The 69,004-nt window shown below is 42.9% G+C and overlaps 6 protein-coding genes across 10 annotated transcripts; 4 read left to right on the top strand and 2 right to left on the bottom strand.

Annotated features, from left to right (window-relative positions):
• Positions 1–1,403: 1,403 nt before the first annotated feature.
• LOC133923979 (uncharacterized) lies at positions 1,404–12,493 on the top strand. Of its 2 annotated transcripts, XM_062369327.1 has the most exons (18): positions 1,405–1,635; positions 2,100–2,169; positions 2,260–2,742; positions 2,826–3,011; positions 3,128–3,241; positions 4,988–5,046; positions 5,169–5,235; positions 5,325–5,376; positions 5,479–5,571; positions 6,413–6,496; positions 6,616–7,028; positions 8,363–8,424; positions 9,605–9,674; positions 9,861–9,941; positions 10,025–10,126; positions 10,649–10,788; positions 11,068–11,185; positions 11,918–12,493. In XM_062369327.1, exons 1-18 carry the CDS (start codon positions 1,592–1,594, stop codon positions 12,176–12,178), a joined length of 2,499 nt encoding a protein of 832 aa, XP_062225311.1. In that variant the 5' UTR covers positions 1,405–1,591; the 3' UTR covers positions 12,179–12,493. The 2 variants fall into 2 exon arrangements, with proteins under 2 accessions (XP_062225303.1, XP_062225311.1); XM_062369319.1 differs by having other exon boundaries at positions 1,404–1,635; positions 5,325–5,571.
• Positions 12,494–26,796: 14,303 nt separating this feature from the next.
• On the bottom strand, positions 26,797–31,293 carry LOC133923966 (zinc finger CCCH domain-containing protein 11-like). 2 transcript variants are annotated; one of them, XM_062369306.1, is made up of 9 exons: positions 30,911–31,293; positions 30,716–30,800; positions 30,291–30,431; positions 30,115–30,203; positions 29,202–29,390; positions 28,946–29,076; positions 28,769–28,868; positions 27,529–27,682; positions 26,797–27,191 (listed from the first exon to the last, which is right to left on the bottom strand). In XM_062369306.1, the coding sequence occupies exons 1-9, from the start codon at positions 31,085–31,087 to the stop codon at positions 27,178–27,180; spliced, it is 1,080 nt and encodes a 359-aa protein (XP_062225290.1). In that variant the 5' UTR covers positions 31,088–31,293; the 3' UTR covers positions 26,797–27,177. The 2 variants fall into 2 exon arrangements, with proteins under 2 accessions (XP_062225290.1, XP_062225281.1); XM_062369297.1 differs by lacking the exon at positions 26,797–27,191 and having other exon boundaries at positions 27,201–27,682.
• A 584-nt stretch (positions 31,294–31,877) lies between these two features.
• Positions 31,878–33,981, top strand: LOC133923957 (small ribosomal subunit protein uS12). The gene is made up of 4 exons (XM_062369287.1): positions 31,878–32,026; positions 33,223–33,378; positions 33,463–33,589; positions 33,677–33,981. Exons 1-4 carry the CDS (start codon positions 32,022–32,024, stop codon positions 33,815–33,817), a joined length of 429 nt encoding a protein of 142 aa, XP_062225271.1. The 5' UTR covers positions 31,878–32,021; the 3' UTR covers positions 33,818–33,981.
• Positions 33,982–38,689: 4,708 nt separating this feature from the next.
• On the top strand, positions 38,690–41,486 carry LOC133923950 (nuclear transcription factor Y subunit B-3-like). The gene is made up of 8 exons (XM_062369274.1): positions 38,690–38,846; positions 38,958–39,178; positions 39,315–39,444; positions 39,577–39,582; positions 40,580–40,669; positions 40,749–40,799; positions 40,922–40,967; positions 41,194–41,486. Exons 2-7 carry the CDS (start codon positions 38,985–38,987, stop codon positions 40,940–40,942), a joined length of 492 nt encoding a protein of 163 aa, XP_062225258.1. The 5' UTR covers positions 38,690–38,846; positions 38,958–38,984; the 3' UTR covers positions 40,943–40,967; positions 41,194–41,486.
• A 3,577-nt stretch (positions 41,487–45,063) lies between these two features.
• Positions 45,064–57,057, bottom strand: LOC133923945 (V-type proton ATPase subunit a1-like). Its single transcript, XM_062369261.1, has 18 exons — positions 56,761–57,057; positions 55,734–55,778; positions 52,235–52,357; positions 51,995–52,102; positions 51,538–51,651; positions 51,285–51,458; positions 50,906–51,043; positions 50,373–50,480; positions 50,132–50,239; positions 49,886–50,034; positions 49,218–49,371; positions 48,470–48,630; positions 46,973–47,179; positions 46,694–46,877; positions 46,519–46,602; positions 46,042–46,235; positions 45,900–45,959; positions 45,064–45,737 (listed from the first exon to the last, which is right to left on the bottom strand). The coding sequence occupies exons 1-18, from the start codon at positions 56,899–56,901 to the stop codon at positions 45,533–45,535; spliced, it is 2,457 nt and encodes an 818-aa protein (XP_062225245.1). The 5' UTR covers positions 56,902–57,057; the 3' UTR covers positions 45,064–45,532.
• A 2,999-nt stretch (positions 57,058–60,056) lies between these two features.
• On the top strand, positions 60,057–66,749 carry LOC133923921 (interactor of constitutive active ROPs 2, chloroplastic-like). 3 transcript variants are annotated; one of them, XM_062369234.1, is made up of 7 exons: positions 60,057–60,201; positions 60,415–60,867; positions 61,174–61,261; positions 62,022–62,110; positions 62,523–63,117; positions 63,205–63,343; positions 65,184–66,749. In XM_062369234.1, the coding sequence occupies exons 5-7, from the start codon at positions 63,059–63,061 to the stop codon at positions 66,510–66,512; spliced, it is 1,527 nt and encodes a 508-aa protein (XP_062225218.1). In that variant the 5' UTR covers positions 60,057–60,201; positions 60,415–60,867; positions 61,174–61,261; positions 62,022–62,110; positions 62,523–63,058; the 3' UTR covers positions 66,513–66,749. The 3 variants fall into 3 exon arrangements, with proteins under 3 accessions (XP_062225218.1, XP_062225225.1, XP_062225232.1); XM_062369241.1 differs by lacking the exons at positions 60,057–60,201; positions 62,523–63,117 and having other exon boundaries at positions 60,367–60,867; XM_062369248.1 differs by lacking the exons at positions 60,057–60,201; positions 60,415–60,867; positions 62,523–63,117 and having other exon boundaries at positions 61,153–61,261.
• The last annotated feature ends 2,255 nt before the right edge of the window (positions 66,750–69,004 follow it).

Raw genomic sequence — 69,004 nt, 5'->3', positions numbered from 1 at the left:
GTATTTCGCACAGAGAGAGATAGACAACGAGGAGAAGAAATGATTCAGGAGGAAGAAGATAGGAGACAAAAGCATAACTGTCTTTTCGTGTCTTAGTGATGGTCATCAGGCAAAACTAACATAGAAGAGCAATAAAAATAAGGACATGGCTAAATTCCGGGCATGCATGCTACAGTAGTTTAGCATGCACGTCTGTATTTAGCAAAAGTTGATCTGAATACATATATCTATTTTCCGTTTTTGGATAATTAACATCCAGTGTTTAGAGTTTAATTTTTTTTTATCTCATGATCATTGTGTGACAAAAACCAAGCACAATCTTGATAAAAATCCATCTATTCTTTCATTTACACCCCTACTATATAAGCAAAATTATCAAAATATATAAGCAAAATCATATGATCTAGAGAGAAAAATAAAACCGTGTAAAGGTAAATCATACATATGTGTTTTATACAAATAAGAGGACAAGTGTGAACATACGAAATGTAGAATTTTATCAAATGCAAATGCTTATATTTTCCAAACCGTGTATCTAATCTCTGATCCATTTGCACGGTTGTAGTTCTTATATTTTTATCAACAAAATGAGATCCATCTTGGTTATGTTTGGTGTAATTTTTTTTTTATAGACACAAATTGCCTATATCAAAACTGAAAAACTACTAGACTAATCCAATTAAAATATTTAAGTGGTTTTCTACGATTGCCTATATTAGAACATTAAAAACATTCACTTGTGCAACCCAGTTTCAATATATATATGTTTATATTCTCTTCACAATATCTACATCGTATTTCACTTTATCAACTATCAGTCAGATAAGCAAGTTTTTATAAAGTAATATGCAGTTTTCAAAAAATCGTAAATAAATTATAATGCACTCAGAAGTACTTTTTTATATGAAGTTGATGTTTAAAAAAATCACTTTATCAACCATCAGTCACATAAGTAAGGTTTTGTAAAGTCATGAGCAAGTTTTTGAAAAATTGTAAGCAAATTATAATACACTCCCAAGCATTTTTTTTATATGAAGTTGATGTTGAAAAAAAATCATAGAAATATACTCAATTGAGATCTAGTTTTGAAACTTTTATCGCACGAAACATAATGGTGCAATCCGATTTTAATTTAGATACTCAGTTTAAAAACTATAGTTTTTTAAAATTTTAAAATAGAGTTACATGCGAAAAACATTAGCAATTTTATCATTTTCTTCTTCTTCCTGTATCAATAGGACACCAATTAATAACATCGGGTGCTTAAACGAATGGCCCGATCCGAGTGTAGATGCCGTATGAAGAGCATGTAGGCTCGAAATTTAGTCTTCAACATTAAGACAAAAGTGCTGGACTGGCATGCAGGAAATTTTCTATACAATAATAGCGTCGCCACGAGCTCCTGAGCTAAAATCACACTCCACTTCAGTCCTCGCTCCCACCACGTACCGTACGCTTCGCGGCGCGTCGCTTTTGCACGCCTACGCCTCGCCACCGACGTCGCCGCCGGAGACGCCGCCTCGGCCGCGGAGGCGCTAGAGGAGCAGGAGCGTGGGGTGGCGTTGGGTGGCCGGCGCAGACGCCGTGGGAGATGAAGGCCAAGGCCCTCCCCTTCATCGCCTTCGAGCACAAGCGGTTCGTTCCCGCCCCGCACCGCCCGCGCGCGCGCATCTCGGCGTCGTGCTGGTTTATGCTGTTTCGGGAAGTTTCCCCCAAAGTTTTCGGCGTTCCTGCTCGAGACTTCCGCTTGTGTGTTTTGAAGATGTTTTGGGATTAACTTTGGTGCGCGGGGATCTCGATCCGGGGCGAGATATTGGGGGCCAAATTTGGGCAATGCAGCGCCTAGATCTCCGCATTTCCGATGTGATAACTTAATTTTGTTTTTCTAAATGCTCGAATTGTATTTTTTATGATGCTTGCCTATGAAAGGATCCGAGTGATGTGAAACTGTCGATTTTTTTTATATCAGTATAGACGATTTTGTTAAACCAAATTTAGTGGGCGTTATGAATTTGATCATAATCGAATCACTGATTCGGTTATAGCGGCATTAGCTACTACTAGTACATTTCTGACTGAAGCATTGGGTGATGGTACAGGGACGCCTATGGCTTCGCCGTGCGGGCACAACACCTGCAGCGGTACAGAGAGTATGCAAACATCTACAAGGTGGAAGAGCCGCCCCCTGGTGATGCCTACATTTTGCACCATGTTGTTTGATCTTGCTGAGTTCCTTATGTCGTGTTGCTGGGTCTGCAGGAGGAGGAAGAGGAGAGGTCAGAGAGATGGAATAATTTTCTGGATAGGCAGGCCGAGGACGCCGAATCATCTGGAGAGGATGTTAAGGTTGTACCTTCCAATGAGAATGAAGGAGGTGCTAGCAAGAATGCCAAGGATAGCAGGTTGAAACTCTCAGATGAGAAGACGCCGAAGCAGCCAAGACCACATAAGATCCAAATATGGTCTGAAATCAGGCCCTCTTTGGGCCAAATTGAGGAGATGATGAGTTCGCGTGTCAAGAAGAAGCAATCTCCTGCTGAAGAGAGCAAGCCATCAGAGGATTCTGATGATGAGTTCTATGATGTAGAGAAGGTTGATCCTAGCCAAGAAGTGCCTGCAGCTGACAGTGCCAATGCTGATTCAGGTACAAATAGAGGTGCGGATCAAGAAGGATATTATCCTTGGAAGGAGGAATTGAAGTGCTTAGTCCGTGATGGGCTGCCAATGGCTCTGAGAGGAGAGGTACATCTCGATTTTTCATAATATATGCTTTATAGAGGTTTTGTTCTATTAAAACAATGACCCCTTCTGCTTTGCGGTGACAGCTATGGCAAGCTTTTATTGGTATTGGAGCTCGTCGAGTGAAAGGGTATTATGAGAATCTCCTTGCGGCAGATGGTGAAAGAGAAGATAGAAAATGTTCTGATTCTTCAACAACGGAATGTGGTGATGGAAAAACAAAAGCATCTCAAACATTTTCTTCTGAAAAGTGGAAAGGGCAAATAGAGAAGGTATATAGATTGTTACAGTTGTTTCTGCTGGATTATATCTCTTCATTTGTTGATAAATTTTGTATATTTGGAAATTCGGTGCTAAGAGGTCATCTGTTACTTTGGGGCCTTTTTAGGATTTACCTAGAACATTTCCAGGACATCCTGCTCTAGATGAGGATGGAAGAAATGCTTTAAGACGCTTGCTCACAGCTTATGCTAGACATAATCCAACAGTTGGTTACTGCCAGGTACATCTCTATCCTTACGGTGATTCATATTGCTTTCCATGTCAATGAATGTCATTATCATGTTGGTAAGCCCTTCTAGTTTTCAGATGCAATCTTGGTTGAATAATGTTATTTGTGGCAGTTGACTGTATGCCATTGAGATTGTCCCAGTTTTATCATTTGCCATCGACAAAGTTCGATTGCACTCCATACCACTGAAATGCCAGATTCTTCATTTGATACCATCGCCGTTGCATGACATCCATTTTTGCTCTGTTTGGTCATACGAAAAGTCCATTGTACCCCTGTTTTTTTAGTTACAAAGCCTGATTTTTTGGTACTGTAGCATGAAAAATAGCTTGCAGCTAAGCTACAGAAAATGATAACCAACTTGTACTGTAGCACGATTGGGTATTATTTTCGCGGCACCGAGTTGTATTTCCCCAACCTATTAATGTCAATGCCAGACCTATTTTATTTTCGAAGTCGAGCACAACAGAAAATGATAATCAGTGTGTAGGATAAGTCACAAAAAAAATTATTGCATACGTGGCACCGTGACATTATTTTCAGTTTGTATTCGCGCTACAGTACCATGACATTTTGTTTTCAGGCTACAGTCGCGACAGTACAATTTCAGCACCGTAGATGCTACAGCAACGTGACATTATAGTTTTCCGCTACAGTGACGCAAAAAAAATACATTTCCACGGTCCAATATTATTTTTGAAATTTTGTCAAACTGCATATTATTTTTTAAATATCCGTATAAAATAATATTATAAAAAAATTCCTTCTGGTTTGGTCCAAGGGTGATATGGTTATTTTTAGAATGTCTGACATAGTAAATCACCGTAACATCACGGCAATGGTATAGAGTAGAAGTTTCGAATTGCCAGTGGTACATAGTGAAAACGAACTTTGTCAATGGAAAATCGTGAATTGAGGTGTTTACCGATGGCATACAATCAATTTATTCATGTTATTTTGAATTATGGAAATGTGGCCTGACACCAAGACATATCCTTTGAAGTTTCCGATCAAAGTGAAGTTGACCATAGATCATAGTCCCAATCACATAATAGTCTTGTATGTGAATTTTCCCCATTAACTTATTTATTTGCTTTTGCTATTTTCTGGCTCTGACATAGTTACTTTTAAGTAGCCCACTTGACTGAATAGAGATGTTCGGTGATTGGATAGCACATGTTCCGTTCATTAGGTGCGGTCCAATGGTGTACAATTAAGGTACCCAAAGGAAGGTACTGAAGTTGTGGGTAGGTACTAGTTACCAACTTAAGAATATCTCTGAATGTTAGGCAAGTAATGTGCTCTGCCCATAAACATAAAATAAGAGGAAAGACATAAAACATAGCTATCTGTTTAGTTACAAATCCTATAGATGTGTGATTGGAAGGATTGATAGCAAAAGTCAGGTGGGGCGAAGGACAAATGGTGGCATCAACTACATAAACTTTTGGCAGGGTCTTGGTCATCAACCATGGCACAATGCGATCCATAGTCGTGACCCGCTTTTATGGCACAATCCATCACATGGAATCAAGCAAAATAATTGATTCATGGGAGAGCAGATCAATGCAATATCTAATTGTTCCTTGATTCCTTCTGCAATCTATTTAACAGCGGTATCTAGCAATGGAAATAGCCACGGGGTAGCTAAATGCTCAAATATATGGTTGCGGAACATTTGCACTTGCATGTTCACAGACTCTACTTGTCGCTAAGATTAATCATAAACCAATGCAGGCAATGAATTTCTTTGCTGGTTTGTTACTGCTGCTGATGCCAGAGGAGAATGCATTTTGGTAGGTTCTGCAGTACATCTTTATGGAATACCTGCATTTTTAAGTTATTCTGCTGTAGTGTTGATTGCATAATTGTACAGCTGAACGAAATCTTTTTTTTTAATGCTTCATGGGGTCCACAGGGCATTGACAGGCATTATGGATGACTATTTTGATGGTTACTTCTCTGAAGAAATGATTGAGTCTCAGGTATTCTGAAGTAGCATTTTTTGTTTTGTTTTAATGTTTGCATGCATGTTGTTTATCATTACATGTGCTGCATTTTGGATTCTCTGTAGGTGGATCAGCTTGTTTTAGAGGAGTTAGTCCGAGAGAGGTTCCCAAAATTAGGTGTGCAACTTATTTTTTCGACGTTTCATTATATGTACCACATCACTGTCAGATATATTAACCGCACAAATTTGACAAGAACATGCATGCTTTTTTTTACAGTAAATCACCTTGATTACCTTGGTGTACAAGTTGCATGGGTTACTGGGCCATGGTTCTTATCTATTTTCATGAACATGCTTCCCTGGGAAAGCGGTAAGCCTTGTTTTGTATTATTTGAAATGATACTTCCTCTGCTATGCTATATAAACCAGTTCTCTTGAGAACTGGTGTTTCAAAATAGAGGTCCGTTAAGAAACAATGAGTGTAGATATTGCAATATTTTCACTTTCTACCTTGAGTACTTGTAGTATTCCATTTGATATATGTCTGTAAGGTCTAATGTCATAAACTATTTCCTAAATTTGGCTTCTCCTTTGTCTGTGTGCCAGTAAGCTTAGACTAATACTGTGAAACAGAGTACTTCCTCAACTCATAGCTAGCTAATTTAATGTTTTAGGGTGCTGAAGACCATCTTTAGGCCGAAGTTGTTTCACCCATGCTTAACTTGTATTGTAAGCTCCTGGGGCTTTTAAGTTACATGGTACCATAATTACCATGGTTTGATTAAATGCCACCTAATGTGTCACTGACATGTAGATCCATGGCTCACTTGTTATGCAGTGGATTGCATTTCTTTTCTAAATCACACACTTTCAAGCAGCACCAACTTACATTTCATAATATCTTGGACCAGAAAATATCTATTTCAATTTACAACCTTGAAATGATAGATAGGAACTTAACAATACCACCCCACCCCCCCCCCCCCTTTTATTTCTTACTGTGGTGATTGTAGGTTACCTGAGAACAAATGAGCCAAGGATTCCTTATCATGATAAGTTATATTTGATTACCGACTAGTTTTGGTTCTATCAAAGTCAGAGGCATGGCACTGAAATACAATCAGCAGAGCTTTAAACTACTAATATTACGAGTTAACTATTATATTCTCTAAAAACATTCTTTTCGTTTTATTGCTATTTAAACATTTCAGTTCTTCGCGTGTGGGATGTGCTTCTTTTTGAGGGAAACCGTGTGATGCTCTTCCGGACAGCCCTTGCACTGATGGAGTTGTATGGTACTGGGGTCCCTCTTGCTTTATGTCCCAAAAAGAAAAGAAAAAAAGAAAGAGAGGCCCAACAAGTTTTTCTAAAATCAAGTGTCTGGATGGAGACTTACCACCACTGTTGATTGCAGGTCCTGCACTTGTGACCACAAAAGATGCCGGGGACGCAATAACTCTTTTGCAGTCTTTAGCTGCTTCCACTTTTGACAGCAGCCAGCTTGTTTTAACAGCATGCATGGGATATCAAGCTGTAGGCGAAGCAAGGCTGCAAGAGCTGAGAAATAAACACCGTCCATCTGTTATATCTTCAATGGAACAGAGAGCAAAAGGTCTTCGTGTCTGGAGGGATACCAATGGTCTTGCATCGAAGCTGTATAATTTCAAGCGTGGCCCTGAATCATTGGTGTCTTTATCAGAAGAGCAGTCAAATGACTTGACAAACGGCGCTACAAACCAAGAAACCAATTCTGGTAATATGGATGATATGTATCGTGGCCTGACTGTCAACACTGAGATTGACTCTTTGCCTGATCCTAAAGACCAGGTATCCTTCTGAATATACTAAGTTACTAGCGGCTTCTTTGACCTCCAAATTGTAAAATTATGGTTTCATTAAACTTAATGGACAAACTAAAGTACATAAAGAAATATACTAACCTGTGCATAAATATTTCCAGCAGCGAGGTTTTCTGGTGTTCAGTCTATTTATGCGAAGTTCATACAGTGTTGTGCACACTTAGCTTATTTATGAAATATACGACTTGATTATTCCTGAAATAAAATTGATATTTTACATATTCACCAAGTAAGGGCTACCGTAGGGACTCTTATAATCTATTACCCTCATATTTCTCACTATGAGGATTTATACAAATGGTACCGCAAGCATCTAGCATCACAGGTGTTGTGATCGTAATCGCAACACAGTGAACAATGCAATAACTGTTGATATAATAATTGTTCCTCCTTTTTTACATAGGGTAAGTGGGGGTATTTATAGGCATACCTTAACTACTTTCGCCCATTGTTACTACACATTTGTCCCTTACCCACAAGAATATTCCTACTAACAGTAGGGAATATTCTAGGTATCATCAAGGGCATTACGGTCTTTGTCTACATGCATTGCCCTAAGTAACAGACTCTTGACATGTGTCTTGGGGGGGGGAGGGGGGGTCCCTATGGGACCCTTAGCTTCGGGACTGCTTGCGATCTCGCCTTGAGCTAGCCTTCGCTCTGTTAGCGAAGGGCCTCGCGCTACCTCCCTTCGGTCTTAGGACCTGTGCTAGATCCTTCGTCCTTCGGGCTTCGTCACAACCCTTCGGCCCTGGGGCTTCGCTATATTCTTTACCCTTCGGGCTTTGTCGCACCCCTTCGGCCTCGAGGCTTCGCCACGCTCTTCACCCTTCGAAGTTCGTCACACACCTTTGGTTGCTTGGGCTTTGCCTTCGAGGTCCGTTTCTTGGGTTGCTACACCTTATTGGGCCTAACTCCTGCAAAACACTAAGGGAACTATCCCTACCTGGACGTCAGCCTCTTTGTTATGGTTTTTGGGATTTGACCATTGTGGCCGAAGTCAACGAATGGGGGCCCACGTAGTACCATTCCCCCAACAACAGGTAAGTGACAGAACTCCTGGCCTAGCATGGCTAGCACGTCCCTGGGAATTGGTGTTACATGCTTTGTATCTTGCTGGCCTGTTGTAGCAAACTATCAATTTTTGCAACCTGGATACTTTACACCATTGTACACAAATCTGTATCAGTCTTGGGTTCCTCTACGTGTTTTCTCCTTGGATTCTGTACTTTTGTTTTGATACTTAAAGTAGTAACTTTACCTGATTAATGAAAAGATTTATGTTGGGTTGTATTATCCCAGGTTGTCTGGCTGAAGGGTGAATTATGCCAACTGCTAGAGGAGAGAAGATCAGCTGTACTTAGGTCTGTTTCAAATATCCAAGATTATTTTTTTGAACTCAAATATTCAAGATTGTGACCCTTATGTCGCTTGAGTCATTTCCTATCCTCATACTATGCACTATGCTTGAGTCATTTCCTATCCACATACTATGCACAGATATACACATGTACCAATGTAGGTAACCGATTTTGGAACTTAGGTCGATTAGGTAATGGTCCCCGTCATGTTTACCACTGGCCGGTCGCACACATTGTTGTGTTGCTGGTCAACCTTGGTGTTTTTCATCCTCATGTCCAAGCCCTGTCAGAGCCTGTCTAGATCTAGTGAAAACAATCGTTTCAGCCTATATACGTGCCAAAAGTCAGTAAATTTCAATGCATTTTCAGTCAAAAAATTGTTAATCTTACATGTTAATCATGGATAGTGTTCTTGAAAAAAAACATTAGTCATGGATGTAATCAAAGTTACCAAAATTAGATTAGGATAACTGTAGTTGTACGGGTTCTGACTTTTGAAGTGGTAAGTAGTCATCTTCAACTTTCTTCCAGGGATGCCTTTCACCAAGGGATGGTGATAATAGAGTATACAAGCAACTTTTAGATGTAATTGATGGCAAATCCAGAAGGTTTCGTGACAGTCTACATGAGAAACTAGTCAATTACTCTTAGCATTGTGATAAAATATCTGCCCACAATCCCTGTTCTCCAGTTGCCAAACTGACTGGGCTACATCATCTGATTTACCAAATGATCATGGTCCATTTGATTGGTTTACAGGCCACAGATAGTCTTGTCCATGGTTTCAGGACCCAAAAATAGTAGGTGTTCTTGTGCATTCTCATTTTTTTAAAGATGCAGAGCAAATATCAATGCTGCACTAGCTGTATGAGTACATTATTATCTACTGGTGATTCATGAACAAGGTTGCTTGTATTTGCACGGAAAAGATGGATATATTTATCGTCAGGATGCATTTATGATTTTATTTGATTTTCAGTAGTGGAAAAGTTTTCCTTTCTATTTAATGGTACATACAGGGGCATAGTGACATCTTCCTATAGTGGCATTGTCCTATTTAGTGTGTGCTACATTTCTCAGGAGTCAATCTCCTTGTTGAGTAGTCATGAGGACTAAAAAAATGAGTAGTTTCTTCTCGACTTGTTGAATTACTCTTCTGATTGCTTTTTACATCCGTATCCAGGGCTGATGAACTAGAGACGGCACTGATGGAAATGGTTAAGCAAGATAACAGGCGTGAATTAAGTGCAAAGGTGAACATAAAAATATTATTGTTTACAGTGTTTATCTTTCTTATAATGTCACAGATCATCTGTTTGACTGGTTGTTGCTTTATTGTTGAAGTCTTATTGCTGTTGATCTTGCGTGTTGAACCCGCAGTTTGCAAAATTTCTTGTTTCCTTGTAATATGATTGTTCATATATTTGCTGTTTCATCAGGTCGAGCAGTTGGAACAAGAGTTATCCGAGCTAAGGCAAGCTCTATCAGACAAGCAGGAACAGGAGCAAGTAATGCTCCAGGTGCTGTTCTTGCCCATATGTTATTCTAACTTTGTTACTGCTATGGCATATCCACTTACCCACCAGCTAGGTCTGCATTGTAGGTCCTGATGCGGGTAGAGCATGAACAGAAAGTCACAGAGGATGCCCGCATCTTCGCTGAGCAAGATGCTGCTGCGCAGAAATATGCTGCACACGTGCTCCAGGTTTATTCGGTTTGATTTATCCATGCTGTTTTTTTTTTGTGCTATTGTACTTCTTGATCTGAATGTCATGTTCGCATGTGAAACAACTGTTCTTTGTTGATAGTATATGGAAGACAGCATTGAGTTTTTAAGTGCCTTTGCAATAAATGGTTCCTACTTCCTTGTGGATGAGGTGATAGTATGCAACTATGCGAGGCTGGTTTCAGTGATAGAATAAAGCTTCCTTCATCTAAGAAAATGTGCAACTATGCATTGCAATATACAATGACTTGTATCTGGGTTGCTTAAAAAAATATTATTTATGATCCTATATGGCTATATTGAGTGCTTGGAGCTGGAGAAGACGGTTCATTTATATTTATATTGTTTGAATTGTGTGAAGCTTACATTTTGAAATGCTGAGACTCTAGCTTTATTGTTATTATTTGGTCATGAATATTTGTCATCACATGCAATGAAGCAAGTACCTTTTGCTTGTTCAGTTTTATGATTCCCTGCTTGTACATTTAACTCTGTGTACAGGAAAAGTACAAGGAAGCTATGGCTTCACTGGCGCAAATGGAGAACAGAGCAGTTATGGCAGAAACAATGTTGGAGGCAACACTTCAGTATCAATCTAGCCAGCAGAAATCACAGCTGCCATCCCCTTCTCCATCTCCAAGGTGCCATGGCTGCAGTCTTGTTTAATGATATATGCACCAGATTGCTACTCACATTGGCAAGGCAACAACACGAAACTACCAATTAATTAAACACGATCATTTGCTTTGTTCCTTGGCACTAGTAATATGCTACTTGCTCCAGTCAAGAAAAAATGCTACTACATGTGACTTGACCGCTAAATCTTCCCCTGCAAAGAGTTCTGTGAAATATTCCACTTATTTGTTGTCATAGTTCTCCAGTACTAACTTGATACTATTTCTGAACTTTTTTTCTTCTAGGACACCAACACGAGATACATCACCTGGCCAAGCGAACCAAGATTCGTCACAGGAGTTCCAACCTAGAAGAATAAGTTTGCTTGCCCCATTTTCTCTCGGCTGGCGCGACAAGAACAAGGTACTTTCTTTTGGCAGGTGGATTGGGATTGACTGAACATTATATAAGTTCTTTTTTCTATGCAGTAATACACTTGAATTAACTTCTTTGTCCAAACTCCAAAGTGGGGATCATCGGATTCCCGTTCCTCCGATGGAGCATTTTCATTTTGGGAATTTTGTCTTGCGCGTGTTAGTAGTGAAAAGGGTTTAGTTTAAGAATGCTATAGGCAGCTCTTGTCTTAACCTTGCTGCGAGGAGCTAATAGTGTGATATAGTACTAATATTTTCTGCACACCTACTCTCAGACTTGCATCCAGCTGATCACAAAAGGAGCCAAACATTTCACTATCTTGTTCTCTAGAATTTCTGAGCAAAAAGTGTGGTCCCTCAAAGGTCCCATGAGTGATGAGTCCTTTTGCCGTTAACAATGGCCGTTCAAAAGATTGAGCTTGTCATATGTTGTCTTGCTGCTTACTGAAGTTCTTCCAAAATGATTTCACATGCTATTAGTTCCAGGTGAACATTTCGGGGTCTGGTTTCTGTCAAGTACTGGAAATGAGCTTTCTCTGTACTCTTACTTATCTTCTAGATAAATTTCACAATTTCTTGTAGTACTCTTATATGTTTTGATTTGTCATATATGAGCTATAGGTATTTTTGCCTCTTCTTGGACTCTTTGGTTTGTGTTGTATGATAATTGGTATGCTATGCCTTTTTTTTTTGCTATATGTCCTGACTGGGTTCTTTACAGGGCAAGCAGAACGGCATGGATGAGTCGACAAATGGCAAACTAAATAATAACACTGATCAAAGTGTTGAAACACCCAAGAAGGATGATGAAAAGCAGGGAGACCCTCCAAAGGAGGGTGAACAGAGAGGAGAAACACCCAAAAGAGATAGTGAGCCCAGATTAGAGACACCCAAGATGGATGGCGATCTGCCAAGTGTCCAGAGGACCACAAATAATATGAATGGGCAGGAAGATCAGTTGGAAGAAATAAAATTGGATTGATATAGACAAGCTCATTGTTCGGCCGGTCTTCACCAGTGTGGTTAAGTCACAACACATAGGCCATTTTTTAAATTATGTATTGTTTGTATTTATTTCCCCCCTTTGCCCTTCCCCGTTTTCCTTCTTAATTTTTGCTTTTGTTTTGTGATCACATCTTTCTTGAAGTATAGATTCAATATTTTGAACCATAACTTGAGGGGAGAGTGAATAAGTTTTGCCTTTTCAAGATGGGCTGTAAGTTACCGATAGAAACATGGAAATATGTACCAAGTGGAAGAACACAATGCAATTTATGGAAGAGACTGCTCTATACTGCTGGCCTAGTGACTTTCTGGTTGCTTTTTACCATCTTGTCGCCTACTGCATATTTGGATGCCAATTGCCAGGTGATCTTTATGGGTGGTGGTCTCTCGTCTCTCCATCTCGTTCCATACGGTGACAGGCAGTTGCGTGGTTCAGTGTATCTTGTTGGCATTCCCGCGCGATGATGTACCAATGTCTATGTAAAGCACAACATGATCATGACATGAAAGCTACGGCTGCTGTATGATCCAACCAGTTGTTTTACTCTACTGTGCTTCATTTGAAATCCAGAGGGACACTCAAAATATCTTTCCTTCAAAGATCCACACTTCTTTTGGGAGGAAAAAAGATCAACAACGACAGGACAACATCTTGAGCATGTGCCTTTCGTGCGTTCAGACGGATTGGTTCACGAGTGATAAATTAGGAGAGATGTCACATCAGGGCTTGACACCAGCAGCGCGCCAATTGAACGGGCCACCTGAAAGATCCTCACACAGGGTCGCTGCTCCCCAAGTGCTCAGTAGTTGGTCCACGCAAAGGTGCTTGATGTTGCTATCTGTTCCCATGAGTAAGTGCTCCAATTTTTAACCTATTCGAAGAGTTTTGCTCTTGCATTTCCAAGTTCAAATTCTAAGGTGTGCTAGGTTGATGTGCTTCTTTTCCCCCCTTCGAAACAGGTCCAATTACTAAATTTTCGATTACGGTGAAACCGGGTTCACCTAGAAACTATTACAGCGTTTTTTTTGGGTGCGTCTAACCAATAAGCAATCCTGTGTCTTCCATCGGACTATCAATCGATTGGCAGGCACTTCAAAAATCAACATGCAACCATCTCAATCTCCACTCTAGAGTAGCTTTTGTTTATGATGCTGGTGCGAGTAGCCGAGTACATATTGAACAGAAGAGGACAAGACGATCGGCCACAGCTCGATGAACGGTGCAGGAAAAGTCATGTCTCAGCGCCCACGGGACCACGCTGATCGCTACGCGCCTACGCCAACGCGGCTGCTGATGCTGGGGCTCACAGCTTCACTCCAAGGAGGAGTGCTGTAGCCGCGCAGCAGCGTGCACACTCACGGAAACCTTGAAGGGACCGAAACTGGGGCCACAACCACTACTAACCGTATGATACATGTGATGCATGCTCTCCCAACCAAACTGCAGGTAGTCTGACAAAAAAGGGTGTGCACTGAATCTGCATGCAACGCGGTCTGCGAACTGCAATAATTTTGAGTTGGTTCGACAGGCTCTGTCAGTGTCCGCATGCGTTGCTCCTCCTCCACCATTCTCCTTAGATTCTTCGGCTCTACCAAACAGCGGCGCAATTGCACTAGTTAACTCTCAACAGCACGGTCGCCACTTAGTAACAATACAAATCTAGTCCGAGAAAGAGGCGCCGGACATCTAGTAGCAGTAGCATCTCTGATGGGCATGAGATTAATTTGCCTAATCTCTAATTGGCATGAGGTTAATCTCTCCTAGTCCCTTCATGGATGCTTCGAAGAGACCGCTCCCTGTGGAAGTGAGGGGGAAAAGGAGGACAGGAGTGAGAGCTGAGAGTGCGAAGTGACGTGCTTCCAGCCTCCCACTCGCAACAGAGACAACCACATGGCTCAAAACAAGTCTGCAACTTTATTCCTGGACCCCCCCCCCCCCCCTGATGGATTAACGCGCGTTTCAACTCCAAACGCAACATGTCTAAAAACTCCGTCTATAAAATGCGCGCTGCCCTGCCCACTCCATCCCCAAGCCAGTCATCCATCTCTCGCCTCCTCTACCAGCAGCGCAGGCCACCAGGAGCACAAGCAAGCGACGAGGGAGAAAGGAAACAAGCAGAGGAGCAATGGAGTACGGGTACCCCTACAACGGCTGCAGCGGCAACAAGGAGAAGAGGCCGCCGCTCAAGAGGGGGCAGCTCAAGCTGCAGATAGCCAAGACCCTGCTGGGTAGCCTCATGGCGCCGGGCGCCAAGAACAGGGATCGCAGCTTCGGAAGATAAGCTAAGCAAGCAGCAGCTAGCTGAGCAACCAGCTTAGATGTATGGTGTGGTGCTTGACATAGGGATTGTGCATATGAGGAGTTCTTTTAGATTGGTAGTTGTTGGCCTCAAGTTTTCCCCTTTGATATTCTCCCCTTTTGCTCACCTTGAGGGCTCCCGGAATGCAGCTTAGAGCTCTCTGTTCTTGAGTGAAGCAATGTAGAGAGAGAGAGAGAGGTGCATTGTTCCTTGTTGTTTTATGTACGGACTGCGAAGTTATAATAGTATGTGGTAACATGATTTTGATGGTAATTGGGCGGTTAATTTCTGAACTGTTCTGTTCCTGGGATCGGTTTATCTTTCCCCTTTCTTTTCTCAATGGTTCGTCCAACTGCTGAACTGAAGTGATCAAGTGATGCAGTAGTACACTGCTAATACAAGAGGCCATACATTGATAGTACATGTCGCTGCCGAGTCCAACCTTCGCATCCGATTGGCCGTAACGCCCGCCACCGACCAACGGCTCCGGCGCGAGTGCAGACTGCAGAGCCTCTTGCCCGATCCTCCTGCCGCGCGCTTGTCGCCGCTCACCTAGGCTTCGCTCGCCGGGCCGTAGTCGGGAGCACGACATGTGCCGGCCGCGCGGTCACGAGTTTTTACGTGCAGGCGGGCGGGCGGAGTAACCGGCTGCCACCACCCGGTGATCGTGCGGCGGTCGAGTAGCACAACCCGGTGATCAGGTGCAGTCCCACCACGGCATCGGCATTGATCCATGGATCTCGATTCTCTACTAGTGCCACCAACTTTATTTATCTGGCGATAAACTAATGCTGCATATAACAAATGTATAATACTTTATGTATCTGATCACTTGATATTGAGTTGCGAATCTAATGGAGCATCAGTACTAGATACCATAGAAAATTCACTCAAAAACGCTCCATATTTGACCAGGGTCTTGAGCCTAAACAAAACATCAGTGTACAGTTAGGCCTCCTTTGGAACGCATGCTAGGAAAACCATACGATTTGAGGTGCTATGCTTTTTCAATCCTATGGAAATTAAAAACGCAGAAATGCAGAAGGAAAGTCATTTGGTAGCATCATAGAAAAAACACATGAATTAGAGACTTGCACACCATTCTAAAGGAATTTTTTCAAGAGAATTGGCATCTTGCTAAGTTTCCTGTGAAATAGAGCCGTAGGAAAGCATTCTTATGGAATTTTTACTTTCCTCTCCTTTCCTTTCCTATGAACCAAAGAGGTATATAGGAGAAATTACTTAGGAATCTCAATCCTCCAAAAATCCTATGTCAATCCTTCAACGCAAGAAAGGTAAAAGCAGAGCCGTGGCTTCTCGCTGGAAATTCGCAGCTTAAGAGGAAGCAAAGCTAGTCCGAGAAAGAGGCCCCGGAGCATCTAGTGGTACCATTAGCATTTATATTTGACATGAGTCTAATCTGCTTAATGATCATCTAATTGACATGAGGATAACCCCTCCTTAATCCTGTTGGTTGCTCATTGGCCAACCCCGTCCTTCATGGATGCTTCAGTGATACCGCTGCCTGAGGAAGTGAGGAAAAGGGCGGTGAGAAATGAGAGCTGACAGCCGAGAGTGATAGGTGACGTCGTGACGCTGCTCTCACTCGCAACAGTGAGAAATTAAGTTAAAATATATTTTAATTTATTTATAATGAGTGATTGATATTGTTATTTATTTGGTTTGATAATATTCGATTTTGCATGAGCTGTGATGTAATTTGAATTGATTTGAGCATATTGATTATAGATTAATTGGAATTGGAGTTGGAGATATGTGTTTGATTGTCTCATGGCGTGCAGGTGATGGATGTAGTTGGCGGTCGACGATGGGATGATCGGGGACAAACGGAGTGTTTGGTGCCAGACGATCAAGGAGGCCGGACGGAGTTAAGGATGTTAGCTAAACACGTGGAGGTCAATCAAATCATTGAAGGTGGATGAAAACAACGTGTTGACAAAGTTAAGCGAAAGAGATGTCGGTGCAAATGACAAGGCGGCCCAAAGGATCAAGAGCGGGAGAGACTTGCCGGCGGTCAAGAACATATGACGAAGTACATGCGTCGACATCGAAACGCTTGCTTAAGGTGTAAGCAAGGGGGTGAGTCACGCTTTGAGAAGTGTGCAGACGGTTTCGCGGTTTGGACTCAAAACCGTAGGAGGACTAGAGGAGTACGTGGCACCATTGCGAAGTTTGCGTCAAGGCGAAGCTAAGTCGTGGGGGCGTCGCAGCTGTCCGATGAATGGAGAAGGAAATAGACCAAAATACCCTCGGTGATAGGTAGGAGTGTACTACAAGAGAAATGTATTTTGAAAAAAAAGCTACGAAACTTAGGGATCAAGTTTTCTAGTCCTATAAATAAAGGGGTGGGGCTATGGAAAAGTTTAAACCAGCCACTTAAGCCTCCTTTGTGCCACCTATTTGAGAGTTTAGAGCTAGGATTTTAGATGAGAGAATGATAAGTGCTTAAACTATGTAATTGGTGAGAGTTTTGAGAGGTAAATCTTTGTAATCCGTCTAAAATAGGATTGATCTTTTTGAGTAACGAAATTTATGTTTTTGCATATGCTTGAATTCCTCTCTTTCTAGTTTCCCTCTATTGGTTCCCTGGTAAGTTTACAAGTTTTTCGGTTTTTGGTTTTAATTTTTGTTTTGATTTTTAGGCTAAAATTTTAGCACCTTGTGAGATCATCCTTCTTGTTGCTAGAGGCATAAAAACTCGCATATGAGTGTATACTCATGGGTCTTGAGACTCTTGCCTCTGGATCATCAACTTGGAGAGATTCTTTGCCCAGTGATTTTTTCTTTGAACTGCAGTTTTTCACCTTTACAATGTTGTTTTTCTTGATGCTAGTGACTTAAACGCTCACATACTCATGTATTTGAGCGGGTCTTGAGTCCCCTTGCCACTAGACTATCATCTTGGAGGATAATCTTATCCGGTGTCCATCTTCTCTAATTTCTTTAAAAGTTACGAGTTTTTGTGTACAAAAACATATAAAATGGTCTTGAATGGAAGCTATGGTTCATATTCTATCCGTAAAGTCGTGTTGCTATAGAACTAATCTTCTTGTTTTGTCTCTCTGATTCTTTTACTTTCACTTAAGCGTTTTGAGTGCATTGGGTGAGAAATAGGAAAAGATCATCTATTTAGAAAGAAAATTGTTCAGACGCCTATTCAACCCCCTTTAGTCGCTATTCTCGGTCCTACAATTGGTATCGGAGCCAGTTTGATCACTTGTTGACCTTAACTGGTTTTGTGATCCGTAGATGACATGGAAAGAAGTGGAAAGATTCCCCTGTTTGATGGTCGAGATTTTTCGTATTGGAATATACACATGGAGACTTATCTTCTAAGCCAAGAAAGTGCAATATGGAAAATAGTTGATTCCAACTATAAGATCCTTGCTGCTCACACGACTCAGGTTCAAATTGAACAGTATGAGGCCAATAATAAAGCCAGAAATATTTTGTTCACAAGTCTGAGTCGGAATGAGTTTGACAGGGTTTAGCACCTCTGTACAGCCTGAGAGATCTGATCTACTTTGAGTGTCTTTCATGAATGCACTAATCAGATTAAGGACAGACGCTAAATCACATACAACCAAGAATACCAAATGTTTGTGCAAGGCTCCGGAGAGTCTTTGGATGCGTTGTTTGCTCGCTTTGATGGGATTGTTAGCAATCTTTGATCAACTGGTGTTTTACCCTATTATGACCACGAGAAAGCGATCAAGCTTCTCTATGCTCTTGACCATAGCATATAGGAAGTGAAGATCTCGAGTATTGAAAAGTCTCCTATACAACACGTTGACTTATGATGAGCTCTTCAGCAAGCTCAAGTCCACCGAGATAGCCAAGGTGGCTCGAATCGGTCTCAGAAACCCCCTGTCTTAGAACATGGAGTTGGTTTCCGGATCTGTTGGTGGCAATCAGTCTACAACTGGTTTTTCTTGTGCTAACACTTCATCGAGTGGATTTACTTTATCTTCCTTAGTTTCTGTCGCAGAGGAGCAAGTGAACACGCTAGATGATGAGGACCTTGCGCTGATTGTGAAGAAGTTCACCGGCTTCTACAACAACCACTGGGACCAGAGGAGGGGTGATTCTTGTGCCTTCTTTGAGTGTGGTGACACTACCCACTTCAAGGCGGATTGCCCTAAGCTCAAGAAGAGAGAGGACGGCGACCGCAACTACAATGAGCAAAAGAAGAAGAACAAGAAGTCCTTCTTCAAGAAGAACTGCGACAAGATAGCCAAGAAGTTGGCCAAGACGGCTTCTAGGGCATTCGTGGTGGCTCTCAACGACATCGACAACTCTTTTAGTGAGGAGGAGAGCTCGAAGGAGGATGAACCATAAGCAAAGAACAAAAAGAAGGCCAAGAACTTCACTGGCCTCTACTTCATGGCGGACGATCATAATGATGACAGTGACCCTGAGCTGGATCCTTCTAAGGTATTGCCTTCCTACGAACAGCTTTCCATTCAAGTCGATACCTTGAATGATGCTCTCGTTAGCCGTAATAGGTTACTTAAGAAAGTTGTACGTGAGTTGAAGGATCTTATGCCTAAGTATGAGTCTGTCTCTACTGAACTTGCATTGCTTAAGTCTAGGCTCGATGTTGAGGAGTGTGAGAGTTGCCTAATTGTCATGATTGAACTTGCCGAGCTTCGTAATATGCATGCTCAAATCACCAGTCAACTTGAGAGTGCCGAGAAGAAGCTCTTTGAGGAGAAGTCTAGGTCTACTCTCTTAGGTGCTTGTAAAAATTGCCCATTGCTTATAAAGGATGTTAATCTGAAAGACAAGTGTCTAAAGGAGCTAGAGTCCAAATTAGAGTGTTGTGAGTTCTAAGGATATGCAACCGAATTTTTCCACCTGCAACATCTTTTAGGACAAACTCAGATGGGTTAGAGGGCAAGTTCAAAAGCTTCTAACTTAGAATGAGTATCTCCTTTCTCTGGTGCAGAAGTGCTCAGAGGGCTGTCGGTGATATGGGAACCAGGGGTCCCCGAGTCCCGAGGCCAGGACAGCAGAATGCCACATGGTGCCTTCCCTCGGGGACCATCTTCCTGAGGGCCGAGAAGAGCCAGTTCCGGGAGGAGTGCTTGGGGCCATGAACAGTGGTCCCCGAGTACCCGTAGTTCCCTGAGGACCCGAGAAGAACCAGTTCTGGGAGGGGTGCTCAGGGTCATGAGCAATGGTCCCTGAGTACCCGTAGTTCCCTAAGGACCCGAGAAGAGACTTATCCGGGAGAGGGCGCTCGGGGCCATAAACAGTGGTCCCGGAGTACCCAGAGTTTCCCGAGGACCTGAGAAGCCCCTTGCCGGTGGACCCCACAAGGGCTCAACAGTGAGGTGTCAATCGGTGAGAGGCCCGATGCTGCATTTAAGAGGGAGCGTGGCCTGTTGCTTCCAACCACTCCCCCCACGCCTGCCATACTGAGTACGTCAGTCCCTGCCACTGCCTAGAAGGCGTGGGGGCATTTAATGCGATGGGTCCAATCGCACATCACCCTGCAGGGCACATGAAGGAAACGGTTTGGAGATATCGTCGCTGGGCTCGAGGCGTATCATTGCCACCCTACCATGTCAGATCTGCTCTGACCGCACGGGCATGCAGGGCAGTTCGGCGGCTGCCCGGTGGGCCCCCCTGCACCTGCTAAAGTTGGGCGCATTTCAACCCCTGTAACATCAAACTGTAGCCCCATGACGGCTGCTTTCCATTTATGGCTCATGGGAACTCGTGCCCCCGTTCTGGGCATGCCGAGCCTCCCCTGTCAGGATAAAAGGGGGGGGGGGGTGCACTCCATAGAGGAAGACAAGTCTTAGAGGCCAAGACAAGCTGGAAGCGAGAAGCAAGACCGGAGCTCAAGACTTGATAGATAGAGCAAAAAACCTTGTAACACAGAGATCCAGAGAAAGGCATTCCAAGAGCATTAATAGCACACCAGACACACAGGAGTAGGGTATTACGCTCCGTGCGGTCCGAACCTGTCTAAAATCCCTTAAGCATTTACTCTCACTAGCCGACGATTATCTGTCCCGCCTAGATCTCATATATTCGCATTAAATCCACGTACGAGGTAGATCCAGAATCAGCCCCCCGGCCGAATCTCAAGAGGGTCCCTCAGGATCCCCGCTTGCGGTGTTCATCCACCGACAAGGGCAAAATAAAAATGAATTTGATCTTGACCAAGACCAAGATGTGTGCTAACAAGACAAGTTTGTCTCATGGGTTGAGTTTTGAGAGAGTGGCCTACAATGGGGAGAGTAAGACTGTGTTCACCACACCTACTACCTTAGAAGCTGAGAAGTCTAAAATCAATACCATTCCACAACCCATCAAGAAACAAATTCCACAACACACAAAGAAGAAGCTCGCACCACAACCCAAGAGAGCTCCACAACCTAAGATAAGAGAGCCTATAAGAGAGCCCCGAGTGACCCACAGTCGAGTTTTCGAGAGACGCTACCACTGCACCTACTGTCAGAGAGATGGTCACTTGGTTGGGTTTTGCTTTCACCGTAGGAGAGATGAGCGGCATGAGTGAGAGTGGAGCACCCGAGATATGTATCACCTCTCTGTTGGTGTACATGAGTCTTTTCCTCGCTTCCACTCACAAGTCCCTTGCGCTTTTCAGTCTCTTCCTAGAGATGGTGCCCGGCGTGAATTTTACCATGACTCATATGGTTCTAATCCACATGTCAGAGGCTTTGAGTCCCAGTGCTTTGGCGGACCACATTTTCCTCATCGTGGTACTCACTCACAGCGTGTTGGTGTTCAATTACCTACTGTTTCTGCTTCAGGGCGGATTACCCAATACTAGATTCCTAGGAGGTTTTTGACTAACCTCAGTACTGAGCCATCCACCTTCTATTCTTCTCATATATAGGTGGCAGGCGAAGGCTTGGAGAACAAGTGGCTCATCGACTCGGGTTGTTTGCGTCACATGACCGGAGATTCATCATGGTTCTCCAGCCTCATCTGCGTGAAGTGACACGAATACATCACATTCGGGGATGATCGAAAATGAAGGGTGAAAGCCAAATGTACGATAAGGGTAAATGAGAGTTTCACTCTCAAAGATGTGGTTTTGGTAGAACATCTAGGATATAATCTTCTCTCTATATCTCAGTTGCTAGATGAGGACTTGGAAGTGCATTTTAAACGCAATACTTCTCGAGTTCTTGATTATTCTGGTGCTTTGATTTGCAAGATTTCTCAAGTTGGGAGAGTTTTTGGAACTAATTTTTCTGAGTCTTCTGGTTCTTCTCGGTGTTTACTTTCTCAACCTTCTTCTGAGCTTTAGATGTGGCATAGGAGACTAGGGCATGCGAGTTTTGATTTGCTTACTTGTTTGAGTGCCCTATGCTTGATTCGAGAATTTCCTAAGCTCAAGTTTGAGAAGAACCTTGTGTGTGCTCCATGTCAGCATGGTAAGATGGTTGTCGCTCCTCACCTACTAGTCAATCTAGTGATAATTGAACGATCGGGAGAACTTCTCTATATGGACACTGTTGGTCCTTCTCAGGTTCGTTTGATGGGTGGGAAGTGGTATGTTCTTGTCATTATTGATGATTTCTCTCGCTACTCTTAGGTATTCTTTCTTGTGAGCAAGGACGATGTGTTCTCACACTTTCGGAGCTTAGCTTTGATATTGTTCAAAGAACTTCTTGGTGCATTGAAAGCAATTCACAGTGATAATGACACCGAGTTCAAGAACTATCTCTTTGATGCTTTCTGTCATGAGCATGACATTGTGTGATGGGGAGTTACCTTTGTACATACTCTATCTTACTTTTATTGCATTTGCATTGCATAACATTTTGTAATATAATCATGTTTGCAAGCTTCACTTATATGTTCTTTGCACTTTCTTGTACTAGTTGTGAATTTGTGCTAAGTGTAGTGGATGTATAACAATTTGTGCAAGCTTAGGCTCTTATTGAGACATGATATAAAATTTGTTGAGCAAACTTGTCTTTTTTAAGAATGAACTTGAAATATGAACATAATCTCTTGTCACCCTTGAGTATTTGTTTTAACTTGATCAATGCTTAAATTATGGCTAGTTCTGTGAAAAGTTTGTGTTAGGCCGCTCTGTTCAGTTCAGCGGATTGGGGGTCTTTGACCTTTGTCTATGTAAATATTTAGCCCATGATTAACCCTTGGGAGAGCATATGCTCTTTTGTGTCGCAAAGGCACAACTTGTTTTGGTTTTGTGAAATATTACATATCTTGAATTCTATATTGAATTAATAAAATAAATGATCAAGTTTTGAGCTAAATTGAATCCAATATGGTGGCTTAAGGCTTCATATGGTTTGCCAAAGAAGTGAACACATGGTTACTTAAAACTCACTTGAGGATAGTTAAGTGATCAAATGAGAAAATTAACTTGTGCTTTTTAATGTGCTAAGAATGTTATTTTTTATGTTGTCAAACTAAGGCTTGGATTGATATGTGGGTGTTTGTATATCCCGTCGAGTTGAACTTTGTTGCCTATTTAGAACTTGACATAACACTAGTTTCTCCAATCTTTACACTAATCATAAAATTATGGATGCTTTTGTGCTAACATCTTTTGGATAATTGAATAGCATGATCAAAACTTGTTTCACTCCCGGTGCCTGTAACATGAACTCACTTTGAGACTTTGTGCATCTTTGAGTTATATTGTTTACTTCTCATAGTGCTTTGACATCTCTAGTTCTTATAAGTGCTTTGTGATCTATATGTTAAACTTTGTAGATTTGTATTTCATTTGCACATCATTTGTATAGTCTGTTATCCTTGATGTTTGCATTGCCAAACAGAGAAAATATGCCTAAAGATGTTATGCATAAATATTCATCAAATGGGGAAAAATTGTATTTATCTAGAAATGAAAGGAAAAAATTAGAAAATGTACAATCATCGTGGAGGAGCATATGTTTTTGAGTTTTTTTTTTACTCTTTTGAAGTTTTTGACTCGTCTTTACTTCTCTTAGTGCTTTTTGCAACATTTTTTATGCCAAGTGACATATTTTGTTCTTTCTCGAGTTTTTAGTCATTCGGATAGAATTATCTTATTTTAATTTCTTCAAACCAAAATTTTTATACTTTGCAGGTTATCAATACACTTATCAAAAGAAAGATTGAGAAATCAAATTAAAATATATTTTAGTTTACTTATGATAAATGATTATACAGCTCTGCCAAACAGCAGCGCAATTGCACTACTTAACTCAACAGCATGGTCGCCGCTTAGTAACAATACAAATCTAGTCCGAGAAAGAGGCGCCGGAACATCTAATAGCAGTAGCATCTCTAATGGGCATGAGATTAATTTGCCTAATCTCTAATTGGCATGAGGTTAATCTCTCCTAGTCCCTTCATGGATGCTTCGAAGAGACCGCTCCCTGAGGAAGTGAGGGAAAAAAAGGATGTCAGGAGTGAGAGCTGAGAGTGAGAAGTGACGTGCTCCCATTCTCCCTCCCACTCGCAACAGAGACAAACCACATGGCTAAAAACAAGTCTGCAACTTTATTCCCGGACCCCGGCTGATGGATTAACGCGCGTTTCAACTCCCAACGCAACATGTCTAAAAACTCCGTCTATAAAATGCGCGCTGCCCTGCCCACTCCATCCCCAAGCCAGTCATCCATCTCTCGCCTCCTCTACCAGCAGCGCAGGCCACCAGGAGCACAAGCAAGCGACGAGGGAGAAAGGAAACAAGCAGAGGAGCAATGGAGTACGGGTACCCCTACAACGGCTGCAGCGGCAACAAGGAGAAGAGGCCGCCGCTCAAGAGGGGGCAGCTCAAGCTGCAGATAGCCAAGACCCTGCTGGGTAGCCTCATGGCGCCGAGCGCCAAGAACAGGGATCGCAGCTTCGGAAGATAAGCTAAACAAGCAGCAGCTAGCTGAGCAACCAGCTTAGATGTATGGTGTGGTGCTTGACATAGGGATTGTGCATATGAGGAGTTTTTTTAGATTAGTAGTTGTTGGCCTCAAGTTTTCCCCTTTGATATTTCTCCCCTTTTGCTCACCTTGAGGGCTCCCGGAATGCAGCTTAGAGCTCTCTGTTCTTGAGTGAAGCAATGTAGAGAGAGAGAGAGGTGCATTGTTCCTTGTTGTTTTATGTACGGACTGCGAAGTTATAATATTATGTGGTAACATGATTTTGATGGTAATTGGGCGGTTAATTTCTGAACTGTTCTGTTCCTGGGATCGGTTTATCTTTCCCCTTTCTTTTCTCAATGGTTCGTCCAACTGCTGAACTGAAGTGATCAAGTGATGCAGTAGTACACTGCTAATACAAGGGGCCATACATTGATAGTACATGTTGCTGCCGAGTCCAATCATCGCATCCGATTGGCCGCAACGCCCGCCACCGACCAACGGCTCCGTGCGCGAGTGCAGACTGCAGAGCCTCTTGCACGATCCTACTGCCGCGCGCTTGTCGCCGCTCACCTAGGGTTCGCTCGCCGGGCCGTAGTCGGGAGCACGGCATGTGCCTTGCCGGCCGCGCGGTCACGAGTTTTTACGTGCAGGCGGGCGGGCGGGCGGAGTAACCGGCTGCCACCCGATGCCCACTGGTTGTGATTTGTGGGTTGATCGTGCGGCGGTCGAATAGCACAACCCGGTGATCAGGTGCAGTCCCACCACGGCATCGGCATTGATCCATGGATCTCGAATCTCTACTAGTGCCACCAACTTTATTTATCTGGCGATAAACTAATGCTGCATATAACAAATTTATAATACTTTATGTATCTGATCACTTGATATTGAGTTGCGAATCTAATGGAGCATCAGTACTAGATATCATAGAAAATTCCCTCAAAAACGCTCCATATTTGGCCAGGGTCTAGAGCCTAAACAAAACATCAGTGTACAGTTAGGCCTCTTATTCCTTCGTCTATAAAAAAAAAAGGCCTCCTTTGGAACGCATGCTAGGAAAAAACATACGATTTGAGGTGCTATGCTTTTTCAATCCTATGGAAATTAAAAACGCAGAAATGCAGAAGGAAAGTCATTTGGTAGCATCATAGAAAAAACACATGAATTAGAGACTTGCACACCATTCTAAAGGAATTTTTTCAAGAGAATTAGCATCTTGCTAAGTTTCCTGTGAAATAGAGCCGTAGGAAAGCATTCTTATGGATTTTTACTTTCCTCTCCTTTCCTTTCCTATGAACCAAAGAGGTATATAGGAGAAATTACTTAGGAATCTCAATCCTCCAAAAATCCTATGTCAATCCTTCAACGCAAGAAAGCTAAAAGCAGAGCCGTGGCTTCTCGCTGGAAATTCGCAGCTTAAGAGGAAGCAAAGCTAGTCCGAGAAAGAGGCCCCGGATCATCTAGTGGTACCATTAGCATTTATATTTGACATGAGTCTAATCTGCTTAATGATCATCTAATTGACATGAGGATAACCCCTCCTTAATCCTGTTGGTTGCTCATTGGCCAACCCGTCCTTCATGGATGCTTCAGAGATACCGCTGCCTGAGGAAGTGAGGAAAAAAGCGGTGAGAAATGATAGCTGAAAGCCGAGAGTGATAGGTGACGTCGTGACGCTGCTCCCACTTGCAACAGAGACAACCACATGGCTCAAAACAAGTCTGCAACTTTATTCCCGGACACGGAACGCGCGTTCCCAATCCCAACGCAATATAAATAATGCTCGCCGCCTTGCGCGCTCCCTCCCCAAGCCAGCCATCCAGCTCTCGCCTCCTCCCCCAGCAACGCAGGCCACCGGGAGCGTAAGCTCACGCACAAAGTGAGGTGGCAGCTAGAGAGAAAGAAGTAGAGGAGCAATGTGTTAGAATTATTAGGATCGGCTGTATAATAAATTTTAAAAGTCCATATTAGGAAGTGATGACTTATATTGAGATTTATGCTTTATTAGCATCATACTGCTAATAAAGTTAAATGTGAGGAGTTTTTTTCTTATATATATGCAAGAATCTTTTCCTTATTGAATACACGTACAATAACTAATTAAGAGTAGCTTAAAATTGAAAATACTCTTATTACGTGAATCTATATAAGAGTTAGAGTTTTGTCTCTTTCTCTCTCAGCTGTGCTACCGCTGTAGTTTATTCTATCCCGCTGTCGGCATGTACCGACGAACAGAAGAGCATGTCTTCGAGACCCTCGCTCTTAAAATCTTGCATCGGAAGACGGTGAATAAGATTTTTGAGAAACGCTCTATGTGACTGCTCAAGTTTTTCACCACGACTCATCTTTATATATTTTAAAAAAATCAAACTTTATATATTTTAATTAATAATTAGTCAAATTATAAGTATATACAGAAAACCCGTACACTCACGCGCATATACAGGACACCTACAGTTTAGTTATACCAAAGCTCACACAAAGACCCTCCCATACACACACAGGACACCCACACTATAGTTATGCCAAAGCTCGGCTAAACCTTTTACATCTACAGTACACCATAGAGGGATTTACAACAACTTTACAGGAAACAGCTTCTTAGCTCGAGCAGAATCGAGATAAATTCCTTCAAAGCAGCTTCTACGCGCTACAACTTGACTCGAGTCCGGACAAATCGACAGGAATAAGGCAGGGGATGGCGAACCAAGAGAACATATGTGCCGATTCAACTTTTCCCTGGGTGCCATGCAAATCCACAATCTTTCTTGAAGTGGTAAAAGGCACAATCATGAATCACCACCTGTAACAATGTTCGCATAAAAAAAATTGCTCATAAGTTTGCCCGAGGCAACAAAAAATTAGTCCTGTTATTCACAAGTACCAACATATCTCCCACAAGGATTACATGATAAAAGGGCACACAGCAAACATCACGTGTGCTCATAACACTGGGCGTAATTCATAGATCATTACTAACTCAAGGTATCTAATGATCGATAGTCTCTCAGTCAATTCCACTCTATATATGCTCCACCCTTTTGTTTCCAAAGCAGCAAGATCAATTTTGAGAGCAAAAATGGAGTGATACTTCTCGATGATCTTCCAGAGTATTACTGCTCAAGATGAGGTTCCCTCACCAGGTTCTCGAATCTGAATGGAAGTTCTCGACAGGCTTGCTTCAAGTTCATTTAATTCATCAATGTCCAAATCATCATCAACATCGATATCTTCGTCAGCCTCCTTGCCATTAGAATTTGACGAGCTTGGACCCGCATCCTGACTTTTGTTGCGCTGCCACATGAAAAGGAAAATACATTTAGAATATAATGCACATCTATAGAGAATAGTTTTCTTTTGCAAATAAATTGCAAATCAGCCTGCATTTAGTTCTACTATCTGTCAAATTCCCTGCCAAAACACATACCAATTAGGCCCTTGGCTAGATACACAAAGCAATTCACTTTGAACTAGAAGTCAGAAAGAACATTATTAATGTTTTTCCCTAAAATACACAAGAAAGGTTTTTGCCAATTCATTACAAGATAAATGTGATATGGATCCACAACTTATCTTTTCATATTTAAGTTTAGTCCCAAACATGCATATTTCTTTTTTGCATAAAGGAGGTAAGGAGATATAGCTAGTTGAAATCACCGTATCAAATGTAATGCTCGATGAGTAAGCCAGAGCAACAAAACTATCTGCTTGAAAAGAATAATATCAGGTGTGACTCAAGTAGATCTATGTTCATTCCGAAAGATATAATAAGTTTGTAATAAGATGCTAGATTACTTCTTTGATCCATTCTTATCTATCCAAAGGTTTACCTATCTATCTAATTTCTTCACAAGTATAGATATACTATTAAGAATTAACAACTCCAGTTGAACTGCCTATTAAAGGCCTATTTGGAAAGGAAGGATTGCTCTATGAATTTTAAGGATTCAGTACAAAAAGGCCCTACAAAAGGTTACAGAGACTCTACGCAGGATTGCTCTAAAATTTCTGAGTTTAGACAACAGTTAAAAAGCTAAGTAGGTAGGGGGCTATACTATGATGTTTTCTTTTTTCATGTGCGCATATAAGGAGAGAAAAGAAGAAAGAACCTCCAAGATAAGACAAAGGCATCACAACCCAAATATCTAGATTTGCACACCATGGGTAGCTACACCCTCTTTATGTTTTGGGCATTTTGGATCTCCTGAAATATACATGGATGTATACCCGTTTTACAACTCAAATTATTACCTTTCTCAGCCACATGGTCTTGGAGCAAGGGCAGTAGCAGGGATAATGAGAGTAGCTCAGTGCAAGCGTATAGGAACATTTACCCACTACTCGACAGGGAGACTTATCAGCCAAGTAAGGGAAATTTACCGGTTCTTCCTTATCTTCTGATTCATGTCTTTCATAAACTTCATATGCTTCGGCATCATCAACGAACACACTTGCATCAGCCATGAACAACTCACGCCCACTGGATACAAGAGCAAGTAATTCACATTATGTACTTTCAGGACTGAAAATTATTAACTAATAGGGAAAAAAAATAACCTCATGCGGTCATTCTTAGCCCTCTCTGCCCTCAAGGCGGCCTGACCAGCTTCTCTTTCTTCTGCCTTCTTCCTCTTCCATTCCATGAACAATTCTGTAGTAATAGGAGTTGTAGTCTTAACCTTTTTGCGCTGTCAGACGAACAAGACGAGAGAGGGTATCATGAACAGTGCTAAAAGAATCAATTACACAACAAATGGGGGAAACTGAACTTCACAGTTCCAGACATAAAGGATGCCTATTGAACTTTTTCTACCTGATCTTCAATCTCATCTTCAATAGCCACTTTTTCACTCTCTTCCTCCAATAAGGCCTTCATTTGTGATTTCAGAACATATCCAGGCGGAAGGGCATGCCTGTAGTGGCAATCTTTGCCACCATTTGGGCAAACCCAAAACCATCCATACTGTTTCTTCTCCACAGCATCAAGAAAGTACTTACAGACCTTCGGAATGAAACAATTAACAAATTTATTGTCCTGTTTTAACAACACTTTCTAGATTGAATAACACAGGAAACATTTATTAACTATTATTCAACAGAAGATGACAAAGAAAGAGGTGTAAACTGTAAAGGCATAAAAGAAAACACCAACTTTCTTGAGGGAAAAAAAGGGGAACTACATAACACAAACAAAGAAGACTGGCAAGGTTAAAATGGTGACAAAAGGCACACTAGTGGAGATGCAATGGCATTAGAATATGACAGCATCATAAATCTTTTTAAGTTGTGTGTCACAAAAATAGTATCAGTGCTAATACATTGATATTCGATGTGTTGGTATATAACAAGGATAAAATTTTATGTCAAGTGTTGATCCACCAATGACCTCTGATTAAGTTTTACAGCTAGTGTGTAAGTTACTAATTAATACAATATGATGTTGCCCCCTGAACATTTTGACAGTATGTAGCCAAGAAGTCACACAAATCTAGTAATGCAGTCCAAATCTTTGATGACAACAGATATTCACATGCACTGAAACCTTGAAAGAGCCCCAACATAGCAATCGATTAGACAACATTTGAACCAGTATAGTATAGCTCAGAGCAAAAATATCACAAATCAGAATACCAGTAATATCATTTCATAATACATTGGAAATGAAAAAACATGTAACAAGAAAGAATTTATTGATTGATTGCATAATAGGCTGGAGCTGTGCATACAATATCAGTAGGTTTGTTCTGCTGGTACTCTGTCCTTTTCGATTCAACCACTTTCTCGAGAGTCTCCTGATCCCAATCCTCCATGGTTTCTACTCATGACCAATAACATGTGAATTTTTTGAACACCTTGAAGAACATGCACAGAAGGTGATAGTCCGATCATATTTGTCTCTTACCTGTATCACGCTTGTCTGTGTATATATCAATCTTTTCACCCTTCCTCTGGACATTAAGGTCATGTGAGAACTTGCACTTAAAACCCTTCTGGCACTGGCCAGCCTTGAAGAACTCGCACACTATTGACTTGGGATCAACACCTTCATAACATACCTCAAGGCGTAAGAGTGTGTCACCAGGATAGCAGTTGCAACACCATAAAGCTCACCTGTTGTACTCATCCTAATAACTTTGCAACATTCATGTGCAGACTACGGAGCATGAAAGAGCTTCAAGGTGTTCACATCTCACAATGTACAGCTTGAAGAAATGTTGTGCAAATCACTTCGATACTAAAAATGGTATCAGATGGAGCTTCGAAACACTTCATTCGCATATAAACCGACACGAACTACATACAACATAGCAGGAGAAGAGGCCGTACCCACGGGGACCTTGGGCTGGCTGACGGCGACCTTGAACAGATCACTGAGCTCCTTCTCGCGCGCCATCTCCTCCTCCTTCTTCTTCTGCGCACCCACATCCACAACCAAGAAAAAGAAATGTCAGAAGAGCAAAGCAATCGAGGAGTAAGGGTAGAAGCGCCCGCGCGGGCTTCGATCTGAGCATTCTCCGGGACCTTCGCGGCGGTCTTGGTCGGGTCGGGCTTCGGCTGGACCGCCTGGTGCAGGGACTGGACGTACTTCTGGACGTTCTTGCTCTTGTTCTTGTTCTTGAGCCCGAACGTTTTGTCCTCCACGACCTTCTGCTTCTTGGCCAGGTCCGCCTTCGATGGCTGCGCCTTCTTCGGCGGCATCCTGCCCGGCTGCTCTTCCTGCTCTCGCGAACGTCGGGGATTGGGCGGCGAGAGGAGGCGGCGGCGATGGGAGGAGGGTTTCTTGGGTTTGGGGCTGAGAGGAAGGGGAAGGCGGAGCCGGAGGCCCGGAAGCGAGGAGGAAGGTTCTAGAGATGCTGGTGGTCTCGATGATGGTGGTGGATACTGGGCCTCCAGCGAGGGTTTGGAGATGGACCTTCGGCTTCGGAGCTTTTTTATTTTTATATTTATATTTCGAAAATAAAAAAATTATAAAAATAGATGTTTGTTTGAATTTTTTTTAAGAGTTAGATTGCAGCATCTTCTGTCCTATATATTTTTTTTTCAGAATTTTTATGAATATTTTAATGATATTTTAAATTTTAAGAGTATTAAAATGTTGTATTTTATATGTTTTTTAAATTATCTTTCAGCAGTGATAGTAGACTAATTATATAATTTTTTCAAACGATTGTCTACTTTAATATTTTTTTATTTTTGAAATAAAAAATTAAAAATTCGTGGTTAGAGCGGCTCAATTTTATTTAATTATTTTTTTCCAAAGATATTGTTGCATCAGGCTGTGTTCACAAATTTGCCAATACCCCGTAATTACTGCCACATCGACAGATCGGCCCACACAACCAGAGTTTTTGTCTGTGTCTACGTGGTAGACCAGGTCCACCATCCTAACCCTCCACACGAACCCCCTCCTCCCGCATCACGACCGTAGGTTCCATCAACCAGCACGAATCTCAGAGCAGGGAGACCCACAGCCAAACCCTAAACACCAAATCGACCGCATATAAATTCTTTCGCTACCCCAATCCCCCTCCTCTCTTGCAGCCGCCGCCGCTCCCAGCCCGTTCTCCCCTCCTTGCCGCCGCCGCCGCCTCCTCACCTCCTCCGCGCAGCGGTCCCGAGCCCTTCCGTCAACATGGGGTACTTTACTTCTCTCGTCTTTACACTCTTGTGATCTAGCAATCTAGTGTTGTTTGGCGTGGTTGCCTCTAGTAACATGGTTGGCCTTTGTGCTGGTCCCGGTATACTGCTTGATTCTAGAGTCTCTGTTCCAGATTTCTTCTCAGTCTTGTCTTTGGTTGAGAATGAATGAATTACGTGTGATGAAACCAAGCTTATTGACGGTCCAGTGCTGATCAGATTTTACAACGTCAGTGCTAAACATACTCATAAGCAATATCAATCCGTTGCTGCCGTGTAGTGATATCTTTCTTGATCCAGTTACTTGGATCTGGAATGTTATGCGTGCTAGCATACATACACTTCCTTCATTGTTCTAAAACATATTAAAAACATTGAGTACATTTCAAAAACCTATAACTATTTTGACACATATTGCAAAAAAAAACTACATTTTTTAGTGTTCATTTCAAAACCCACAACTATTTTGATACATGTTGCAAAAAACTACAATTTTCCTACTGTGTTAAAAAAAACTACAGTTTTCTCACCGTGGGTACACCAGTTGGTCCACGGTTAACCCTCCTATTACATGTTATATAGAATGACAGATGAGTCACTGTGAGAAAGTTGTAATTTTTTCTAACATGTGTCAAAATAGTTGTATGTTTTTTAAATAGGCACCGGAAGTTGTAGTTCTCTACAATACATGTCAAAATAGTTGTAGGTTTTTGAAATTTACTCATTAGCATTTCAAGGAATTGTCCTTGGTTTTAAACTTTTGTTGCTTTCTGCAGTTAATGCCTCAAAGGTAATGAAGTTTAATCATCCATCAAGTGTCCTTCGTTTAGACATTCCTATAATTTTATTCTTGTAATACTCCCTAGTGTTATGTTCTTAACCATTTATAAGATATACTGATAATCAGGTGATTAATTTTTAAATCTATTTTTATGATGATTGTTATTTGTTGATAATTGGTTAGTAAAAAGTATGGCAGTATATTGGCTTTTTGGTCGGATGATTGGATGCACTTGTTGGGTTCATTTGATGTATAGCTGCTTATGTTCAGATGGCATTTCCCTAGCCTTTTTATGAATTATGATGGAGTTCTCTATAATTATCTAGCTGTTCTTCGAACACAATTATGTAGTCCATAAGCATATTATGCTGTTTTCATTTAATTGCAATTACCATGTTTAAATCTTCTTATACAGGAAGACACGTGGTATGGGAGCTGGCCGTAAGTTGAAGACCCACCGGAGGAACCAGAGGTGGGCCGACAAGGCTTACAAGAAGAGCCATCTGGGCAATGAGTGGAAGAAACCCTTCGCAGGGTCATCTCATGCCAAGGGCATTGTTCTGGAGAAGATGTAAGCGGAAGCTCAAAATATATTTTTTTTCTTTTACACTTGCTTTGAACTTAATTGACCAAATGGGCACTGATTCCATTGCAGTGGTATTGAGGCCAAGCAACCGAACTCTGCTATCCGTAAGTGTGCTCGTGTTCAGCTTGTGAAGAATGGCAAGAAGATTGCTGCCTTTGTGCCAAATGATGGTTGCTTGAACTACATCGAGGAAAATGTATACTTTTATCGTGTCCTCTGTTGATACTTATCCTGCCACCCATATGCAGCAGGAACATAATTTGTTTTTCTTGTGTCTATCCAGGATGAGGTGTTGATTGCTGGATTCGGTCGTAAGGGTCACGCTGTGGGAGATATTCCCGGTGTCCGGTTCAAGGTCGTCAAGGTATCCGGTGTGTCTCTGCTTGCCCTCTTTAAGGAGAAGAAGGAGAAGCCAAGGTCTTAGATTGCTCTTGCATCAATAGCAGCCAAGCATGGAGTAGGCAGTTTGAAGGCTTCCTTGTTATGTTTACAGCGCACTGTTGAAGTTAACTTAATGTTGGTGAAAACTGTTTCTTGTCAGACTTTGCTTCTGTTAAGAGAATAGTACTCATGAGTTTTGTTCGCTCAGTCTGAGATGTCATTATTGCCTTTACCCACACATCTGATTGGTTTGTCTTTGAGGCTAAACTGTTCGACAACTCATTTGTTCTCTGCCATTGCCGCTATTGCCTGGTACCAGTGCTCATCGTGCTGGAGCTATAGGTAGCCTCATGTCGGTGTCTTCATTTTGCAATTTTATTCTTTTGTTTTGCAGAAAAATGTAACTGATTTTGGTCCTGACTCGTCTTAATCACGACTTCCCTAATTTTATATATATATATATGTGTTAACCTATGTGTGTGTGTGTGTGTGTGTGTGTGTGTGTGTGTGTGTGTGTCAGCACGAAGGATATATACAATTAGGGCATGTTTGGAGTTTTTAGTAATATCATGGCTTCTTAAAAATACTGTGGTATAAAAACATTGGGGTGTTGGATACGGTAAAAACTACGGTTTTAAAAACCGAAGTATGCCAAATACTATAGTATTTTTGGAGTATTTAAAAATCTACTCCTGACCTCTTTTTCTTGAAACTGAGCTTTGGCTCGCATGCTCGCATACAACTTTGTGTTATACTTGGGCTAAGAAACTCCTGCTCATACGTTACTCAGTACATAAACGTGTACCGGTACATTTGTATTTCACGGTGTTAACCTATGAGTTAACAAAGTTGAACATGATTTGACCCATATAAAATTTACTTGTTTACGCGTAAATGGATATACATCGGTTATGAATTGCTATATTTAAAAGCTAATAAAATAGACATAACGTTGTAGAATTATGCCACGTATGTATCTGCATAGCTTGTTTAGCTTTTCATTATAATGACAAGTTAGCCTAACAACTATATCCTTGAAACAAAATATGTTACTTAATACTGTAGATGTCAAACACTTCATGTTTTTCATAAAACTATAAAATACTGGTGTATTCACAAACTGTGATATTTCATCACACGTATTTAAAAAACTATAGTTTTCAAAAACTGTGGTTTCTATATACTGTAACATCCAAATAGACACTTAGTGTCTTGCCTTTTACTCTCTGTTAAACCACCACATGTAGTATCCTTCGTCATGCCGATGTGCATCCGGCTAAATTAGGTAAATAAAACAGGGGATATTTGCTGATCACAAAAGAATATCGCAAAGGGAGATAGATTTTATACAAGCTAAAATGATAACAGTCGTAAGTCGCATCTTACTTTGGTTGAGGTTAGATATAAAGATTTCAAATATGAGGGTATGTGGATCTAGCTCTAATGATCTAGGTGGATTCCTCCTCTAAGCCTGTCAGTGTCATAGGTAAGGCCCACGTGGCGAGTCACATGTCATGAAGTGTTAGCGTACAGTAGGTTTTATCAAAACCACGATCACACCGCGTGATCAGGGTGAAGCTCACACGACCAGCACCTTAGTCGTGCAGCGAGGTCCTACGATCAGCCCTCGCTGGTCACGGTGCAGGTACCCACCTAACCGGTCAAGTCTCATTTAATAATATCTATCCGAATGTTTTTCCTTCCCTAGGCACCTGCTTTCGGTGTTTCATGGTCCTGGGACGGTGTAGAAATGCAATAACTCGTCTCATAGCATTTAATACCACAGGATGGTCTGACGGGTGAGCATGATGGTATTCGATGATCACGTCTGGGCAGACATTTTCGTCTAGAAACAAAACCAGACTTTTCTTTGGCCCAGCCTGAGCCTAATCTATGCTCTAAGTCTACTTTAACCACTAATTATAAGTATAAAATACAGTAAAGTTATAATATTATAAAATTAATTTTCTAGACAAATCTAGCTATACCATTTTTAAAAGTTTAATTGAAATATTTAAGAAAATATCGATAATCAAAGTTAAACATGTTGACCCCGTATAATCCAAAAGGACAAGCTTTGTGACTGGAGAGAGTAGCTAATAGCCATGATCGTGATATGCCACTTCGTTTTAGTCATTTGGTCCATTACCTGTTCTTCTGCTCAAATTTATCACGATGGTGGTGGTCCGTCGTAAAATGTGTGGCAAACCACATGCCACATCGTTTTAGTCATTTGGTCCATTAGACATGTTATTCTGCTAAAATTTGTCATGATGGTGGCGATCTGTCCGTCGTAAAATGTGTGGTAAACCGCGTACAGACAGTCCCTTAGCTTTTGTACTGTTGGAAGCCAAATTGAACTATAGTTGCATCTCAAAAATAACGAAGCAAAAAAAAAAATCAAAAATAGCACCAAGACCCCATTTTTTGTTTTTATATATATTTTTAATATTTGCAAGAATACACATCCGTTTGAAAAAAATCGTAGAAGTAGGTTACCATCGTCCGTTTATCGGGTGAGATCAAGTTCTCGGAATAAATGGGAGACACCTTGTGGGTCATGCACCTTGTGGGCCATGCCTATTAGGTCATAAAAAAACAATGGACATACGAGGCCGACAATGTCTCAACCGTTCAGTGGGTGAGACTTTAATCTCGCCTGCTGAGCGGGAGAGATCTTATGCTAGTAGGCTCACTAAAACATATCGCTCACTGATTGGGCGAGTACTTTTTGTGTGCACCGTTCACTCAGCTATGTCTCGTGTATGTATGTTTGTGTGTTTTCATATTTTTTATTTAAATATCGATTTTATCTAGGAGTACATGAGTTGTCTAAAAATTCTAAACATTTTCATGAGCAAATTAGAGCTCACTAGCAACCTGTCGGTGTATTGAGTAAAGGGGTACCTCGGCTAACAGGCCCCACGAATGGTGTAAACAGTCAGCAGAACATGCCTCTAAAAAACTAATCATTAGCGAGACCAGAGTAGGGTTATCGTGACCAGTGTAAGGCCTCCAGCGACCAATCTCGCTACGTTTTCATATAAACCCGCGACCAACTCCACTGGTCGTGGGACCGGATTAGACGCAACCCATCCGAAGCACCTTTATTTGCACCCGCTCGAACGCTTCTCTTCACCAGCCACCGGCTCCAGCGGATAAAGTCGTGGGCGGTGCAAGGGGCATTGTCCCGTCCCCTAGCATTAAAGGCTACGGAGTGAGACTTTAAAAGCCGGTGCAGCGTCGTACGACAGATGGGACGTTGTCAGCCACCCGACAAAGCAAGTGGACGGGGACGACATGGAGAGGCAAGTGGACAGGGACGGTGCAGAAGGGCATCGTTCCGTCCCGTCGCATTAATGCGGCGAGGTAAGGCTCAACAGGTTAAGCACGACGGCGCACGGCAGCATGACATACAATATCGTTAGAGCAAGTTGGCATGCATGGTCCTCCGTAATAATGATTTGAGTTAGATATTAGAATGAGCAGGGGCCATCTGTGTAGGACCCACATGTAAGTTCTCCGTCACCCTACTATATAAGTGGATGATGACCGGTTTGTAAGGTAGAGAAATCAATTCTGGCAAACTGCTAAAATATCGTCTGTAACTAAGTGAAATCTACGATAACATAAACATATGACGTATAGTTGTTATCATTCGGGAGACTCAAACTTGTATAACCCCTGGTATCTCCGAATCCACAATCTACACACAGACACACCCAGTTCTTGAAACACCGTTCACGCACTCACTATCCAACATACCCGAAATCACTGTCAGTAATTTACCCTCGACACAACCCATTTTAATTGGTTTGATAAAAAAAATCCTAAGACAATATTTAATTAAAATTCTCCAAACCAACCTACTTTTATAACTCATAGAAAATTTTAATGCCTTGAATAAATTTCCAAAAATCAGGAAAATTCACTAATATTCTTATCATATGATGTACTAATTTATAAAAATATTTCTAACACTAGATTATTTGGTGAAAAAGTAAGTTACTTTGTAATGCTCTATTTATTTGTATTTTTGTCATTTCATGTGATATTCTCCCTTCAATTCAATTTGACCTTTTTTAATTCAATTTGAATTCAAATAAATTCAAGATGCACTAGAATATCACTTGAAATGACAAAAATACAAATAAATAGAGTATTAGAAAGTAACTCACTTTTTCACTAAATAACCTAGGGTTACAAATATTTTTATAAATTAGTACATCATATGATAATAATATTAGTGAATTTTTATTGATTTTTGGGGATTTATTCAAGGCATTAAAAATTTCTATAAGTTATAAAGTAGGTTGATTTGGAGAATTTTAATTAAATATTGGTTTAGCTTTTTGGATCAAACCAATTAAAATGGGTTGTTAGTGATCTCTAGTTTACTCATAAAAACATTCAGAATTTTTGAATCACTTATGTACTCCTAGATAAAATTAAGATTTAAATAAAAATATAGAAACACATAAACGTACATACTAGATATGGTTGGGTAAATAGTGCACACGAAAAATACTCACCCAATTAGTGAGCGATATGTTTTGGTGGGCCTACTAGCACAAGATCTCACCCGTTCAGCAGGCGATATCAAGTTCTCGGCTACTGAACGGACGAGACCTTATAAATCCTACATGTCCATCGATTTTTTTATTACCTGACAGGCAGCACCCACAAGATATTGCCCATTTATCGAGTGAGAACTTGATTTCGTTCGATGAACGGGTGATAGTAGGCTATTTCTGTGATTTTTTCAAATGAACGTGTATTCTTGTAAATTAAAGAAAAAATATAAACAAAAATTTTTCCCCAAAACCCCGGGATCCACTGGCAGGAGCCGACTGTGGGCCCGGGGCCCACTCCCTTCCTGTTCCCTATTTGCAACCGACGAACGGCCCAGATCCCCGGCTTCCTTCATCGCACTCACCCGGACCGCCTCCCCTTCTCCAGCGTCCGATCCCCATTCCCCACCTCCCTTCCCCTCTCCGCGGCCACCACCTCCTCCCTCTCTCTCTCCTCCCTTTCTCTCCCCTCCCCGCCTCCGCACGCGCGTTTTTTATAAGGTACGTACGGCGCATCGACGAGCTGTCCGCCCGCCACCTTCTGGTTCCCGTCGGCACCGCCGTAAGCTCTGACGCGATCGATGCCGTGTGACTTCGTGTTGGTGGATCTAGGGTTTTGGTGGCGGCCGGTCTCCGGCGATGGCGGACGATAGCGGGAGCCACGAGGGCGGCGGCGGCGGAGGAGGGATGAGGGAGCAGGACAGGTTCCTGCCCATCGCCAACATCAGCCGCATCATGAAGAAGGCCGTGCCGGCCAACGGCAAGATCGCCAAGGACGCCAAGGAGACCCTGCAGGAGTGCGTCTCCGAGTTCATCTCCTTCGTCACCAGCGAGTGAGTTGAGACTGGCCGGTAGCGTAGCCCCTTGGCCTTGTCACCTCCGCCTCGATCGGGTTGGTTTTTCGTTCAGGGTGCTCGGTTTTGAGGTGATTCTGACTTGGGTGGCGCCGCCGCCGGTGTGTGCGTGCAGGGCGAGCGACAAGTGCCAGAAGGAGAAGCGCAAAACCATCAACGGAGATGATCTTCTCTGGGCGATGGCCACGCTCGGATTTGAGGAGTACGTGGACCCACTCAAGATCTACCTACAAAAGTACAGAGATGTGAGTCATGGCTCGTGCTCACTGTTGTGTAGATGTGGATCTCCTTTTTTTTCTTTAATATTTGTGCATACGTCTTATGACGCTTCTCTGTACTTGCATATTCTCTTCTGGGGATGCGCGTGGTATTTGCAGATGGAGGTATGTGATCTTGATACCCTTCTTTTTTTCCACCTCTGCTCTGTTCTCCATCAGTGCAAAACTTCTGTGTTCCTCTGTTTATCCTAGTTGAAGTATAACCCGAAAAGAAAATGAAACTAAGAGGCGTGTCCTCAGAGCTTGGTATATTGATTCCATTTGCAGTGCAAGAGCATTGCACTTTGCTTTTGCATGAACTGTAACCTAGTCTGTTTATTGAGGTATATACCCTTTAATTAGAAAACATCTGGCAGTTGACAGGAAATGCGCATAACCAGCTCTGAGCAATGCAAAGTTGCAACATTAACACCTGAAAAAGACTCGACATATTTATCCTGTTTTGTGTGCCGTCTAGGAAAGGTACCTGCAGGCTGCATTCAACGAAGCCACTAAAATCCTCAAGTAATACACTTCACATGCTACGTTCTAAGAAAGTTTGCATAGATGATCTCAGATGCTTGTTGAATAATTGCCCATTTTTTGTTGGATTGCTCTGGCTACCAGCCTACCACTCAGGCTTCAATGCTACTTAGGCCCTGTTTGTTTGGGCTTAGGCTTCAGCTTAAAAGCAAAAAAGCCATAAGCCCAAACAAATGGGAGGCTTGCCAACCGGGCTTTTAAAAAAGCGTAAGCCACTCTACAACTAATAAGCTTATTAAGCCATCTTAGAGGTGCCTTTTTAGGCTTTTGTCGGTTGGAACTAGCCTAGTACCACTAAACTTAATGAAAATTACCCACCACTGCCATACATTAAGTTCTCTTAGCATTAAGCTTGCCACTCGTCCTAGAAAAAAAGCCGAGTTGCCAAACAGCCTAGCTTAAGCTTTTAAACCAAGGTAGGATAAGCTCTTTTTAAGAAAAGCTAGCCATAAGCTGCTTACTTATAAGCCTAAGCCCAAACAAACAGGGCCTTAGTGTGGAGTGTTGTTGTTAATACTTTCATGTACTATTCGCATATCCGATATGCATTGGAATGCTATTTTCTTTTAATTTGTGGTAGGGTGATAGTAAGTTGTCTACAAAAGGTGAGGGCTCTGTAAAGAAGGACGCAATTAGTCCCCATGGTGGCACCAGTAGCTCAAGTACCCAGGTTAGTATATGTAACTTGTATTGATGGATTGATTGATTCTCTCCCAGTTATGCTTGAACCTGACTTATGTTACTTATAGTTGGTTCAGCATGGAGTTTACAACCAAGGGATGGGCTATATGCAACCTCATGTAATCTATCATAGCTTCATTTTGTCAGTAGAACAATGCTATAATTCATATCTAAGGCTAAACATGACATAAATTTTCAGTTACTTTATTTTGCTGACAATTTTCTCCCTTTACACACCCAGTATCACAATGGGGACACTTAAAACTGAAGATAGCGGCAATTTTCTGGTACTTCTATTGCTCCCTGAGTTTGTTTTCTGTATGTAGATAATCTGCTACACTAGTGCTTGTTTTCATGTTAAATACAAATTTTCTACAGTTTTTGCTCGACATCCTATCTGGTTAACAAGGGAACTTAAAATGCATATTTTAGCTCCACAGCAGAAAATTCTCGCGATGCTTTGTGTATCTCGTGCTTCTTTTCTTTGTTCTGACAAAACTTCTTTTTCTCCAGTGGTTATCCATCTGCTAGGGAAGTCGCCCTCACATTAGGTCCATGTTTATTGGCAGAAAACTGAAGCACCTAAAAAGAGTGCTTAACTTTTGCGATGGCTGCCTCTCAGATGTAAATTGCTTCCTTGAGAATAGCGTCACCTATGGTTTAGTGCTTGCTTTTGTCTGTATATTCAGAATGATTTGACCGTTGCTATTTTGGCAACCTTCTACATTCACATCTGTATTATGAAGCATAAATCTACTGTAGTCATCCTAGGCTCGAATAATGCTGATTAACATACAATTCTACTATGCTCATTTTCTCCAACTAAATTCTGCTTTGTTGTTTCTGGGCCTAACCGGGCTCAGAAAAATTCCCGTCAATTTAGAAAAATGGGCCAATTTTGCTACACTATCTTTTGTAGCTTTAGCTTGGGGACACACGTATATCGTGTTTTACCCGACGGACATTGCTAACATTTGCTGTAAGACACTGATCCCATTGCTTTGGAAGAGGGTGGGGAAAAGGACATTTCTGCCATTTACTTTTACGATAATACTTTCATTAGATTGAGCAATGGATCTCCCAAAATGGTTGGTCAAAGCTATTGACAAAAAAGGAGAGGTTTCTTATGGTCTGGGCAGGAAAAGGCTAATGGTGGCAACTGTATGGTCGCTTGGAATAGAGTGTGTCGGCCTCTTGCTTATGGCGGCTTGGGAGTGCTTAATTTGGAGTACATGAGTTGGGCACTTCGGATATGTTGGCTCTGGCTTCAGAGGATAGATAGTGCTCGGGCTTGGCAAGGTCTACCCGTACGGGTGCCTGGCAGGGCTCGAGAGTTATTCAGTATGGCGATGGAGTCACGTGTTGGGGATGGGCAATCTATTTTGTTCTGGAAGGACAGATGGTTATAGGGGAAATTTGTCAGTGAGATAGCCCCTAATTTATATAACATGATTGCCAAAAGGATTGTTAGGCAGTGTACGGTGGCCCAAGCCTTAGCTAATCAAAAATGGATCACAGACATTAAGGGGCCGTTGACGGTGCAGGTTATTGTAGAGTATCTTCGGGTTTGGGATTTAATGGATAGGGTGGTCCTTTAGGTTGATATTCCTGATCAGCAGGTTTGGAAACTCTCAAACTCTGGAGTGTATTCCACTAAGTCTGCTTATGAGGTCTTCTTTGTTGGGACAGTAAAGTTTGCCCCTTGGAGGAAAATTTGGAAGAGATGGGCGTCTTTGAAGTGCAAATTTTTTATTTGGCTTGCAACCCAGAATCGCTGTTGGACAGCGGAACGGCTTGCCAAACGTGGGTTACAACACCCGGCTGCATGCCCTCTTTGTGATCAAACCGAGGAGACTATTAATCACATCCTATTAACTTGTGTGTTCAGCCGGTAAGTTTGGTATTTGGTTCTCCAACAGCTTGGTTTTTCTTCAAATTTGCCAAGCCAAGACACTACTAGTTTTATTAGATGGTGGTCAAGGACGGTGGGAGGCCTGTCTAAGAACGAGAAGAAGGGTCTCAATTCTTTAGTTATCTTGGTTGCATGGGAGATTTGGAAGCATAGAAACAACTGTGTGTTTAATGGTACTACCCGAGCGTGGCTGATGTTCTTCAAGCTATTGCTAGCGAGGGTGCCCTTTGGTGCTTAGCAGGAGCTTTCAAACTTCATGAGTTCTTGGCTAGGGTGATAGTGCTGGCACATTAGTGTGTTCAGGGTGGGTGAGTCTGGGTGGTGTTTGTGTTTTTGTCTTGTAAGACCCGGGTGTTTTGGGTCTTGAGGTTTTTTTTCCCTAACACCCTGCACCTTTTTATTCTCTCTCTTAATGAAATGATACGCAGATCTCCTACGTGTTCGAAAAAAAAAGATTGAGCAAAAGGAAATTAGGACAGATCATTTCTGTCGGTGTATCAGGAACCAGGGGTCCCTGAGTCCCGAGACCAGGCCGGCCGTCCGCCACGTGTCACCATCCCGCGAGGTCCCCCCTGCAGGATGAGGAGAATCTAAGTTCCGGGAGAAGGTGCTCGGGGCCACAGCCTCTGGTCCCCGAGCACCCCGGTTCCCTGATGACCCGCAGAGTCCAAGTACCGGGAAGAAAGTGCTCGGAAGGGTTCCCACTTACCCCCGAGTACCATAGTCCCCCGATGATTCGAAACAGCCGAAGTGCTCGGGAGAGAGTGCTCGGGGCTGCACGTGGTAGCCCCCGAGGACTCGGTTCCCCGAAGGATCTGCCGAAGTGCTCGGGAGAGAGTGCTCAGGGCTGCACGTGGCAGCCCCTGAGGACTCGGTTCCCCGAAGGATCTGCCGAAGTGCTCGGGAGAGAGTGCTCGGGGCTGCACGTGGCAGCCCCTGAGGACTCGGTTCCCCGAAGGATCTGCCGAAGTGCTCGGGAGAGAGTGCTCGGGGCTGCACGTGGCAGCCCCCAAGGACTCGGTTCCCCGAAGGATCTGCCCAAGTACTCAGGAGAGAGTGCTCGGGGCTGCACGTGGCAGCCCCCGAGGACTCGGTTCCCCGAAGGGTCCTACAGGAGTGCTCGGGAGAGAGTGCTCGGGGCTGCACGTGGCAGCCCCCGAGCACTTGGTTCCCCGAAGGTTCGCACAAGATCGCCCGACGACCCGAAGGGTCCCATCGGCGGGGTGTCAGCCGGTCAAAGGTCCAATGCCGCATTTAATAGGCACGCGCGGCCTGACATCCTGACATTCTCAGCTGCCCACGCCCTAGTGTCAGTCCCTGTCATGCTTTGGCAGGGGGGCGTGGGTCCATTAATTGCACGGGTCCCGTCCCGTATCATCCGGGTGCCTCGGGATAACGTTGCCAGGATCAAAGCGTTCCGCCTGCCACCCTGCCCTGACAGAAGAACAAGACAGGGTGGGCGCACCGAGCGCCTCTGTGGCCGCCCGGTGGGCCCTCTCAATGGCGCCGGAGGATGTCCACAGTGGCGGGTGGTCGGATGCGCGCCGTATTTTTCCACCGCCCCTGTCACTTCGCCAAGACGGAATGATGACGCCTTTCTCCGTGGCGCCTTGGCACTCGCGCCCCCTCTTTCCTATTCAGGATAAGTTGAGGTCGGCGTGTGTATAAAAGGAAAGGATGGAGAACACAAGAATGGCACGCGAAAAACATGCAAAGTTCAGGCAAAGAAAGGCGAAGTCTAGCAGAAACCCAGTTCAACTGAGCCAAGCCCAAATCAAGAAACGAAGAACATCACAAACAAGCTCGAGCAGAGCTAGAACACGGGAGCCTTAAGCTCTCTGTAGGCAACACTCCCTTGTAACCAGACACATCCTTGAAGAATTCCCTTCAAGGAAAGATACCGCACTTACACAGGAGTAGGGTGTTACGCCCCCGTGCGGCCCGAACCTGTCTAAATCCCGGTGCATCTATCTCCTTTTTGCACTAGATCGATCGTCCCCCACCACCAGCCGTTGCATTTATTTCCGTTTCCATTTATTTCCCCGACGAGCTCGTTCAGGATCATCCCCCGGCCGAATCTTTAAAAAGGGATCTCTCGGGATCCCTGCGACAGGAGTTCATCCTCCGACAATTTCCCTACGATTTTAAATTCAAAATTTACAGTTCGAATTTGAAACTTTCGAAAATGACAAGGCTGGTCACTGCCAGTAAACCACCAATATCATTATCTCTGACAACGATGCCACCGTGCATGGCAACCAAATTATGGACGCCATCGGTATTTCCAGGTGAATTGGTACGGCCGCTTTCGCTACTGCAACGGGAATAATCAGGATTTTATGTGTCTTTCCATCACTGAATCCAGTAGAGAACTTAAGCTTGCAAAGCTAACTTAAATAATTAATCATCTCATGAGAGCTGCAGGATCCTCCAATACATGAAACGTGGACACAGCAGACAAAATAGCAGCATTTAAAAGAATAAGTACAAGGACAACTACTTATTTGAATTGAAAAACAATACAGTTAACATCTGTCATGCCTTTGTTCCAGCCTAGGCACAAGAATGGCCAAAAAAGAGTCTAATTTCCATTTATAAGTGGCGAGGGCCAGTCACTTTGATAACATTTAAAAGCTAAAAGTAGGCAGAGCAAATCTACATTTCTATCTTTTTTGTTAGCAACTATAATCTGCATCTCGGTTGGAGGAACTGTACGATAAACCTGCCCTCTACAATATTGCCGTGAACTTACAAAATCTCCTTCCCCGACGCTGGCAATCTGAACTACGACTGCACGGATGCGCTAAGGAATAAGTCTGGCGGACTGTAAAATGCTGTGTATCTGGGGAAACCCATCTTGCCCATAAAGTTCCACTCCTGTACGCTCCAAAAATTGCAAGAAACAAACTGAATCTCTTTACGTGCTGAATTTCACATGTATTAGTCTTCGTCGTCTGCTAGCTGAGCAAATGAAAATGGTTTGAATTTGTAGCCATCCCCATGGTAGAACTTGTTCATAAACTCAACCCAGTGCAGACGCAGAGAATGCAGGAAGGCACTCAGCGATTCCATCATGAGCAATATGAAGGCAGTGGCAAAAGCAAAAACTATAAACCCCACTAACTTCACGACAAGACTGTCATACCTATATGAACAATACAGTAAACAATTTAAGCCATTGTTAAAAATTGCATGCATCGTGCAAGTAAAAAGGAAAGTTAGAAGGTTTCTTATATGAAAAGCAGACATAATACATGGAGAACTGATTGCAAAATTTGTCAAAGTCAAAAGGGAGAAAGGTGTCTACCCCCAGGCAAGTAGCAGCAGCTTCTCATAGAAAACTGTTGACAGCTCGGAATGTGCCAAGCTGAACCAACAACAATACACACAAGTGAGGAATTGAACCGGGAGAAATTAAAATTTGCAGCAAAATAACACAAGAGGCAAACCTCAGGGCCCAAAGTCGAAGATAAGATGCAGTATTTGAAACTGCACCAAGTACAAACTCAATGGAATGTATCATTTGATGAACAAAAACTTCACTAAAATTGAAATCGTCGTGACGCGCTCGAGCAGAATCAGGTTCAGAATCTGGATCCATTTCAGATGTCCCTAGGAAACGATAGGTGTGACCCTGAAACCTCTGCATCAGGCATGGAAGATTAGTAGTGATTCTCTAGATATTGCACTCACGATCAAGGTTCCTTGCTTACTCAAACAGAAGAAGATATTCAATTTGTTTCCCTTAAGCACTTGATCATTTACTTGAAATTTTATGAGTGGAACATATTTAGGACTATCACCTCTCTTTTTTTTTTTGAGAAATTTCTTGGATGCCCTAATTAAAAGGGTTAGCATGATAGCAAAGAAACTAATATAGAAAGTTGGCTTAATATGTTTTCCAAGAATATTTTTCATAACAATACCTCCTTATGAAGTTTCTTCAATATAAATGGCTTTGGGAAGAGCATCCATGGAACAGCTACCATAGCCAGAATCAACAAAAGTATCTGAAAGGGAGAAGCTGATAAGTTGGTGCGCGAAGGATGCTACAAATACAGAGTATTTGTTTTATATTGTTAAAAGGGAGCATCATAAAACCTGGAGTTCCTTTTGGCCCCAAAACAGTTGATTTTCTCCAAGATCTCCAGCAGGATCAAGGAACATATATATCATGACATGATACAGATCGGCTTGAGAGCCCGTGCACCACTTGATGAGAATCAGGAGTGCTAAGTAACCAAAAAGGCTATTCAGGAAAATCACCTGCGGTATGAATTGATACCTGAAGAATGCATATAGTTAAAAAACACTGCATTGACCCCCCCCCCCCCCAATTTGACTGCATTGAAAGAGAAGATACAAAGGAACATACAGTACCTTATGTCAAGGGAATTTCCATGATACTTCGCGTCAAAATAACTTAATACGATCCCCAAGTTCATCTGGGCGACACCCATTAGTATAGACATCTTCATCTTTAATGAATTTAGAAAGGGTAGCTCAGACCGACTTCCACGCCAACTTGGGTCCACTCCAAAAGGATAGGGATCACGGACTTTGATGAGACCAGCAGTATGTGCATCACTGAAGCACACAGAGTAAGTGTTAAATCTTCTGGGACAAAATATTCAGTACATGGTTATCTGACATTAAAGTGTGTTACATGCAAAGGTTGCTTCCTTGACCTACCAGTGCTAATATGATGTTAGACAAGAAGTTCCAACATTACATTACGTATCAGGCATTTAGAAAGGGAAACAAACAAATGGATAAAGCTCTCTAGACCTTTAACAAAACTGGTTACCACCGAGCAACAAAACAAACTTTACTACAGATAATACACTAAATGAAACTCATTGCCATGATTTGTGTAGTACGTGCATATAATTTCCAAGTTAAAAGGCTCTTGCATGAAGAGTGAACGATTGTGCATGTGTCTCTAATGTTGGATGTATATAGCTCTTTGGTACTACAGAAAATAAAGTTATGTATACACTTCCGGTAAGTTCATGTATTTATTATGTACACTGCACATATTCAGTGATAGCGACTTTTAGTGGTGTAATGGTGTAAGGTAAAAAAAAACACTTGCTCGTTCACACAGCAAATTGGAGATATAGCGATTACTGCCATGCAAGCTTTAAAATCGCAATTTCGCGGCTTCTCAGCATGATCCCAGAAAAGCTATAGAAGCTATCGCGGTAGCTATCCTTCGTCGAGTTTTAGTATTAATGAATACAAAATATTGAAGTTTTTACATAATATAGTTCATGTTTAGAAAAGGAATAAGACTGTACATAAGAAGGTACTATATATAATACAATAAGATTATAAGTCATAATATTCTTAACAAAAATTACTTAATCAGTACGAAATACAAGTGTTGGAGTATTGAAAAAAGAGCTAGATATGATGTCTTACTAGGTTTTATCATAGTTCAAGCTTATAAGAAATGCTTTTAGGTTTTCTAGCGAAGTTGGATTTCGAAATTAACTTTTTTTTTTGTCATGTGGGTACATATGTATGATAGCGGAGCTATCTCTAGCTACGAGCTATGGCAAATAGCGCAGCTATTTAGGGTTATATTGCTAATAGCTCATATAGCGGAAGATTGGCCCGTTGCTATGCATTTGAGGTCCGAAACAACTAATGCGCAGCTATAGCTAGCTATTTAAAACCTTGCTGCCATGGCAAGACACTGTAACCCAATAAAACTGGGATTTCGATCCGGCAACCAGCATAACAGAATAAGAATTAACAAATAGTTGAGCTTAGTTGAGATATTTAACTGATATACTAATTTCTCCAGCACAAACGAAAATATAAAGAACAATTATCTTATTAAAACATAAACAAATAAAATAGTAGACATGCCTGCAGCTTTTATCCCGGCATTCATACGCAGATTTGCCAAATATATGGAATGGAACTGAGAAGAATTCATTATATATAAGACCACAGTATATTGAGAATAATGCCATCAAAAGAATAACATAGCGCCCACCAAATGCCATCTCCATAAAGCTACCAAGCTTCTGAAATAAGTAATGGATCGGAGGTTATTGGAAGAGGCTGAACACGCTAGCGCACACAATGTGAAAAATAAATGATAAGATGCAAAGCTTAACTAAAAGCAACCAATAGCTTCTAAGCATGATACATTTAAACGGAGATTTTCAAATGCACGGAATTGTACTCATGGCTTAAATAGATAAGTGTCACTGGAGCCAGAGGGCCCAGAACACCTCTTCACTGGCTTCTCTTAATGCAGAAGTATTACACTGGATTCCAACTACATATAAGAGTGATTTTCTATACTTGTATGCAAATATATCATGACTAAATGGGTTATCTGCCATATTTCTGAAGGAATCTTGTGACATAACAGGCCCCTGTGCCTCTACCTCTATCAGATATGAGAAAGATGTTCAAAAAACAAAAAGGAGTGGAGCGTTTTGCCATTCCAAGAAATTTTTTTCAGGTGAACAAATTCCATCTGTAATACGTATTGGACTAACAATAGAAAGAAACTCTTTACAATAGTAATAATGCAATACCAGATTTGTTTGTAATAGTTATAACAAATAAAGAAAGAAAATGGTTCAAGTTCAGCCAAGTATACCTGAGAGGAAAGTTTCTTCTCACGAAGTATAAGAACCAAAGCTCCTAGTAACAGACATATTCCATGACCCCAATCTCCAAACATAACAGCAAAAAGAAATGGGAATGTGACAACAGAATATACAGCTGGATTAGCTTCTTGATATCGAGCAACACTGCAAGAATATAAAATCATGATCACACTCACTATGTAAGGTTCATGATGAAACTATCCTAACATAAGAGAATGGGATAAATTAAAAGAAATCATTCCCAGACAAAAGCAGTCACACCAAGTACGCATTCAAATAACCTCCAAGGTTTCAAGAAGTAATCAACCTTGTAAGATCACCAATACTAAAAGCTCATGGAAACTACTGAGCACTCAACAAGCCCTTAAACAATTAAATTTTAAAACAACTCAGGCTCAACCTCACATCTATTTTAAATTTAATATACTGTAATCTAATGATGTATTATCACTTGATCACCACCCAAGTTCAACCAACAACCCTTCAAAAATGGGACAGAAAACTTATGTCCTGGACCAAGTACCTAGTATACCTGGTTTACCACGATTAATTTGTTTTAGGCTATCATTTGGTGATAATTATAAATAACTCACAAAAATCGAAAGTAGAACAAATTAAAGTCATTTGTTCATGCTGAATTTCACAATTGTGGACATACCCGTACGCATCAATAATTTCCTGGAAAGCGTTGGTAAATTTATCAGTTCGGAAATATGTAGGTGGTGATTCAATAGTGTCCATCTCATGAAATATCGTTCCAACTTGTGAGTTGCTGTGAAGTGTTGCACGCTGTAAACATTCCTTGATCTGAAATGCAAGTTGGAAGTAAGAAAAATGTTCTAAAACTTTTGTTCCATGAAAAAAGGAATGATCACAATAATTCAAATAAATGTCTTCTCTCTACCTGTGTTTTAGCAAATATAGGACACCAGCCTTCCCCAACAAGGCATTTCTTTGTCACGTCAAAGTTCAGCATGTTCAGTGTGTCATATACAGCTTTCTCCCTTTTAACCTAAAAGGAATGCAAAAATGTTATGATTCACAATTTTCATTTAGTAACACGAGAAATGGCCACAGATCTTGAGGGGTGAAAGGGTACGAAAATAAATTAAAAAAGAGAGAGAAATTGGCATTTACTTGATTACCATGATTATCCACCTCCACAATTGTGACCCTACTGACCCAAGAGCTCTGTTTCTGTGCTGGATTCCAGCATCCAAAGTAACTTCCAAGTCAGAGAGGCGTGCAGAAACCTGACAAAAGTTTTATGGCAGTTACTACTTCAGTTGATAGTATTGAGATTACATCATGATGGATAAAAGATTGTCATCTATATTGTGCAGAAAATTTGTTTGACACACAAATAGTGAACATCATCCAGGTTACAGTCCAGCTTTTATACTGAATGAAATCTGTAAGCTATGGCAGCTAATTTGTTTGGGGACAGGTTTTTTGACCAAATAAATAGTAGAAAGGTGATTAAGAACCCCCCCCCCTCCCCACACACACACCCCAAAAAAAGGAAACACACGGACACCCCAAAAGCAGAAAATTGTAAGTCAGATATTGTTGAAGCCTCGAGATCACTCCAATAAAATAGCAATAAGTAAGGTCAATTCATACTTTGCAATTCAAACTGAAGAAATAAACTAGTGTGCTAAAAAGGAAATTAAATTACCTCCTGGAAAATTTGTCTCTGCTTGACCATCTCCTCAGGAACAGGGTAGCAACTTGCTCCAAAGGAATCACAAATCTTTAGTATCTTTGCTTTTGCTTGTTCCCCGGAAAAGAAAACTAAGAAAACAGTTTTCTCTACCTGTCAAAATGTTAAAATTTCAGAAGCTTTGAAGGTTTCAAGGTACTGAATGATCTGTAGCACACAAAGTTGAATTTCAGTACTGGAATATGCGTTGATTTTGGCAAAACTAAATGAAAGAGAGAAAATGGATTGCAGCTAGCATAATCGGCAAATAATTTGAGGCAAATTTAGCAATAACTATAACTCAATATACACAAGAATTAGCAAGGGCAAAGTCGGCAAACCATGACTATCAGACCTCTTCACCAGATATGGGATCAGTTACAGGTTCCCCGGCAGGCGCCTGATTGAATAACATATTTCCTCTTGTAGCTCGGAAAAGCATCCTTTCAAAAGCCAATGCCTTAGACTTCAATATTATCCCACTGACAAATCTCACTCCAGAATTTCCATGAGACCCTTGATGTACTCCCTGGAAAAAAAAATTGCGTTATGATTGAACGGGAAAAATGGAATAATGTTAAGTTTATGGATCAGAACTAAACTAAGACCTGTTCGAGTAAATAGGTGTCTCCCTCGTCCACTTCCTTGTCATATATGTTTTCATCTAGCTCCCGCTCAGCTGAAGCTGCATGGTTGTGAGAAGAAGCAAGGATGCCACCTGCCTGCAAGATGTTGTTTGAGAAAACAAGGAACGGAACAAGGAGCAAACACACTATTTAAACCGAAGCCAATATTTTACTGACATATGATAATAACTAAAGAAGGCAATTATGCTTGCCAAGCAGGGTTACAGATTTACAGTTCCTAATTTAAAAGGAAAATGTGCCTACTCATTAGCTACAGTACCTTTCTCATTTTATTTCCTAAAGAAAAACCATTAGGGCTATCATTAGATGGTGGCAGAAGCATACTAGTTCAGATCTTTTATCTTTCATTTGAATAGACACAAGGAAAAAAAAATACTTGGATGGACAATTTCATGTTTCACAAGAATCGAGATACAACCTTTGACAAGACCAGCTTGAATTCAAGAAGTTCATTGTATGCCTGTTGTAGCTTGTCACTATTCATATTCATCTCAAGCAGCTCATGTTCATGCTCACCCAATTTTGCCTGGAGAACCAACAAAAGCAAGTGTTCGTTTTCCCTCAAACAAGCTACTTATTTTCCCTTAAAACAGCTACTTTTACAGAAATATGTAGTCATAAAAGAAAACTTTTGTTCCAGGAAAGATGAATAATGCACCTCTAGCTCCTCCAGATCAATATCTGGTTGAAGTGCAGGTATAACAGAAGATTTTACACCTGCCCTGTTGATCTGATCACTGAAAAATCTTAGTTTACGTAACATTTCTGCACATCGTTTTACCTGCAGGGGAATTGGGGCAGATTTGTCGATATAAAAAAGTTACTGAGGATAGCATGGGGTGTTGGTGTATTTGAGAACACACAATAGAGGAAAGCAACGGTCCAAAAAAGTTCCATAAATGATCACTTCATCATTTTATTATATTGTGCTAAAGTGGAAAAAAAGGAACGTTACCCGGTGCCATGAGTATATTTCCATCAGGTGACTTAATTGGAATCCAATACTCATGATATTTGAACCCCCCCCCCCCCCCCCGCTTCCCGAACAAGAGTCGCAGTTTATTAGTTTAATTGCATTCTTGTTGATCGGCTATTTCTAACGGTTTTCTAAAACAAAAAGGGAAAGAAATAAGAAGTTTAGTAAATTATATTAATTCTTTTTAAAGAATATACTAAATTTGGTTAATTCTATATGTTCGCTCTAATTGTCTTACAAAAGAGGAGAAATATTAACTACTAATATTATGGCAGTGAAACACCCAATCCGTGATGCTTGGTTGTACTAGACTACTGGTACTAGAGAACTGAAATATCATAACTGATGTGTGTCCATAATTAGAAAAATAACTTCTTAAATTTAGGCATTTTGCTACCTTAGCTAATGATACTTATTTTTCACAAAAAATCTGACAAGAACACAACTGATAGAATGACTGTTGAGGGAAAGGCACCAACCCATGTAACAAAGCAGCCCATGTAAAGGCCTAAGAGCCTTCTTGTAATATTTATACCCTACCAAGGGCTGAAGACGAAGATTTACCTCTCCTGCCCCACCTATATAAAGGACCTAAGAGGTCAAAGGCAAAGGAGGCTGATTCCTCTCATCTCCACTCTTGTCTCTTTGCCTGGAATGAATCCCTTCGATTACTATTGATGACAATAGTTCCAATAGATGCCGCCGTCCGTAGGGATCCCAGTTCCAAAGAGCGAGAGACCCTTCATCCTTCTTTGCGCTTGCATTATTTATATGCATCCAAGCACCTGTTCTTTGCGTATGCATGTCTTACCCTCTGCTCGAGAGGGTGTTTATTCCCCACACGCAGTTTTTAACCTTCATATAAGAAATCCCTTATTACTCATTTGCAAGAATGTATTATCTTCGCAAGATGGGGCTTATCCCTCATATACCGAAGATTTTATCCTCGCTACCGCATATATTCTTATGCTAAAGAATTTGCTCTTCGATTGCACCATGTGTGCATCTATTTCACACACACACACAAAAGACGAGGGCTAAGTGTGCCTGCCCCTGTACCAAAGGTAATTCACAGGCAGTTAGCGCTTTCGGATTACAAAAGACGGGGGCTAAAAGTGCATGCCCTCGCACCGAAGATCAATCAATTCTTCGGATCATAAACAAGTAGGGAGCTAAGAGTGCCAGCCTCGCACTGAAGTCAAAACGGACATTCAGAAAGGAAAAATTCAAGGTGTTGCTCAACAAAACATAGGCAATGCACCTTCACAAGAAAACTCGAGGTGTTGCTCATCCTCGCCAGAGGCAAGGCACCCCCACAGAAAGAAAAAGTCGAAGTGTCAAGTACTTGCACCACGTATTGCATTACTTGAATACATCAAAATAACTATTCTCAATATGCATAGAAGTTTGGTACTTTCTGCACACATGCATTATATCCATGCATTGAAGTATTTATTCTTCATGTGCATACGCCAAAGCATACATCGGTTATTATGTGTTTTTTGTTTCTGAAAAAGGTGCAAAGTGTATCTAGTCCTGTAGGACAAGAAGTCGAAGTGCCGCTGGTCCTTGAGCAAAGGCAGCGCAAATCGACTTAAAGAGCAGGTTGTGGCCCATACGATGCAGAATCGAGGTGTCGCATGGCCTGAGGTAAAGGCAACCGCATCACTCGAATCTCAGACAGTAAGTCTTAAGGAAACACAGCCCTTCGAGCCCCGCAAAGCCAAAGATTACTTCGTGTATGGTGCATCGCCGACCACCACTGTCGGCTACAACCACTACTTTGGCCTCTTAAAATTTGATTTCGGCATCAACTCAAAGAAAGTCATATTTGCCTTCGGCTTCGGCTACGTCGATGAAGCTCTGGTAAGAGTCTTCGTCTCCTTCGACTTCGACATCAACTCAAAGAGAGTCATCCTCGCCTTCGACTTCGGCTAGGTCGACAAAGCTCTAGTTGGAGTCTTCGTCGTCTTCGACTTCGTCATCGACTCAAAGAGAGTCGTCTTCGCCTTCGGCTTCATCTACACCTTCGCCTTCATCGACTTTGACATCGACCAAAGCGGCTTCGACCGCGACGACCTCGCCTTCGTCGACTACGACAACGTCAACCAGAGGGGCTTCGACCGCGACGACCTTGCCTTCATCGACTATGACCACATCGACCAGAGGGGCTTCAGCCACGACGACCTTGCCTTCGTCGACTATGACCATGTCGACCAAAGGGACTTCGGCCACGACAACTTCGCCTTCATCGACTTTGACATTGACCAGAGGGGCTTCGGCCGCAACAACTCGCCTTCGTCGACTATGACCACGTCAACCAGAGGGGCTTGGGCCGCAACACCTTCGCCTTCGTCGACTTTGATGTCGACAGAGGGGCTTCGTCCACGACGACTTCGCCCACACCGATTTCGACTACGACAATAACATGGCATCTTTCCCCACTCACGAACAACGATCAAGAGACGCTACGGAGGGCACCAGGGTTTAAATCCCGTCCTAGGTCCTAAGAGTTTGGCCGGCGCACGTGAGCAGAGACGCAAAGACATCATTGACTTCAGCGAGCCACGGTAGCATCCTTCAACCTCTGCTACATCGACTACGTTAACCGAAGCCTCAGCAACAGCCTTCGCCGAAACCCCCTTCGCCGAGCAGGGCGAAGAGGTACCTTCGACTTCAGTTACGGAGGAAGAAGTACCTTCACCAAGCACCAAAGTCCGCAGCCTTCGCCGAGCAAGACTAAGCATAGTTATAAGAGTGTATGTAGCTCCAACGAACCCCTTCAGTTACTGTTGATGATAATAGTTCCAACAATGACTAACAACAAATTACTTTCTATATAATCTTTCTTGTCTTCCATTCCAAATTCCAAAAAATCAATAGAGAACTCCATAATGATTCTCAATATGATAGTTTCCTTGCAGTGATCTGTCTTGTTAAAACTTAAAAACCTAACCATCTGTCTTACTTCATATTGAATAGTCCAAGATAAACAAGGAATGCTATCTGAGTACTACATAATCATAACATCCAAGCAAAGATCTTTGCTAACAATACAACAAATGCATGAAGAAGAATAGAAAGTAAAATATGGCATTTGTAGTAGAATAAAAACACAGGTGCGTGCAAAGTAATGTGATCAACACAAAAATGAAATGAAGAATAACATAAGCTGGAATACCTGATTGACAAATATACGCTGGAAAGGACTCTTATCCTCATTCAACTGCAGAAGATAAGAAAAGAGATCAGCAAAATCCATTGCAGCCAAACAGAAACAAAACTTTTAAATTGAAAGCAGGCGCTATTGTTTTTTCTACGATGACACCATAACAACAAAGTCAAAAAGTAATGTCTCTTTCTTCATATATAGTCACCAACTAAAATAAATACAGTTTCACAATGCAAATATCATGAAAAGAAAAATTACCAGGGAAGATGACAAATTCTAAAGCCTACTATCCTTCTAATATTTTCCCTCAAACAGCATTAAAATAAACTGATAAAGACACTGAATTCCTCAACATAAAAAAAACAGCACCGTTATGATAATTGGTAGGTATAAAAAGTGCTTGTAAAACTAAGCATATAAAAGCTTACACATACACAAAAACTTCCCTACTCGTTTCATTACGTCAATTCAACAGTAAAACTTGACATTTAAAAGCATGCAACTCTGTGTTCATGGTATCACCAACAAACGGTTATCCACATTTCTAATAATTCGTTAGTGCAGACTGGCTCAAAACACAGAGTGGCAATTCATTTGCTTAAACTGGCCCAAGCTCAACACAGATGGATACTATGAATATGATCAAATGAAGCTAAAGCACATTAATCCAATTCCACGCTTATCATCAAATCTCTGTGGCGCTCCCGTGAACCTGCGGCCTCAATGGGACCACCCGGTTTGAGCCCACTGATCTGAAACGACCTCGCAACCACTGACGGATCAAAGCAGCCGCCCAAACCAGCTCAAACAAGAAACGCGCGGCAAACCTCGGGATCCAATGACACCCGAGATCAAACATTAGCCCTCGGTCGGACCACGGCTGAGAGCGAGATCTAACACAGCACGGAGCGTGACGCGAGCGAGCGGGGGCGGGAGAGAGATCACGAGCCCCGACGTTGAATCAGGCCGATCCGGGCGAGAAGGCCAGAGGCGGGTGGGGAGCGACAGGCGGCGAGAGAGAGGGAGGTGCACTCACGTCCTTGAACTGGAGGAGGCCGAGCTCGCCAAGGTAGGTGACCGCGATGCGCGCGCTCTCGGCGGGGATGATGAGCTGCACGAAGCACATCTTCTCCGACCGCAGGTGGTCCATCGGGGGCAGCCGGTCGAACACCCCCATCCCGTCCGCTCCCTCCCGCCGGAGCCCCCTCCCGAAGCTTCCAGAAGGTTCGCGCGCGAGGAGGAGGACGCGGTGCGGTGGTGTGCCTCAGATCTGAGGGGCTCGGTCTAATTCTATTCTCAAACTCTATTGTCTATTGCAAGTGCGCAACTGCCATGACCCATCGGGGATCGGAGAGGAAGGAAGCGGCTCGGAAGGCGGCCACTGCTGGCCCGTGGGCCCCCCTGGGTGGGCGCGGACCGGTCGAGGTTTCCATTGGGCGTTCGGCCCCCCGGGTTTCCAGGTTTCTACGCAAAAGGTTGTCTTTGTTTTCGGATGGATTTGCATTATATTAAAATCATCTTCAACAGGTACTTAAAAATTCATACTTATAATATTATTATAGAATTCTTTAATACTATTACAGCATTCTCTATTTTTTTCATCTTTAACAGAAACCCTATTTCCTACCTTCTATTACTCTCCTCCTCCCCTCGAACCCACACACATACTCAGTGCACAGTGTTACGGATCGGTACAGTAGGCGGCAAGTTTACCTCTCCCATTCCCCTATGCTCGGCAAACTGTATCACTGTAGGGAGTAATGCCGCTTCTGTTGGAGAGGAAAACAGGCGCTACAGTGCACCACAAATTACTGTAACACTCGATTTCTGCAGATTGAAGATTTCGTTGGAGTTGGTCTTATCTGGCTCAGCGAAATTAGACTCGGTGAATTTATATTTATTAAAAATAAAAATATTTTGTTCGTGTATTTATCTGAATAAGCTAAATTAATTTTTTATTTGCTTAATCAAATCTGATGTCGTATAAAAAGATATAAAAGTTAAGATTATAATTGGTTGCTCGTATTAAAATATTTTATAATATTGATAAATATGTACGTCTATATAAATAAATGCACGAATCTATATTTATCGAACTAGACTATGATTCATAAAGGTTACTCTCGAATCGTAATGAAAACATATATTCACACCCAAACCAAATTAAAACAATAAATATAAACCATCAAACAAGTTGATCTATTATATTATACGTGTCCATTAGGATAGGCAACCAAACACAGAGTTTTTTTATTTTTATATTTTCTAACATTAATATTTAAATAAATAGACAAAAAATAAAAAGACCCTAACGGTCCCGCGTTTCACGGACTGGGCCTTCCTCTCCTCAGGACCAGATGTGCAAAGCTGAGGCTGGCACGCGCCGTCCTGGTGGTGTCGGGTCGCGGGTGCATGCATGAGCAGTGGCGTGGGCTGGGCGCGGGCGAATAAGGTGATTGTGACGTGGGCCTTATTGGCGGGATATCCGGGCCGCATCAGATTCGTTTGGAATTGCAACACGGCCTACTCGCAAAATTTTGAACCCGAATCTGGCTACTCTCTCAGAGTGTCGAGCAGTGGCTTCGCTTGTTCATGGGGCCTGCTAATGAGCGGGCGGTCGGGCGCGTGCGCGCGAGCAGTCCCCTCGCGCATCCTTCCCACCGTTCTTTCCAGGTAAGCTCCACTCCACTAGACTTTCCCTTTTGTAGACCGAGACTTCTTGTTATACTTTTTGGAAAAAAAAAATATCCCCACAAGTTTTTTGCAAAAGTTTTTCTCCATTAATTTTGCAAAAGTTTCTCCCAAAATCCCAAAAATTTGAGAAGAGAGAGAGAGAGAGAGAGAGAGAGAGAGAGAGAGAGAGAGAAAGCAATACGTGAAGGGTCTCCTTGATTTCGACATGCAGGTTCACTTCATGTTGTTAGAAGATTGCTGTTGCAGTGTCTATTTCTATTTAAGTTCGACTTTGGAGTTTCACGAGGTGTTGCTTTTGTGCTGATTAATACAGCAAGTACCGTTCTCACTTTCATGCTTATTAGATCCCAGAGCGCTTGCTTAGCCGGTAGACGGTGCCGTCGAGCACAACATCTACCCAGGCTCGAAGCTATGTGTCATCTCGGTCCTTCTTAGGTAAAACACCAGAGCGCCTGGAGTAAATCATAATTTAAAAAACCGTAGATATTTCACCGCTTATTAATCAGCAGAAACCGTATCGTCGAGCAGATCTTGAGAGTCGCAACGGTTGGAACCGTCGAGGGTTGGCTCTCCCAGTCGGAGGATCGTCGATCGATCGTGATCAGCCCTCCGTGAAAACGACGTCCGGTTTGTCCCAAACAAAGAGGTTCGCTAATACAGTAGCCACGTAGAGCGAAAGATATATAAGACCATACCAGCTGGTCAGTGGAGCTGCATGGAAGCCTAAGGCTACAGGACCGACTGCTAGGGAACCGGCAGCTAGCACGTCGACGTACTACGTGGACGCCAACCGTCGAGCACGCATAATCAGCTGGCACTGCACGCCGTATCTTCTTTTTTTTTTTTTGCCTTTGCCATTACTTCGGTGGTTGCTAACCAAAGCCGTCGTCGCGATCGCAACACGAGCGGAGCGGCCGGCGTGTTGAATGCATTCGCTGCACGCACGTGCGAGCGGACGGCCGGTGGACGGGACGACGGAGCTGGGCGTACGTAGGTGTCAACCGAGCAGTGGATACAACGGCAAGCAACTAAAGTACGGCGTCTACCCGCCGGCAGCTGTTTGATGTGATCGCCGTGTGTTCAGGATCGAGACCGTAGGCACGCAGGATTGCTTTCAGATAACATTATCGGCCGGGTGCACCGGGATTCGAATCAATGGATTGGTTCTGTCAGTAAGATTTGCTCTCGGTGTTCAGAATTCAGCCAATGCACCGCGTGCCTTGAGATCCGTAGAGGAGAAAAAAAAACGAGCAGTGCGGTACATTTCAGAAACTACACGGGGTCCGGGAGGCATGCATGAACGTTGATTTGGCAGTAGCCGCCCGTACACGCCTGGCGCAGGATCTCTGAAACGGCTCACATGCGACTTTTCTGCGCGCGAGTTCACATGGCGCTCCCCCGGCAGTCCGCTTGGCGCGTACCCCATGCCCGGCCGCGCGCGGCAGCATCGCGCACCGCGGCGCGGGAGCCGGCCCAAAACCGCGCCCGCTGCATGCCATGCTGCCGCTACGAGCGCGCGCGCGCGTTGCTTGTACTCTAGCCAACGTCCCCGCCCGCGAGTGGTCCGCCGCGTCGATCGAGCTCGGGAGCAATATATCCGTCGTGTTACGGACGCGAGCTGGGTCTCTGCTCCGACTGGTCTCCTTGTCGCCCATGCGTGTGACCGTTTCGTACCGGCGGGGGACACCTCCGCGGACACGGCGGAAGGCTACAGTACAAACACCTGATCTGCCCTTCTCTTTCGGTGGTGAAATGCTACTGTAGAAACACTCTTCACCGTGCGGTTGATTAATTATCTGCTGGTTTTTATCTGGAGCAGTAACTGTATAGACGGTGGAAAACAGAACAGTGAACCGATGCATAATTCAGTCGAAAGTCCTGCTCCGCAAGTAGAGCTAGAACTGCATACTTGCTTCGTTTAGCCATTTTATCTTGGTTTGCACGTGAGGTGCGCAGTTGCCGCCACCGACTACGAGCTTTTCTTTCTATTTTTCAGCCGTAACAAAGCAGAGCTCCAGTTGACATCACGGATCGATCGTTATATCCGAGCTCCGAGATCAACATGATTGAGCCCAACGGCAACATCAGAGAGTGTTGGAATTCATCGCAAAATATTGTCGAAACATCAAGTATGGATCCGAAGATCTCACTCCAACTGATTTTTCTACACGGGAGACTGAGCACGCTGAAATGATTGTTCTTCCTCTTGCGGCTCTGCTCTCTGCAGCCTTCTGCAATCCTCACGACCTGTCTGCTTTCCTCCTTATTTAAAGAAGATGACATCCTACTTCCCCCGTGCAGATGCCCCCCTGTCCACACCTCTTGCCCCCTTTGGCAATGGCTTCCCAGAGCATGATATGAAGGCCAGGCGACACAGAGGAGACGAGAGGAGGAGGAGAAGAAAGGCATCTTTCAGCCCACCATTCTGTACTAGTTCCTAGCCGGATAGGTGAGGCTTCTTCTTCTTTCACTCGCCATGTCCTGACTCCTGAGCATGCGTGATGCATCTCATCACGTCATGCGCGGTTGCACCACGCATGGCAGGATCGGTCCAATCAATCAGCCCCGAATGCTTGCGTTGCCACCTCTCCATTGGAATTGGTCCAAAAGTTCAGAGTTCGTTTGCCATTCGATTCAGCATGCATTCCTTATTGGAGGAGCCATCTCCAACTTCACTTTCCTCTCATACCAGTCAAAATCTATCACCTGCCTGCCTAGATTAGCTCACAAGCTTGCATCATACTTATCTATCCAGGTACGAACAAGCTGTAAAGCTTTGGATCATCTCCAAGCTTTTCTCTCATCGCCTCCACTCATCTGAAGAGGAGCCCAGTCCTCCAGAGGTACGTGCGTAAACCTAAGATGAAGCACTAACTAACAATACGTGTCTCTTCTTCTAGCTGTTGTTGTGCTTCTGTTAATCATAAGAGGTTGCTGTATCCGGGTGTGGTTGTCAATTCGGCCATCTCCAACTACTTTTGCACCATGGATGCATGCTTTCAGCGGTGCCGAGTGTGGATGGCGCCGTTGCTTTTGTGTGAGGGCGTGGAGTAAGAGGAAAGACTAAGAGAGAGCAAAAACAAAAGGGGAAGCCGTGTGCGGGGCGGTGGATTCCTGCTTGCTTCAGGCCTACATTTCTGCAGCCTTAAGACTGGTGGTTGTAGTGGTGTGCGTGCGTATAATGTGTTATCTTCCAAGGGACCATCATCATCATCCCATGTAGGCCTTCTACTACTCGATCTCTTCTAGCAAGCAGTGGCGATCATGACCAGAGCCATCACCCGTGGCGAAGCTTAAAGAATCGGATTGCGCACACCTCACCATGTGTCCCCCAATTTAAGGATGTCAATTAGCTGGTGTTAAAAAACCACACGTCTGTCCTTGTAGTTGGCTAAGTGGTTGGAGGACTAGTTAGTGCTAGATTACACGGGCAAGGCAGCAGCCGAATTCCCGCATTGCCCATTATTTAGTTGCTTTGCTCATGTGAAGATTAGATAGGTGCAGAGAGAGAGAGAGAGAGAGAGCTTGGCCTCTCTATCTCCCTGCTCTCCTTCACGAGAGGGAGAGAGGGAGCTGACCACTTTACTTTTTGTCTCGTTGCAGCTTTCCTCTTGGAGCCGTAGCAGTGCCTGCCGGTGTGGCTCTGAGTTCCGAGATAAAGATATAGCTACCATGCAGCCGGCCAAGACAAGGTTTGTTCCGTTTCATCCCCTTCCAAGTTAAATTCCATGTGCCGTTTGATGATTGCTGCATGCTTGGTTTGTTTATTTCTCTTTGCATCAAACTCTGCGATGTTAGATTCTCCTCCCCAGGTCAATGTGCATATGCATCGTGGTTCTCTGATCTGGTCTTCACTCTTCAGTGTGGCTACTAGCCAATGTCCTGAAGGAGCATGTATGACCCTATGAGCACCTCACGAGAGTTCAGGAAGAACTGTTTATGCTCTCAGCTCATGGATTTTCAACAGTTACAGCTAGACAGCACTGAATTTACGAACTATGAGCCTGTGACATGGAAACATGCAATTAGGCAGCTCTAAACTACATTTTCCTCCTTATCACTATCTGTCGGTCCCTTTTTTTATTTATCTTTTCATGGAGCCAGGAAGAAACCGTGTTTTCAAATCAAGGGTGCATGTGACCGTGACTGTTCGCAGATAGCTCCATGCGCAACTCCTGTCTGGTTCTTGAGCTCGGAGCCAAGGAGGACAGGCAGGTCCACTTGTTACTAACCCGCATCTGTAAAGCACCCTCCCCCTCCCTCCCCTTTCGATCCCGCCCGTGCTTGCCTACGCGGAGGAGATTATGTTAAGTTAATGCCGCTGCCCCTTTCCTCCGCTCGGTTGCTCCTCCGCCCCTCCACTTCTTGTCGGCCTCTTGCGCTTTCCGGCCTCGGATTCTTTGTTCCCCATTGCCTCTTGCTTCTTCTTCTTCTTCTTCGCATCTGGTTTGAGCTGGATGCTCGATCCGTCTCGTGCTTCCGGAAGCGGCTTCAGCTAGCCTAGAATCAATCGCTCCGCAGTTTTTCCTTAGAGCTCTGAATTGGTTTTACTCGATTCGATTTGAGTCCCCCCAAAGAAAAAACTTTTTGTTTGCGTTTGAAATGAGGAGAGACACCGAAATCTTCCCCCTGCTGTAGTCATGCTGCCCCTGAACAGAATGCATTTTCTCAAGTTATATTCCAGCAGCAACAGCTCCAGGTAATGTGCTGCTTTAGGTGTGAGCTTGCCTGTCTTGTGATTTTTTTTAGGTTTTCTGATTCTACTTGGTGTGTTCTTGGCATGAAGGAATGGCTCCTTGGAGCACCCTACACGGACGTCCTCCCAAGGAAGCAACAAGACGAGCCGGACGGCGAGAACGGCCGAGTCGCCCACCGGGCTGACCCCCAAGGTCGACCGCCGCATGGCGATGAGCGCGGAGAGAGAGGTAAATGGCCCAAACCCCCTGTTTCGTCTTTAGTTTACTTGAGGAGTTGGTCCATTTCAGAGATCTTTTTTGGCCGGAAAGTCCATTTCGGAATTCAGAATAGAGTTTCAGTAGCTTGGCTTAAAAAAAGGAATTCTTAGTATTGCCGTTTGGTACGCCGGTGCTGTCATAGTGTCTTAGCATAGAAAGTTCGTCAAATTAAGTTTGTGGCAAGTTTTTGAAAGACTGTTAGGTGTTCTTAAATGCGTCGAATTTTCTCTATTTTCTCGTTGTTTATGTGATTAGACAGAACAACCCATATATCCGTCTAATCTTTGACACTCCGTCTCATCCTGTATCTCTTTTGATGGAGCAAACTGTTCATCTATCTATTACATTATTATTTAAAAAGAAAAAGAAATCACTATATTCACTCTCAAAATCACAAAATTCAAAAGATCAGACCACTCGTTATTATGAGCATCTAATAGTCTAGATTAAACCAACTAGTACATAACAAATACGATTAATAAATAGCTAAAGTCAGAAATAAAAAAGTCTTTATCAAATACAATTAATAAATATCTAAATTCGAAATTAATATTTTTGGAAAATTAGCCGTTCAATTTTCATACAGTTTGGGAAACAAAATATCTAAATAAAAAGTTAAAATAAAATAAAATAAAATAAAATAAAAAATAATTAAAATTGGGGTTATAATAGAAAAAAAAGAATCCATATCAAATACAGGCTTATAAAAATCAAATACCTAAATAAAGAGTTCACGTAAAATACAAGTAATCGATAGCTAAAATTCATAATGAAAAATAATGAAAAAAATTCAATTTTTTAAATAATATTAAGAAGGACTATAGTTTAAGGTTGTCACATCAATCAACACGAAGGTAAGACAACAGTTATTTTGATTTTAGTTGGACTGTCTGCACCTAATGCACGATTTTAATAGTTGTCAAAACATATACAAATTGAACCAATGTGTGTATACGATTTAGGTACAAATTTAGAGCATAAATAATTTTCTTTTTCACTAACATATTTTTAATTTTTATTTTATACATTTTGTAACTAAATAACACTAACCACATTAAAAACTAATAAGAATAATTTTAACCAAAGATTATCATGATAAAATATTATAGTGAGACTAGCCACGTTATGAACATTAGCCACTTACACTGAAACAGACAAGTATTTTGTATTTGCATCAACTGCTCCGGGGTATTGAATGGTTAGCAAATCCTAGATATAATTGAAGCCCGTCCTCGTGTTACTAGCGAGCTGATGAATTAAGATAATGGTGCCAGTTCTGCTACCAATCCTGTCTGGGGAACCAACACGGCAAAACAGCCATATTTCATAGACTTGACGCGAACTCGCAAACGCGTAATTAAAATTGGTATCCATTCTCAGTCTGCACTGATTATGGTCCTATCAAACACCCAGAACAATAGACTTGCTAATTACGTCGGTGTGCATTTCAAGTGCGCTGATGCTATCATGCTAGTCCTTTTCTCATACAGAGAACTAACCAGAATTATCAGCTAGTACTATTTGATAGCAAGATTGCTGCTAGCATTTCAAAAACTGTGTTTTTCTAAGGATAACAGAAAAGGGCAAGGAAATTAAGCAAACCAGCAGCATTCTCACAAATAATTGCTTCAGGCATAATTTGCGAGAACAATTTTCGATTGGTTTAAGCTCACACTAGCACTCCGTATCTAAACATGTCACTGTGGAAATCACCACCGGTTTTTCAACTGGAGTTTGGGGACTGCTACTACTAATACCACCGGTGATCTTGTCGGCATTAATTTGTCTTTCTGTGTAATGAAATCACCAGAAAAGGAGGCCATCGACGAAGGTGTCGGAGCTGGAGTCCCAGCTGTCGCAGCTGCAAGACGAGCTCAAGAAGGCCAAGGACCAGCTCCACTCCTCCGAGCTCTCCAAGAAGCGGGCCCTGCAGGACGCCGAGGAGGCAAGGGCGCAGGCCGCGGCGGCTTCCGCGCAGGTCCGCGACTCCGAGGCGCAGCTCGCCGAGCTCTCGTCGGCCGAGGAGACCCGGCTCCTCGAGCTGCGCAGGCTGTCCCAGGAGCGCGACCGCTCGTGGCAGTCGGAGCTGGAGGCCATGCAGAAGCAGCACGCCGCCGACTCGGCCGCGCTGGCCGCGGCCATGGGCGAGGTGCACCGCCTCCGCGTGCAGCTGGCGGCCGCGGCGCGCGCCGATCGCAGGCAGGACGTGGTGGAGGCGCTGGCCACCATCGATGAGCTCAGGGTCAAGCTCAAGGCGAGCGAGGAGGCCGAGGCGCAGGTGCGCGCCATGCACGAGGAGTGCAAGCAGCAGTTGGAGGCGAGCCGAGCTACGATCGACTCGCTGCTCACTGACGGCTCCAAGCTGATGGACTCGTTCAGCCTCGTGGTCAAGGAGCTCGAAGAATCGCGTGCCAAGCTCAAGGCTCTCGAGGAGGAGATGGCGGAGACGTCGGCAAAGGCCGGCGAGCGCTGCAACTGCTCGGGTTCCGAGGCCGCCGAGCTGAGATCGGAGTTGGAGGCCGCAGAGGCTAGGTTCCAAGAAGAGAAGATCCTGAGCACCGTGGAGACGCAGTGCGCGTACGAGCTCATGGACCAGATAAAGATGGAGTCGGACCTGCGGCACGGCAAGCTCGCCACGACGCTCGAGAGCGCCAAGTCCGAGGTCATCTTCCTCAAGGCGAGCCTGTTCGACAAGGACTCGGAGCTGAGGCGCACCCTGGACGCGAACAGGAAGCTACAAGCTGAGATGAGAACGGGCATCACGGCCGAGGAGCTGAAAGAGCAGCTGCAGAGCGCACTGCAGGAGAACAGGCAGCTGAAGCTCGAGCTGCAGCAGTACGAATCCGAGAAGGGATCCGCCAGGACGCCGGAGGCCGACGCCGCGGAGGCCGCGAAGAAGGGGGAGATGGAGGCCGAGCTGAGGCGCCTGCGGGTGCAGGCCGAGCAGTGGCGGAAGGCCGCGGAGACCGCCATGGCGCTGCTCACGGTGGGCAAGGGCGGGAACGGCAAGGTCATGGAGCGGAGCGAGTCGTGGGAGGGCGGCAAGTACGCGGGCCTGTGCGAGGAGTTGGACGACGATGCGGCGGCCAGGAAGAACGGCAACGTGCTCAGGAGGATCAGCGGCATGTGGAAGAAATGAGGGCGCGATCAGCTGAGCAGTTAGTGTGGTCTGTACTACCTTGTAGGGCGCCCTTGATGTTTCAGGTGTAATTGTTTTGCCGGTTGCCGTGGTATAAAAAAACATAGGAGTGTTGTACTTGTCAGTTAAATGTGCTCATAGCTGTATTATACTGGTATACGGAGGATCAATTCATCCGGGTGTGAAAGGCTGCGGTAGGCGTTTTAGCTTCATTCAACAGTGTTCAACAACTAAGAATTTCGATTGGCTCTCTCTCTCTCTCGGAAAAGCAGAACTTCCAATGATTCCGATTCGCCTCGATTCACTGTATAAAGCGGCGTTCATTCGGGATTTCTGATCTTTCAGTTTGTAGCATGCGAATGAGTATTTCAGCCCAGTTCTTGTGTGTACGCTGGATCTGGTTTATCGCTCGTGTGCATCTCGGCCCATTCCTTGGTCCAATTTGCAACTGCTTACGGCCTGCATTCAATCGCTCTGGATCAAAGGGCGCAACGTCTTAGGATGTGTACAAAGAGGTGATGTTAGCTATCAAGAGAAAAAGTCACTTATAATTTTATCTGACGTGAAAGAAAGAGAAATAAAATAGAGAAAGATATCGTCTACTAATTAACAGATGATCTAAAATATCAGACAACCACTGTTATAGACAGTATTTCCTCCATTGTATAGATATCGCTTGTTATTTGCGGTCTCAACTTTCTACATATCATTTAACAATTATGTGCCATTTAGATTACTTAAAGCTAACTTACATAATAACTTGTCTATTATATTGCGTATATGTAACATGGAATCGTATTACAGACAGTAGTCGTTTGTACCACTGCACATGCCCTTATCATCTCTAATGCACGCACGGGTGCCGTAATGTCGTCATCATGAGGCATATGATGAGTTTTTTAAATATTATAATTTTGTACATAAATTTTAAAAATAATATGGAAATACCGAAATTTACAAAAATAATACCTATCCGCGGCCTGGTCCCGTGAAAAACGAGTTTTCGCGTCCTCATCACGTGAAATCTGGGTTTGCGCGGCCTCATCACGCGAAATCTGGGTTTTGGCAACCTGGATATTCAAAAACCAGTTTTCATGGTCTGAAGGCTCGAAAAATTGTTTTTCAAGGCCTAAAAACGTGAAAATAAGTTGTCACGGTTTGAGGGCACAAAAATAGGTCTTCGAGGGTGTGAAAAAAGGTTGTGCTGCATGCGGGAGCGAAAAATAGCAAGATAAGTATCATATAACCTGGAACATAAGTTACATACGCTGATAAATATTACATATGACATACACTAATGAACATACGCTGATGAACCATAAAGAGCTGATGACAATAAATGTTGGCATATATTATACGCCTAAAGGTAACCTAATAGCGTGCTGCTGCTAAATCTAACATGCTTTAGGGAAAGAAAATATGACAGGCTACAATAGGGGCCTTCCGCCTAATCGGGTTCCTCCGCCCTGCTGCTGCTAATCGGGGCCCTTCGCCTCAGCATGACAAGCCCTCCCGCTTTCTCTCTCTCTGTTTTACGTGCTTTTTTCAACCGCGACACTCTCATTCATAGCGTTCCTGATACGCTCCTCCTCCTACTTCATCCATAGTTCCTCCTGATATCGCTTGTACTCGCAGCGTCCATAAGATTCCCTCCTCTACCGTATCTCCATGTCCACCCACTGTTCAGGTGCTCATTTTGCTTCGTATCTAGTCATTGCATGAAGTCACAAATAGGTGGAGCAGACTGGACAAATGAAACAAGAGGGGAGATTAGTAAGGCAGTGCATGAAATCGTATGGAAAGTGTCATATGAGTGATATATGTAGCTATATTGGTGGGTACTCATATGGTCCATATCGAGGCTTGTCGTACTGGTAGTTGGCGCACATGAAGAAGCATAGGGTATAGGTGTAGAAGATGTCCTAGGACTCACGAAGCTTACAAGGGCCACCACAGAAGCATATCGGCTGTTCGATCCCCTGAGAGATGAAAATCCCCCAATATTTCCTAGGTGGGTTTAGTGGAGCTGAGTAAGATATTATAGTTGAGAGAGCTGAGGAAGGAGTGGTGTATCCATAGATGAGGGTAGGGGTATTTATGGTGGCTGCGGGCTGGTGCATGGACTTGACTGTGGGCTGAAGCATAGGATTCCCTCTAAAAGCTGAAAAGGTTATGGCATTGATGCTTGGTGTGGTCATTTTATTATGAAAAAGTTCAGTAATGAGTTATTGTTGCCTCTGCAATGAGGCATGAAATGCTATGAAAGCATTGGGCATAGGAAGAACGTATTGATACAATAATAAATTCTGGTCACTTTATTGATGAAAGACAAATACATCACATATAAGGGTCATCGTAAGCATTCATTGCATGTGTATGGCTACAGAACATAAGGTAATATGCACCGACTCGTACTCTACTCGTACACAATCTACAATAAATTACAATGACATGTTGTACTCCATCGCTAAATGAAGCATGTCATATGAAAA

The sequence above is a fragment of the Phragmites australis genome, chromosome 1 (genome assembly GCF_958298935.1).
Source record: "Phragmites australis chromosome 1, lpPhrAust1.1, whole genome shotgun sequence".
NCBI classification, from domain to species: Eukaryota; Viridiplantae; Streptophyta; class Magnoliopsida; order Poales; family Poaceae; genus Phragmites; species Phragmites australis.
This window is presented reverse-complemented; position numbering and strand designations above follow the sequence as displayed.

What these genes read in the sequence shown, in the direction of transcription:
- LOC133923979 (XM_062369319.1), top strand. Translation starts at nt 1,592, where the DNA reads ATGAAGGCCAAGGCCCTCCCCTTCATCGCCTTCGAGCACAAGCG. An exon ending in ATCGCCTTCGAGCACAAGCG is followed by an intron (nt 1,636 to 2,099) that starts GTTCGTTCCCGC and finishes GTGATGGTACAG; the next exon opens with GGACGCCTATGGCTTCGCCG. An exon ending in GGAAAGGGCAAATAGAGAAG is followed by an intron (nt 3,012 to 3,127) that starts GTATATAGATTG and finishes GGGCCTTTTTAG; the next exon opens with GATTTACCTAGAACATTTCC.
- LOC133923966 (XM_062369297.1), bottom strand. Translation starts at nt 31,087, where the DNA reads ATGCCGCCGAAGAAGGCGCAGCCATCGAAGGCGGACCTGGCCAAGAAG. An exon ending in CCAGCCCAAGGTCCCCGTGG is followed by an intron (nt 30,432 to 30,715) that starts GTACGGCCTCTT and finishes TATGTTATGAAG; the next exon opens with GTGTTGATCCCAAGTCAATA. An exon ending in CACAGACAAGCGTGATACAG is followed by an intron (nt 30,204 to 30,290) that starts GTAAGAGACAAA and finishes GGTCATGAGTAG; the next exon opens with AAACCATGGAGGATTGGGAT.
- LOC133923957 (XM_062369287.1), top strand. An exon ending in GGCATTGTTCTGGAGAAGAT is followed by an intron (nt 33,379 to 33,462) that starts GTAAGCGGAAGC and finishes ATTCCATTGCAG; the next exon opens with TGGTATTGAGGCCAAGCAAC. An exon ending in TGAACTACATCGAGGAAAAT is followed by an intron (nt 33,590 to 33,676) that starts GTATACTTTTAT and finishes GTGTCTATCCAG; the next exon opens with GATGAGGTGTTGATTGCTGG.
- LOC133923950 (XM_062369274.1), top strand. Translation starts at nt 38,985, where the DNA reads ATGGCGGACGATAGCGGGAGCCACGAGGGCGGCGGCGGCGGAGGAGGG. An exon ending in ATCTCCTTCGTCACCAGCGA is followed by an intron (nt 39,179 to 39,314) that starts GTGAGTTGAGAC and finishes GTGTGCGTGCAG; the next exon opens with GGCGAGCGACAAGTGCCAGA. An exon ending in CCAGTAGCTCAAGTACCCAG is followed by an intron (nt 40,670 to 40,748) that starts GTTAGTATATGT and finishes TGTTACTTATAG; the next exon opens with TTGGTTCAGCATGGAGTTTA.
- LOC133923945 (XM_062369261.1), bottom strand. Translation starts at nt 56,901, where the DNA reads ATGGGGGTGTTCGACCGGCTGCCCCCGATGGACCACCTGCGGTCGGAG. An exon ending in AGAAGAAACTTTCCTCTCAG is followed by an intron (nt 48,631 to 49,217) that starts GTATACTTGGCT and finishes TACTTATTTCAG; the next exon opens with AAGCTTGGTAGCTTTATGGA. An exon ending in GGAAATTCCCTTGACATAAG is followed by an intron (nt 46,878 to 46,972) that starts GTACTGTATGTT and finishes TGCATTCTTCAG; the next exon opens with GTATCAATTCATACCGCAGG.
- LOC133923921 (XM_062369234.1), top strand. Translation starts at nt 63,059, where the DNA reads ATGCTGCCCCTGAACAGAATGCATTTTCTCAAGTTATATTCCAGCAGC. An exon ending in TCCAGCAGCAACAGCTCCAG is followed by an intron (nt 63,118 to 63,204) that starts GTAATGTGCTGC and finishes CTTGGCATGAAG; the next exon opens with GAATGGCTCCTTGGAGCACC. An exon ending in CGATGAGCGCGGAGAGAGAG is followed by an intron (nt 63,344 to 65,183) that starts GTAAATGGCCCA and finishes TGAAATCACCAG; the next exon opens with AAAAGGAGGCCATCGACGAA.